At 40.6% G+C, this 72,089-nt stretch overlaps 1 protein-coding gene across 1 annotated transcript; it reads left to right on the top strand.

Moving 5' to 3' along the window:
• The first annotated feature begins 16,204 nt into the window (after positions 1-16,204).
• On the top strand, positions 16,205-54,253 carry POLD3 (DNA polymerase delta 3, accessory subunit). The gene is made up of 11 exons (XM_079708191.1): positions 16,205-16,254; positions 24,517-24,619; positions 28,767-28,806; positions 30,340-30,472; positions 35,046-35,310; positions 36,401-36,473; positions 39,335-39,500; positions 41,821-41,933; positions 47,642-47,754; positions 48,868-48,946; positions 53,498-54,253. Exons 2-11 carry the CDS (start codon positions 24,518-24,520, stop codon positions 53,698-53,700), a joined length of 1,287 nt encoding a protein of 428 aa, XP_079564317.1. The 5' UTR covers positions 16,205-16,254; position 24,517; the 3' UTR covers positions 53,701-54,253.
• Positions 54,254-72,089: the final 17,836 nt, after the last annotated feature.

Here is a 72,089-nt window from a genome sequence, read left to right as displayed (position 1 = left end):
ATTTGGGTCTGTTAAAAAGAAATAAGCCCAAAATGGAGTCACTTCTAAACCTCACCAAGACTTAATACCTAACCTAAATGCAGTTTCAGCCACTCCCAGGAGTGGAACTGTAAACCGATCAGTCTGGAATTTCCTGTCAGCACTAGTGAGGTAATAAGCGAGATAAGACCCCCCCACCCCCACCCCCCGTTTGCTGCTTACTTAGGGAAGGTGACCTAGCCTGAAACAATTCTTTCTTTTCTTTTGCAAATAACTTCCTTGTCCTGCCCCGTTTTCTGCCTATAAAAACCTTCCGTTTTGTACAACTCCTTGGAGTGCCTCCCATCTGTAAATACATTATTTACTAGATGGGATGCTGTCGGTTTCATGAATCATTGAATAAAGCCAATTCGATCTTCAAATTTACTCTGTTGAATTTTGTTTCTTAAAGGTCTTTTCCATAGTTTGGCCATTATGAACAAAGCTGCTATAGACATTTGTATACAGGTGTCTGTGTGTATATATGCTTTCATTTTCCTCCCCCCTTTTTTGTTTTGTTTTTGGTTTTTTTGCGGTACGAGGGCCTCTCACTGTTGTGGCCTCTCCCGTTGCGGAGCACAGGCTCCGGATGTGCAGGTTCAGCGGCCACGGCTCATGGGCCCAGCCGCTCCGTGGTATGTGGGATCTTCCCGGACCGGGGCACCAACCCGTGTCCCCTGCATCGGCAGGCGGACTCCCAACCACTGCGCCACCAGGGAAGCCCTTCTGCCCATTTTTTGAGCCTAATTCTCCAGGCTTTCTGGTAACTCCACGAGCTATAGAAGATTATCTTAATAAATTTATTTCTCATTCTAATCAGTCAGAGTTGATTTCTTCTCTTTAAGTGAGGTCTTTACTCCTTTCCCTTGGGGCTAAATTCTTAGCGCCAGGACAAAAAGGCTATAATTGGCTAATATGACACACTTCCCAACTAACTTTCAAAGTCTTGAGTTTAGCTTTCTCTGTACTTTGATGTGGAGAATAAGGTCCAGGGAGGGAAAGTGACTTGCCCAAGGTCACACAGTCAGTCATTGGTATAGCTAGGACTAGAATCTAGGGCTCTCCATCCCGATTTAATGTTCTTTCCACTACACTATGCTGCCCTTCATCAACCCAACAAATGTTGTCAAGCTCTGTGGCCATAAAATATATGGAAGAAGCAGAGGGTATAGAGTCCAAAGATGTGATTCCTATCCCTGGCTTTGCCACTTCCTAGCTTAGTGACCTTGGACAAGTTACAGTTTCTCTGGGCCTCAGCTATCTTATCCATAAAAGCTGGGGACTGTGGGGAGGGGTTGGGTTAGAGGGTGCAATCTCAAATGCCTACAGCCTCCTGTGGGTGTTACTGTTTCACTTATTGAATTATATTTTATACACTTATAATTTATACCCTTAATTCCATTTGATAGCAGAAACATTTATTTGCATTCAAAAGAATAAAATTTGTTGAAATTTGAGTCCTTTCTTCCATGGTTGCTTTTTCATCTCACATCTTTTCTATATTCCTTTTGGTTCTTATTGTGCTTTATTTTTAAGCTTTATTTATTTTTTATAAATTTATTTATTTATTTTATTTTTGGCTGTGTTGGGTCTTTGTTGCTGCGCATGGGCTTTCTCTTGTTGTGGTGAGCCGGGGCTACTCTTCGTTGCGGTGCGTGGGTTTCTCATTGCAGTGCTCTAGGCACCCAGGCTTCAGTAGTTGTGGCATGTGGGCTCAGTAGTTGTGGCTTGCGGGCTCTAGAGTGCAGGCTCAGTAGTTGTGGCGCAGGGACTTAGTTGCTCCATGGCGTGTGGGATCTTCCCGGACCAGGGCTCAAACTTGTGTCCCCTGCATTGGCAAGAGAATTCTTAACCACTGCACCACCAGGGAAGTCCCGTTATTGTGCTTTATTTTTGTAATGTCACCTTAAGTTGTGTTATTTCAACACAGACATACTGCTTACTTCATTTTCACAAAGAAATGGGTTCTTCCCTTCCCCCATTTTTTGGAACTTGTGGTTCTCTTAATCTAGGTCTTATTTTCTTCCTTTTGTTGAAGACATGGTTAAGAAAGATTTCACTTATAAGAAAAAGGTTTAAGAAAAATGACAATACAAGTACTTTGATCAATGGCAAAAGACATTTGGCCTAAATGTTGGGAAGATCATAGGGAGTGGCAAGGACCAAGGCCCACGGGTGAGCACAGCCTGGACAAAGGATGGCAGCCAGATGTTTGGATTAATAATTAAAGCCTGAAATCCTATTTTAATATAAAATCCCCTATTCTTTCAATTCAGGCAATTAATTCAATTAAAGTCTGGCCCACAGAGCGTTTTCTAATTGATTGTTGAGGTCCTATCTTCATTGTTATTCTTCCTGTGTGAAGGAGCACCAGCAGCTCCTGATGGGAGATGACAAAGGAGGAGCTGGTGCTGCCCTCTGCTGCTCAGTGACGGTACGTACCTGCCAGTTCTTTATTAGGGTTTGGGCACTGCCTGCAGAACTGATCAGATCTGGAAGGCCCTCCCGTGGGCCCTTCGTTCTATGGATGGGATGTCTGAGGCACTTGGAGGTCTTTCATTTCAGGACCTGGAAGCCACCTAGCCAGCCCCTAGGTAAAACCCACAAGCAGAATCTCTCCTCTGGTGAGCATCAGGGATGTGCTGGCACAGAGCACAAAGTGTAGAAGTTGCAGGGAGAGGAGAAAGGATTAGAACAGGAGACACCAAAGGAAGCTGGAAGCTCCAGAAAGGGGCACAGTTTAAGGAAAGAAAATGGAGAGAAAAGAGTGGATTTGAGAAACAGTACAAACAGAAAACCAGACCTGGGGAGACATGGGATCCCAAGAATAAAGGGGTAGGACTACCAATGCCTCCCAATGACTTGTACTTTGTGCTACCAAATTAATCTTCATAAAAGTTCAGTTTGATCATTCATTAACTTTAGCCTATTTTGGCTTTCATACTGCAAGGCAATCTGCAAAGTGGACAATGAATGCTCCTACTCACCCCAATCAATCTCCCCCACGAAATTGAATGAATCTGTCATGAATCCTAAAGTTGGTGGGGGGTCAAGAAGTCCCAGTGTGAGTGCCAAGTTCAGTCGCTTTCTGGCTGTGTGATCTTGGAGAAAGACACTAAACATCTGGGAGTTTAGTCTTCTCATCTTTAGTTTACTCATCTGAACAATGGCTCCCTCTATTAGGCAGTTATGTCGAGCCCAGTGGCACATGAGATAATGTCTGACATCTATCATCTTATTGAATCTTCACAACGCCAGGGAATGGGCACTACCATTATCCCCTTTGTTCGGATGAGGACACTGAAGCTCAGAAAGGTGGAGTAGCTTGCCCACGGCTACAATGCTAGTAAGTGACGGAGCTAGAATTCAAACCCAGGCTGCTTAGCTCTAAAGCTTTATTGCACTGAATCTCTGTATTGGTTAGCTTTTGCTATAAAATGACTCACCCTGAAACACAGTGGCTTAAAACAATGATCACTTTATTTAACTCGTATTCTATAGGTCACCTGGTCTTGGGCAGCTCAGCAGATCTATGCTGGGCTCCCCCTCGGGTCTGTAGTCAACTGGCAAGTGGGGTGGTGGCCGCACTCACATATTGGGAGCACCTTTTTTCTCCTCCAATGTGGCCTCTTGTCCTCCAGCAGCCCAGCCTAGGCTCATTCACATGGTGGTCTCTCGACTTCATGTGTGACAAGAGAAGGGAAGCCCCTGTACTCAAGCACGTTTCTAGTCAAAGTGAACAACAAAGCCAAACCAGAGTCAGTGTGGAAGGACACTTTTAAAAGATGTAGATAGAAGTGAATAATTCCTGGCCATTTTTACAATCTGCCATAGCTGCTAAACTATAATCCTTATGTGACAGAGTTGATCAAAGGAGATAAAGGATATGAATAAGCTTTGTAAATTTTTATAAAGCACTGTCTAGATGAGAGGTACTGTCTATTAGATTATATTCCACTAACATCTGAGACTCAATATGTCTGATTATTATCTCCATTTTACAGATGAGGAAACGAAAGTCCAGAGAGGACACAGCGTATGTAAAGACTTGTAAGTGAGAAATAGCATAGTATATGCAGTCTACTTATGAGCAATCTCTGGTGCTGAAGCAAAGGTAAGAAGCAATAAAGGGTGAGAAGTGAGGTTGAAGAAGTAAGAAACTTAAACTTGATTTTAAAAGCTCTGGGATCTACCCAAGAGAAATGAAAACGTATGTTCATGTGAAGACTTATATGAAAATTTTTTAGCAGGAGTTTTAGCACCAAAACTGGAAACAATCCAAATGTCTATCAACTGGTGAATAAATAAACAAAATATGGTACATCCATGGAATACTACCGGCAACAAAAAGTAAAGAACTACTAATATTTACAATATTATGAAAGAATCTCAAAAACATCATGCTACATGAAAGAAGCTATATTAGTTTGCTAGGGCTACCATAAGAAAGTACCACAAACTGGGTGGCTTAAACAATAGAAATTTATTTTTTCACGATTCTGGAGGCTAGAAGTCTGAGATCAAGGTGTTATCAGGGTTGACTTCTTCTGAGGCCTCTCTCCTTGGCTTGTCGATGGCCCTCTTCTCCCTGTGTCTTCACATGGTCTTCCATCTGCAGTGTACACGTGTCTTAATTTCCTCTTCTTATATGGACACTAGTCATATTAGATTAGGGCCCACCCCAATAACCTCATTTTAACTTAATTATCTCTTTAAAGACCCTATCTCCAAATATAGTCACATTCTGAGCTACTGGGGGTTAGAATTTCAACGATGAATTTGGGGTGGGGACACAATTCAGCCCATAACAGAAGCCTAACCAAGGAAATTTGATAAGGAGGGTCTGAAATAAGGCAGGTCCAGGGAGATCAGAAGGGTGATGGAGGTATTTCATTGTCAGACAGAGAAAGGGGAAATGAGGAGAATTAGTTTGGGGGGAGTCTACCATCTGATTTTGTCTCTTACTCTATAGAGTCTTGGAAGAAAATATTGAAAGGTAAGATACTTCAAATTAGTCACCCCAAAATGTATGGAGTGTTTACTAGATAAAATCCTGTCTATAAAGATTGTACATATAGGAATGCATGGAGCCTCCCTTCGGGGTCTTCAGCAGCAGTGCTCTTTGCAGCTCTCAAGCTTGTTTAGGATCTAGACTTGGTCCTGACTTTTGTCCATAAAAGGTCACTCCTCTCCCCCTATTTCTGATCACTGGCCTTTGAAGGCAGCTGAATCTCCCCAGTTAACTTATCAGTAAAGCTCCCCATGATAACAAGACTATGTAACAATTTCAGTGGTGGAGGGAAAGGAAAGACAACACCTTCCACAAACAATGTTCTGTAAATCAACAAAAGGGATTATAGAGCAGAACAATATTTAATTCAATTCCATTCAGCCATCCATCTACTTATTCTGCCGTTCAGTTATCAGTCAACAAATATTTGCTAACGGCCTACACCATGCCAGCTATGACCACGCTGGGTGCTGGGAATGCAGGGATGAAAAGACTTGAAAAATTCCCATTCCACGGGAACCGAGGATCTACCACATGCTCCCCTCCTGCAGATTCAGACCTGCAGTTTCTGAGGCACCCCTGACTGAGGACCTTCTACATAGAAAAGACCCCAGAATGCCTATCGTACTTCCTTCTCAGCCAAACACCCATCACCACCTCCCAGCCCTGTAGCTTAGGCAGACGTGTTGTGAAATTCATGACCACCCTCACCCCCACCCACCTCTCTGTTTCACAGAGTTAGTTGGCCAACGTTGTCACTACCCTGTATCTTCAGTTCCTTTTTTCACTCTTTCTCACTCCTTAACTCACTGTAATCTGGCTTTTGCGCTGCTCACTCCTCTGGCCAATGTCACCAGAGGCCCCCTAATTGCCAAATCCAATGCCTTCCTCTCAATCCCTACCTAGCACTACTTTGGGGAAGCGTTTGACACCGTCAAAAATTCCTCCTTCAAACTCACTTCTCCTCTTGTTTCCACTTTGAACCCTCTAAGTGCTCCTTCTCCCTCTCAGTCTCTTTTTAGGCCTTTTCTCCTTCGCGTGTCCCTTAACTGCTGATGTTCCCTGGGGTTCTGCCTTTGGCTCTGTCCCTGGTTCATCTGATCCCCTCCAGTGGCTTCAGGTGTGGATCCCCACTCTGATTCTGCATCTGGGCACAGGCATACCCCACAGTCTACTGGACATCTCTGATGGGTGCACAGTGTTTGTTTCCTCTCATAACATGATCTCGTAACTTATTGTTAACTTCTCTGTTTCCATCCAGGGCCACGTGTCTCTTGTATTCTATCGTATCTCGCAGACATAGTCAGCTCATAGAAGGAACTCAATCAACAATTGGAGAATGAATGAAGAAGCAATTATCCCAGAGGAATCTTTCCACTGTCTGCTCAGTATCCTGAGAAAGATATTGCTCATCTGAGATTTAAAAGAAACAAAAGCCTGAGATAAGCTAAGCATATCAGGTTCAACAATTTAGGAATTACATAATGGGGAATTGTTGAGAAAATCTGTAGTGACGGACAAAAACTGGAGACCGTGGGAGAGAGGAGCCATGGCAACCTATGGCTGTGTTTAAACGGAAATTCTGAGGAAGTAGAGACAGTGGTTAAGCCAAAGAAGAAAACAGAATAGCCATAGAGAGAGAAGCAGTGATGCCAGGAGACAGACTGAGCAAAGAGAGCAGCCCACTCCATCAGGACTGTGTCTAGAATGGCCTCTGCCCCATGTTCACCGGAAACTAAAGCTGAAGCCACACAGCGTTTCCTCAGGAAGTATTCCCACCCAGCAGGGTTTGGGAGCCAGAGAGCAATGGTCTGTAAGAGAAGGATCATATGCTTCTTTTCAGCCCTGAAAGCCAATGCCCCCTGCCCCCAATTTTAATAATTCAGAAATGATATGCTTGAGATAAAACTTCTCATAGCCAATTTCCAATTAACTTTCACCTTCAGCATCCCCTCCACCCCCAGCCCCCTTCCAGCCCCCAAGGGAATGGACAAAGGAAAACAATGTACAAAGCAACTGCAAGATGGAGCGGGGGTGAGGTCCTCCTGCTCTTCTTCTGAATGTCTGCGGCAATAAAGATGACACGGTGAGCCTCCAGTGGCTGAGCTGAGGGATGAATGGGTTGGGGTGTGAGAGTGGGCTGGGGGGAGGTGTGGTTCGGTGCTGAGGGTATGAAACAAGGGAACCAGTGTCTGAGTGTTCTCTTGCCTCATCCACCTTGTTTTGATAACTGAGGGGTTTTACATTGATTTTTACAGAACTGATAAAGTGTTTTAAAACAGCACCTGGAGCCTTATCTCACCATCCCCTGGGCTCCTGCCTCCCCAGCTGTCAGGAAGGTTGATGTGTCCTGGCCTTGGTGGCTGTACATTCCACAGGACAGTCTGCACAAGGTATATGTATTCTCATAAAACAGCTTTTTTTTAAGAGGAAATACAGGTGTGTTTTGTGTTGTTAAAAACTATAAAAATGGCAGCACCCTGAGTTCATTTCTTTTATATTTTGCCTAAAGTGAGAGGAGGGATTACACGTCTAATCCTGGAAACCCAAGTCCACTTTTCCCCTCATTTCTTCTGATCCTCAGGCTGTGTTGGTTGCCTCCTGTGGGTTCGCATGGCACCCTGTGCTTCCCTTGCACTGTATTGCTGTTTATTCCCCCCCAATTCTAAAATCCCCAGGGATGAAGACCATGCTGTGTTCCCATTGGTCACACAGGGTCTAGTAGGTAGGAGACCTTTAGTAACGTTTGATGAATGAATGTACAAATGATCTAATGCTAAATACCTTGGTGTTAATAAGTCCTGGGCCTCTGGGACTCTGGAATGGCCCTTGGACAGTTATGTGGCCTCCGAGTCATAATTCTTTTTTTTTTTTTTTTTTAATTTTTATTTATTTATTTATTTATTTTTTATTAGTTTCTGCTTTATAACAAAGTGAATCAGTCATACATACACATCTGTTCCCACATCCCTTCCCTATTACGTCTCCCTCCCTCCCACCCTCCCTATCCCACCCCTCCAGGCGGTCACAAAGCACCGAGCTGATCTCCCTGTGCTCTGCGGCTGCTTCCCACTATCTATCTACCTTACGTTTGGTAGTGTATATATGTCCATGCCTCTCTTTCGCTTTGTCACAGCTTACCCTTCACCCTCCCCATATCCTCAAGTTCATTCTCAAGTAGGTCTGTGTCTTTATTCCCGTTTTACCCCTAGGTTCTTCATGACATTTTTTTTTTTAAATTCCATATATATGTGTTAGCATACGGTATTTGTCTTTCTCTTTCTGACTTACTTCACTCTGTATGAGAGACTCTAGGTCTATCCACCTCATTACAAATAGCTCAGTTTCGTTTCTTTTTATGGCTGAGTAATATTCCATTGTATATATGTGCCACATCTTCTTTATCCATTCATCCGATGATGGACACTTAGGTTGTTTCCAGCTCCGGGCTATTGTGAATAGAGCTGCAATGAACATTTTGGTACATGTCTCTTTTTGAATTATGGTTTTCTCAGGGTATATGCCTAGTAGTGGGATTGCTGGGTCATATGGTAGTTCTATTTTTAGTTTTTTAAGGAACCTCCATACTGTTCTCCATAGAGGCTGTACCAATTCACATTCCCACCAGCAGTGCAAGAGTGTTCCCTTTTCTCCACACCCTCTCCAGCATTTATTGTTTCTAGATTTCTTGATGATGGCCATTCTGCGAGTCATAATTCTTAATCTTATACTCCTTTGTTCTAACCCGTTACCCTGACTGGAATGCTATCCCCCAGAGACCTATGGCAGCCCTGAAGCCCAGCCAGCTGGTGGGGCTCCTGAGTTGCTCTTACAGGCCCTCTTCCCCTGCTTGCCGTCTGGGGATCCTGCCCACATACAGGTTGACAGCTCCTCATTCCCTCCCAGTACTGAGCCCCGCCTAGATTTCCCACCCCATGCCCTGTCAGACATTAGACTCTCCGAAGCCAATCATTTCTGGGGTAAAGTGGGATGAAGAGGAGGAAAGAGGAGGGTCAGCCTTCTATTTCTAACGTCAACCTTAGGTTCTGTTTTGAGGCATGGAGCCTTGATGCTATGGCTCCCACTGCTGGTATCACCAGACACTGCCATCTCCAGAACTGCTCGTGTTTTTAAAACTAATCTTAAGCCTCATCCTTAAGGAATAGGGAGTGAGTTGTCTTATTTAAAGAAGCAGTATTTGAGGTGAAGGAAGGAATGGTGGTACTTTTCCTTTTTGGAGATTTGCCTTTTACATTTCAAATCGGGAAAACACCATGCCTGGAGTAGGAAGATGAGTTAATTTTACGTTGCTAAATGTACTTTTTCTTCAAAATGAAAATATGTTCATTTTTTTTCTAACAATAAAAATGATACTTGTAAAATGACTTGTAAAAATTCAAAGATGCACAAAAAACAATAAAATAAGGAAAAGAATAAAAATCAGTCCAATGCTCTTCTCCAAAGACAACCACAGTGTTTGAGCATGGGCTCTGGGCACACCTGGGTGGAAACCTATCTCCACCACTTACTACCTGGATGGTTTGGGGCAAGTTACTTAACCTCTCTGAGCTCCAGTTTCTTCATCTGAAAAACAGGGATAATAGTAGGTAAGTAATAATATTTATTTACTTTATAGAATTATTTTGAAGATTAAATGAGAATATTAAAGTAAAAGGCCTAGCATGGTGCCTGTACACTTTCCACACTCTCAGAATGATAAGTAAGAGTGAACACTGTCTCAGATCACCTTGTTTCTTTTTTAAAAATTTTTTTTATTAGTTTCTGCTTTATAACAAAGTGAATCAGTCATACATATACATCTGTTCCCACATCCCTTCCCTCCTGTGTCTCCCTCCCTCCCACCCTCCCCCACCTTGTTTCTTAATCCAGTGTTTTTCCCCTTCAAATCTCACTTCCTTCAGTGTAATTGAATTTAAGTCAATAAACGTCACTGAGAAGCTATTAGATGCTAGTGAGGTTGTTGTTATTATATTAGAAGGAGGCCAATTCTAAAATCCTACTTAGTTATTAGTTTAAGCAAAACTTGTCTTGGAACTTATATGAAATCATTTCCCATTCATTCTTCCTGCCAACAACATAAAATTGATTTCAAATTTGGGTTCTTTTTTGGTGAAGGGATAATCGAATTTAACAGGGTTGTTTGAGGATTAAATGAGTCACTCTCTGCAAGGTCCCCACAGCATGGTAGGTGCTCAATAAATGATAGTTATTAACATTCCAGTGATGCACATGAGCTGAAGGAGTTTCATACCTATGATTTATGGGCGTGAAAGTGCAGAGCACTCCTTTCTTTTCTGATTTAGTTTCGACCCCAGAACTAAGCTTTCAGGCATTAGTTAGAAAAACACTAATCTCCTGGCCACAGTCCTAGGCTTGTACACTGGCATTTGTTAGCTGTGGTCTCCTCCATAAACCTAATCAAAGATCCATTCCTCCCACCACCAACTTTCCTCCCTCAACCTTGTTCCCCCCCTGCAACAATTGCCTTGAAAACTTCTAAGATTAACTCCTGTTTACCTGGACTCTATATTCCCACATCCTTTAGATACTCAACATATATCATTTGTTACTTGGCTTCCACTGAAAGCAATTCTCACTTGACTGATGTGCACAGGGATTCCATAATTCTGCAATAAAGTGTGTTAGACTTTCACAGAACTTATTATTTTCCTATATGCAGTTGTAAACTAATAATGAGGCAGCAAAATACAATGTTTAAGATCATGGATGTTGGAGCCAGACTACCTGGGTTATAATTCTGGCTTTGCCACTTACTCTGTGATCTTGGGCGAGTTACTTAACCTCTCTGTGCCAATGTTTACTTATCTGGAAAAAGGGGCTAATAACACACCTTACTTTCTAGGACTTTTATGGAGGTTAGATGAGTTACTATTTGTGAAGCACTTGTAACAGAGTCTGGCATATAGTTAGTTGTATGCAAGTCTTAGTTATATAATAATAGTTACCATTTTTAGAGCACTTAGCTATCTGCCAGGCACAGACCATGTTTCCTTCAATCCCCTCAATCATGCAAGTTAAATTATATTTATAGTAGTGTGCTGGAGCTGGCCCGTACTTGCTTATGAGAGCTGAATGTTAAAGTTTCAGAAAGTTTGCAAGTCACTTGTTAAACAGAGCTGTTACTAAAAATTAAATTACATAACTTACTATTAAATAAATTATATTAAAAACAAAGATAATATTCAAATCTTATTTCTCAATTATATTACTAAATTTTACTATCAACTATGCTCTTGAGGTTATTTGCTTATTGTGTCTGTACAGTGGCTATATTGGTGTGATAGTGTGCATCTCTTCCTGACTGCATTCTGTGACGTCACTATCTGTAGTTTGGAATCTGCTATGGTGGGAATATTTACACCACAGAAGCTGGCAATGACTACAAATCAGGGCTTTTTTTATTTGGTAAATTGGTTCTTAAAATCATTTATCAGAACATCACTGCGTATCATTGTCCCTTCTTCTTTTTTTTTTTTTTTTTTTTGCGGTACGCGGGCCTCTCACTGTTGTGGCCTCTCCCGCTGCGGAGCACAGGCTCTGGACGCGCAGGCTCAGTGGCCATGGCTCACGGGCCCAGCCGCTCCGTGGCATGTGGGATCTTCCCGGACCGGGGCACGAACCTGTGTCCCCTGCATCGGCAGGCGGACTCTCAACCACTGCGCCACCAGGGAAGCCCTGTCCCTTCTTTAAAGATGATGAAAATGAGGCCTAGAGAGGTTAAATGATTTGCCCAAGGCCACACAGCTAGGAAGTGGTGAAGCTGGGATTCAAGCCTAGGTTTTTGTTTGTTTGCTTTGCTTGCTTTTTAAAAGAAAAATGTACTTCCAAAGCCCACATGCTTTCCAGTCAGCTACGCTCCCCTGAGGTAGGAATGTTCAAGGCTGGGTAGGCCTCAGACATAAGCAGAAGAGCTTTCCCTTCCGCCTCCAGCTCCCTGCCCTTAATGTACAAGCCCAACTCCCAACCTGCCACCTCCCGGGCATAGCGGTGGTCATTCCATTCTAGTCTCATTATTCCAACCCAGTCTTGGAGATGCCTTTGATCATTTATCTTAACTTGATAAGTCCATTACTGTCTTGCCTGGGGTCCATTTGTCCATTATCCCTTCTTCCCAGAATCTCTTTTCTTTTTTCCAAGGTTAAGACTAAACCTATCCTTTCCAATACCCATCCTTACCTGTACCTATTTTCTGTTTTACTGATTTGAGAAGACCTGGCACAGTAGTTAAAGATTTCCTGAATAATCATGTAAACTTTTTATAGATGTAAACATACATATAGAAAACCATATGTATCAAAAGTGTACAGTTCAAATTTTCACAGACTTGACACACCCATGGGATTAGCACACAGATCCAGAACCAGAACATTACCTTTTTCTCAGAAGCCTCCTCCTACTCCCTTTCATTTTCTATCTTCCCAAAGACAAACATGAATCTGGCTTCTAAAAGACATGCAACTCTTTTAATATTGGCAGATCTAGGACCATGTTGGGCCAGGTGGTCTATAAGTATTATCATCTGCTCCCTTTAGGCGGGGAGGTAGTATCAAGACTCTTCTTTGGTCAATTTTGACTTCTTTTCCCATCCTGTGGAGCAATGACTAGAAACGAGTTCCAGTTCCAGTACTACCACTTAACCCTGTGACCTGGAAAATCCGTGTCTCCTCCCTTGAGCCTCAGCAATCTAGTCTATAAAATATGGACAAACACAATCCATCTGCAGGGATCCTATGAGAATCAAATGAAATCTCACTCTCAAAGCCTGGTACAGTGTGCCTGGTATATAGTAATGTAATAACTGTTTTGTTGTTGTTGTTGTTGTTTTCTAACTTTAGTCATTTTATTATTTGCCAATGCCAAGTACAGATACGAATTGTTGATTTCATTGTGTGCAGGCATGGCATGAGGGGTATATGTATATTATCCCGTTTATAACTCTGGCCAAATAAAATTCTTAAATTTTCTCATCTGCTCCTTCTCTCAGTCTTCATATCTCAGTAGTCAAAGGCATCACCATTAACCTAAAGATTTAGGTTCCAAATCTAGGCATTTTCCTTGATTACTGTCTTTCTCATACTCCACTCATCTAATTCATTAGCAGTTTTTGCTGACTCAAAGAAAATCCAAGTTAGTTCTCAATTTCCAGTACGTACGATCCTATTTTAAGCTGCTACGGTCCCTCACTTAAAAATCTCCAAGAAAGGGCTTCCCTGGTGGCGCAGTGGTTGAGAGTCCGCCTGCCGATGCAGGGGACACGGGTTCGTGCCCCGGTCCGGGAGGATCCCACGTGCCGCGGAGCAGCTGGGCCCGTGAGCCGTGGCCGCTGAGCCTGCGCGTCCGGAGCCTGTGCTCCGCAGCGGGAGAGGCCACAACAGTGAGAGGCCACAACAGTGAGAGGCCCGCGTACTGCAAAAAAAAAAAAAAAAAAAAAAAAAAATCTCCAAGAAAATGTCAGCTACATGTGAATAAGCTCTGTGTGTTATTGATCACAGCTGTATTCCCCAGGGCCCCAGTACCCAGAACAGTGCCTGGCCCTTAGTAGGCTTTTGCTAACTATGTCTTGAATGAATGCATGTTGCAACAAACATTTGAAATGGGTGCTATTGCTACTTCCATCTTTTTTTTTTTTTTTTTAAATGTTTTGGCCGGGCCTTGCAGCATGTGGGATCTTAGTTCCCTGACCAGAGATTGAACCGTGCCCCCTGCACTGGAAGGGCAGAGTCTTAACCACTGGATTGCCAGGGAAGTCCCACTATTTCCATTTTGTAGGTGGGGAAACAGGCTTGCAGTGTTTAAATAACTTACCTAAGTTCACACACAAATATCAAAACCAGGATTCAAATCCAGGGTCTAACTCTAGAGCCTGCTCCATTATCCACTATGCTGCCCTACTGAAATACACTGGCTTCTGCTGAATGGTTTTTTAGCTGATGTTAGGAGAAATTTTAGTTGAAATTCCCCAATTCGAAAACTTTTCTTGAGAATAAAGTGCACGTGCCCCTTCACACAACCTTGCAGGCATAGCATGATTTGGCTTCTTCGGTCTCATCCCTCCTCATCGTCCTTTTCTCCCGGCATTCCAACCATAATGAAAACTATTCTCTTCCCAGCAAATACTCCCCCTCTCTCATCCTCTCTGGAAAACTTTCCCTGATTTCTCAATTCTGAGAGATTATAACAGGCAGTACTTTATCCCAGCTGGCAGGACTTTACTAAAATACTTGTTTATTTCTGTCTTTATTGTTCACTGCTATGTCCCAGTGCCTAAGAAGTGCCTGGAATAGACTGGGTACTTAATAAATATTTGTTGAATAAATGTATGAAAAGGTAAGGATTATTTTATCAATTTAGAGTTGGAAAGACTGTGGTTCCTAGAGGTGAGGTATTTTGCCCTGGGTCAGTCACTAAGAGGCAGAGCTGGGATTTGAAACTAGGGCTCTACAGTCAGCCCCTGCAGAGCACGCCTGCGCTGCTAGGACCTCACTTCCGTCCGCTCCTCTTAGCTCCTCTTCGTTCAGCCTGCGCCGTCTCCGAGACTAGTTTGACCCATGGGCGGCCGCCGTAGTGCGTCGCCTCCGTTGCTGTGGGAAACGACCCGGGACCTGCGAGGAAGGAAAGACGTTTCCCGCCGGCGGGAGCTGCAGTTGTAGTGGCCAGGGGAGCTCGGAGGCGAAGGGGCCCGGCGCAGGCACCATGGCGGACCAGTTTTATCTGGAAAATATAGACGAGTTCGTCACGGACCAGAACAAGATCGTGAGGAGCTAGGATTTGGGGAATGCAGGCGTGCGACTGGGGTCCTGGGCCCAGCGAGGGTGGCGGGGGCCTTGATGCCTCTGCGTGTGCCGCGTGGGGACTGGCCCAGGGGAGACGGTCCCCACACCTGGTGCCCCAGGGCGAGCGAGGACTCGCCGGGGAGGACCTGTGGCTCGCGCGCAAATCCGCGTCCTTCGGGTGGGCGTGCTGGGTTCTGTGCACAGGCCCGGGGCCCCGGAAGTCGGGGACGGGGGCGGTGGGGGGGAGGAACATTGGTTGATAATGTTTCTAAGGCGTCTCTACACCTGTCTGACGACGTGGTTGGCGTTTGAAGTCTCAAGTTTACAGTTGAGGAAATTGTGTTTTGACCGGGTTAAGTGACATGTTGTTTAACCTTCCGGCCGTCAGTTGGTTTCCTCCTCCTGGAAGTTTGGTATTGATACAGGCTTGGCCTGTCTCACAGGGTTGGAGTAAAGATCAAGTGAGACGATGGATATGAGAGTGCTTCGCAAATCGTGATGACTGAGTGCCTACTGTGAGCTTTGGATGCACATTATTGCGTTTAGTCTCTACAGTGACCCACCTAGAGGTCGGTGGAAGTATCCCTAGAAAAGGCAGTTGAAGCAGAGGGACCAAATAAGTTATTTGTGGTTAGTAAGGGATAATCAGTTTTCCAGCCTAGGTCTGTCTCTTTTGCTAGTGCTTTCCTCTACATCACACTGCCTTTGCCTAACCTATATAAGTCTTCTAATTATTGGAAACTCAGCGTTTAGAGTTGGAAGACTTTGAGAGGAGGGTGACAGGTTATAAGGAAGTGGCAAATGACAGGAGAGTTCAACGAGGGATGGAAGAAGGTCAGAGCTTGATGCCAGTAGTTCCCAGTCTAACCTCTTGATACAGTATTCAACAACTTCACTCATTCCCTGACCCCTGCGCCACCTGTGCCCTTTAATGTTTGTATGGCTGCAACTTTCCTCAGAAGTTTCTGAGTTATACACTCCAAAGTAACCTAGCTTCTGGGTGAGTTTGAGGATAGTTTTTGGTGGTGGCCCCAAAAAAGGACAGAATGTGAAAAAAAAAAAGGCCTTAGTAAAACTAGGAGTGTGAGAAAAATGAGATTTTTTTTCTATGTATATTCAGCCTTTCTTTTTAGATTCTTGCATTAATCTGTGATACAAACTTCTTAGTACTTGTAAGATAAATATCTGAGTCCTACCTGCCTAGGTGGATTGTTCTTGGCAAAACTGGGGTGGCATCTAATGTAATTTGTAAGGCTTAATCATCTAAGAGTAAGAATCTTTAGGAGCCCTTGGGACTGACCTGCACTCTGGAGTCATCTAATAAAACATTAAAAAAAACTCCTTCTTCTTGCAGGTGACATACAAATGGCTGAGCTATACACTAGGAGTTCATGTTAATCAGGCCAAACAGTAAGTACAATTTATTACTAATTTTAATCTGATTGGAATTTTTGGTTTTATTTGTTTGTTTTCTTTTGCTCTGTTAGCTTTACAGATAGTCTCTAGGTTAGAACCCACACCCCACCCACCCTGAGGGGGAATGGGAAAGAATACCTTTTACTACCTTTAATGCTTTTGTCTATTATTTAGGAGATAGGTGGACTTGTATACAATTGTGTGGTGATATGTTTACTGGATTTATTTGTAGCCTTGCCCTCTGGTTAACATCACTTTGTTATTTCTGATTTATTAAATGGGCTAGCCAATTCTGTTTACATCTCAGATTTATATGTCTGCTATCTTAAACATCTTCATTACATTTTCACATGTGCTCCTTAGGCCCATCTCTGGGTGTTATTGAAATAACTTCCATAATGAGGTCAACAGGTGTTTGACACAGGCTGTGTAACAATATAAGACAGGGTAGAACTATTTAAGTGAAACTAAAAAGGGAGTGTTCAGGATGACACAGAGCATTGCCCTTCTTGAATTTTGCCCTGTCACCTTCCCTTGCTGAAACTTGTAGTCCAACTTGGGGCCAAAATGGAAGGCACAGGCTTTTGAATTAACTTTGGAATTTCTTCACCTGAAAATGTGCAGGTGTTGTCTATGTCCAATGGGTAGGAATTGGTGAACAGGCTGAGAGCACATATATTGAGTTAAATACTCATTTTGTTTGCTTTATTCCTAAAGGTGGTTTGGTTTTTCCCTATTCCTTGAGTCATAGTAACATTCTGTGAGTCTTAAAAAAAATCCCTGATCTCTAGAATGGGTTGATTTGGGTTGTTGTTTGGCAGATCTAGGAGTTTAATTTTGACTGTGATGTTTATGCCTTCAAGACCTGAAACTCTTGGCCAAGGGATGGGTTCGGACTGATTTTGACTATTTGAGATTGCCATTGCTGAGACCAGTCCTGGCCCAAACCTAACAGGTTTAGGTAACTTTAGGATTAGACACCCATAAGAGTAATTATTTGTTATGGTTATAGATGTTTAAATATGAAATGAGGTAACTGTTACTATATAAGCCTATTGAGATTAAAGATGCATATTGAGGACTGGAGATGAAATAAAGTTGCCTGCAATTTTACTGTAGCTATAATTTTTATGGAATTATTTCCTATAATTTTTATGGAATTAATACACTGTCTAGCCCCTGCCTGTCTACCAGTTTCATCCCATACCACTCTCTACGTCACTTATACTCTAGCCATATTTGTCTTTCTGTTCCTCAGATGTGCCAAGCCCATTCTCACTCAAGGAAATTTGTACTATTCCCTTTGCCTGGAATGCTCTTCTCACGGCTGTCCTCATTGTTCAGGTTTCAGCTCAAATTTCACACATTACTTCATACAGCAACTCTTCCCTAATGCTCTATTTCAGGTGTCCCTACTCCTCTCTCTCTGACATGCATCCTGTTACTTTCTTTCATAATTATTATTTTTTTTAAAACAGCTTTATTTACATATATTTCATATACCATACAATTCACCCATTTAAAATGTACAATTCAATGATTTTTAATATATTTACAGAGTTGTGCAGTTAGCACTATAATTCATTTCAGAACATTTTAATCACCCCTCAAAAGAAACCCTGTATCCGTTAGTAGTCCCTCATCACTCTTCTCCCCCACCCCCCAAGCACTAGGCAACCACTAATACACTCTCCATCTATAGATTTGCCTATCCTGGACATTTCATATAAATGGAATCATAAGTAATTATTAATACTTATTAATACTTAAAATTACTTACTAATAATAAGTAATCTTGTGTGTCTGGTTTCCTTCACTGAGCATAATATTTTCAAGGTTTGTCCATGTTGTAGCATGTATCAGTAGTTCATTCCTTTTTATGGTTGAATAATATTCCATTATATAGTATATTAGTTCTCTAGGGCTGCCATAACAGAATACTACAAACTGGGTGGCTTAAAACAACAGAAATTTATTGTGTCAGTTCTGGAGGCTAGAAGTCTAAAATTAAGATGTTGGCAGGGCCATGCTCCTTCTGAAACCTGTAGAGAAAAATTCTTCTTTGATTCTTCCAAGCTTCTGGTGGTTTGCTAGCAATGTTTGGCATTCTTTGGCTTGTAGCTGCATAACCCCAGTATCTGCCTTCATAGCACATGGCATTCTCCTTGTGTGTCTGTATCTTCACATAGCCATCTTATAAGGATACCAGTCAGGCTAGACTGGGAGACAGATGAGACACCAGGCTTGGTGGCTCCTGTTTGGAAGGCCTAACCCTTAGAGGGCTCATCCTGGCTCCCTCTAGCCAATGCCAGCAGAGCAGAGTTCAAGGCACAGGAGCCTTAGGATTACAAACACTGGCTTTGGAGGCCATGCATCCAGAATCAGAATCCACTCATTTAGCTGAGTTACCCACTTGAGTCACCGCTCTTAGGTTCTGAGCTTCTGTCTCTGTTTGAAAAATGGGAATAATAAAAACACATGTAGCTTCTAAGGTCAGGGTGCAGATTGAATTTTATGGAAAGTACTTCATATGTGCTCAATAAAAAGCAGTTGATACCATTAAAAAAAAAAACAAGGATACCAGTCATAGTAGATGAGGAGTCCACTCTACTCCAGTATGACTTCATGTTAACTTATTACATCTGCAAAGACCCTATTTCCAAATAAGGTCATACTCTGAGGTACTGGTGGTTAGGACTTCAACATATCTTTTTTGGGGGGGACACAATTCAACCTATAACATGGATATATAGCATTTCGTTTATCCATTCATCAGCTGATGGACATTTAGGTTGCTTCCACATTTGGCGTGTTATGAATAATGCTACTATGAACATTTGTGTACAAGTTTTTGTGTGGACATGTGTTTTCAGTTCTCTTAGTATACACCTAAGATTGGAATTTCTGGGTCATATGTAACATTTTGAGGAGCTGAGGAACTATTTTTCAAAGTGGCTACACTATTTTACAATCCCACCACCAAGGTATGAGGGTTCTGATTTCTCAGCATTCTTGTCAACTCTTTCTGTTATCTGTCTTTTTAAATTTTAGCCATCCTGGTGGGTGTGAAGCAGTATCATTATGGTTTTGATTTGCATTTTTGTAATGGCTAATGACACTGATCATCTTTTCATGTGCTTATTAGTCATTTGTGTATCTTCTTTGGAGAAATACCTATTCAGATCCTTTGCCCATTTTTTCCATTGTATTTGTCTTTCTATTATTGAGTTGTAAGAGTTCATTATATATTCTAGAGACAAGTCCCTGATCAGATAATGATTTCTTTGCACTTTCTTGATGGTGCCCTTTGAAGCGCAAGAGTTCTTATTATTGATGATGGAGTCCAGTTTTTTTTTCTTTTGTTACCTTTGCTTTTTATATAGTATCTAAGAAGGCTTTGCCTAACCCAAGTAAATCATGAAGATGTACTTCTGTGTCTTCTTCTGAGAGTTCTGTAGTTTTAGCTCTTAAATCAATAATTATCACTTTATTTAACATTTCTACGTATCTTGTGTTTGTTATACTAAAAATGCTTTGGTCCTCACAATAAGAATACACTGTGTTGGTTCAAACTTATTTATAAGTGAAGCCCTAAAATGTGTATAGGCTTACCTCAGTTTGTTGTGCTTCACTTTACTGCACTTTGCAGATACTGCATTTTTTTGTTTGTTTTTGTTTTTACAAATTGAAGGTTTGTGGCAACCCTGTGTTGACAAAGTCTGGGTGCCAGTTTTTCAATAGCATTTGCTTATTTGTTGTCTCTGTGTCACATTTTGGTAATTCTCATCATGTTTCAAACCCTCTACCAACAAAAAGATTATGACTTGCTGAAGGCTCAGATGATAGTTAGCATTTTTGAGCAATAAATTATTTTCTATTTTAAAATTTATTTTATTTATTTATTTTTGGCTGCATTGGGTCTTCATTGCTGCACGTGGGCTTTCTCTAGCTGTTGCGAGCGGGGGCTGCTCTTCGTTGCGGTGTGCAGGCTTCTCATTGTGGTTGCTTCTCTTGTTGCTGAGCATGGGCTGTAGGTGTGCAGGCTTCAGTAGTTGTGGCTCATTGGCTTTAGAGCGCAGGCTCAGTAGTTGTGGCGCACGAGCTTAGTTGCTCCGTGGCATGTGGGATCTTCCCGGACCGGGGCTTGAACCCATGTCCCCTGCATTGGCAGACGGATTCTTAACCACTGCGCCACCAGGGAGGTACCTATCAACCATTTTTAACGGATGAGAAAACTGAGGCTTAGAGTGTCCTGTCACCCTTTTTTCTTTTAACTATAGTGAGAGCATTTAAAGTTTCACTGTTGGCACTGAGGGCAGTGACTGGGCATGGTTGTTACTATTTGCTTGGATGCAATAAAGAAATATTTTTTCAGTTTTTAGCATTATTTTAGGCTCTGTCATAAAACAGCAAACTTGACAGACAAGACCCTTCCCATCATTGACTGAAACAAGATAATTTCAGGTTATAAAAATGCTGTGAAGGAATTAGATTAGGGAAGACAATATAGGTATACACTGTATTCGTCCTATGGGAAAATTATGAGTGGAACTGATCAGGAGGGATGAGAAGATGCGAAGGTATAGTTAATCATGTGTGTAGGAAGTGCATCTTGTCAGAAGTCATATGCATTGTTACTCATATTTAAGAATACTTTGCATGTTTTGTTGATAAGGTGTTTGGCATAATCAAATTAGATGAACATGTCTTAGAGATTCAAAAGGTATGCAGAAAATTTTTAAGAGTTTGTGCAGTTTTGACCATCTTGTTAATATAAAAGAGAACTGGGCCTGATTTAGGGGAGATAAGTGCACAGAGGACAATGACTATGATGATACAAGCAAGACTGAATTGTTGATAAAATACATCGTGTTTCGCCAGCAAGCTCAAAGCATCTTGGGCAGGCTTCCCTGGTGGCGCAGTGGTTGGGAGTTCACCCGCTGATGCAGGGGACACGGGTTCGTGCCCCGGTCTGGGAAGATCCCACATGCTGCGGAGCGGCTGGGCCCGTGAGCCATGGCCACTGAGCCTGTGCGTCTGGAGCCTGTGCTCCGCAACGGGAGAGGCCGCAACAGTGAGAGGCTGCATACCGCAAAAAAAAAAAAAGCATCTTGGTCATGGTCCCTTCCTACCATTTCTTCTGCTAGCATGGTCCTAACGAGCATAAATAGACCAAAATGTTCATGACTCTGTCTTCCTCATCTTTCCTAACATAATTGCTGCATGGAAGGACACACTAAAGAGAACAAGATAGAGGAATCAACAAAAATGTTGATTTTTTTCCTCAAGATGTGTATAGTCTAGTGGGGATGTCAGATACATAAACTAAGTAATTGGAATATGGTGTGGTAACTATAATAACAGATATGGGATAGGTCCTGTTAGAACTTAGATGGCAAGGGTGCCCTGCTGGCCTAGTGGTGTTAAGGAAGGCTTCACATAGGAGGTGATAACTGAGCTGCTATTTTGATGAGGAATTAGGTGGATGAGGTCTGAGAAGAGCATTCTAGGCAGAAGGAGGGGCGTACAGAAGAGCCAGGGGAGCTGCAGAATGTTCCATAAGGCTGAAAATTGTGTGCGTGTGGGAGAATGGTGAGAGATACAGGGGTCGGAACAAGAAAGGTCTTACATGTCACTGATAGACCTGTGGAGTTGCTCCTTAGGGGATGGGGTGCTACTGAAAACTTTTGAACAAGGAATAACACTTCAGCTAAGAATAATCAGCTACTTTTTAACAGCACTTAATGACTTATAGGTATCTCAGATTTAACATGCCCCAAAACTTAACTCCTCATTTCTCCCACATCGCCTCCTTCTCCTACTTTTCTCTATCTCAGTGAATGACAGCTTTGTTCTTTGAGTTACTTAATCAGTCATCCTTGATTTCTTTTTCTCTCATACCCCACAGTCAGTCCATCAGCAAATCCTGTTGTTTCTCCCTTTAAGATGTCCCCAGAATTCATCCACTGATTACTGGCTCCATTGCTACCACTGTAGTCTGAGCCACCATCATCTCTAGCCTAGATGATTGCAATAGCCTTGTAAGTGGTCTTCCTTGCCCCTTAACAGTATATTCTCCACACAGCAGTCAGGAATCCTCCTAAAAGGTGAGGTCATGTTGTTTCTGCTCTAAACCATCTGAGGACTTCCTTCCTACATAGAGCCATAAAGCCCTACATGTCTGGTGCTTGGCTCTCTTGTTCCCTTCTTCCTTATTCAGCACACTCACCTCTTTTCCGTTCCTTGCACCTTGCTTACATTCTTGCCTCAGAACCTTTGGATTTGCTGTACTTTCTGCCTGGAACATTCTTCCTTGAGATATTCACATTGGCGGCTCTGTAACTTCCTGCAGGGAAGGAGTCCTTCCCTAATCATCTTATATAAAATAACAAAACTTCTCAGGCACTCTCTATTCTCCTAATCTTTTTCTCCCCCCATAGATTTACTACCATCTGACATATATTTACTTGCTTGTTTATTGTATCTCTCTTTTCTGCAGTGCAAACTCTGAATGGGTAGAAACTTTGATTGCTTTGTTCTCTGCTCTGTCCCCAAGGCATAGAGCATGAAGTAGCCACTTATTAAGGTTTTGCTGACCGAATGACTTAATTTGCATTTTTAAAACTTCACCTTGGCAGCCTTGTGGATAATGAATGGGAAGGTGGTGTGAGGAAGACATTGACACTTGGAATTGAAATAGTCCAGTCAAGAGATTTGGAGGGCATGGAGTCAAGAATTACTTGGGATGGAAAACTGACAAGATTTGGCAACTCACTGGACTGGGAAAAGTGAGGGATAACGACTCCCAGATTTCTGGCTTAGGTGGTTTGAGCAGATGATGTTGTTGTTGGGAATAAATGAAACCATGGGAATGAATGAAATGGATCAAGGAGATTTAGTAAGGTGACCAGTCATCCTGGTGTGCCCTGGACTGTTGGTTTTAGAACTAAAAGTCCATGTCAGGAAACCCCTCAGATCCAGGCAAACCCAGATCATTGGTTACTCTAATATATATAGAGAAAAGATAGCTGAAGACAGCCCCAGCAGTACAGAAAAGGAGTAGGTAGTCAAGTCTGTGCAGGAAATGGATCAGAGGCAGTTAGAGAGGTGGCAGGAAACTCAATGAGGCATTGGATCAAGGAAGCTAAGAGAGTAGTCAACAGTGTAGGTTGAGTTTCCCTTATTCTTGCCAGAAGTATGACATGTCATAGAGGCTCGGGAAATGTTTCTTGAAATAAACGACACAAATCATGTCTCTTGGTTGATGTTTTTGTTAAACTGTAAGTTATTGAGGGGAATCAGCTTCTGATATTAAGTGGATCATAAGGATAAGAATGAATTTAGGGAATGTTATAAAAGCAACATTATTTCTATATTGAGTGTTTGGCAGTCTCAGGTTAATGAATACTGGACAGTGAGTAAGCTGTTACATTTGCAGTTTTGAAACAGCATTGATTCTGAATGATCATAAAATTGGAACTTCAGAGCTATACACTTACGATCATCTACATAATGGTTCTTAATGTTCTGGAGTAATCCTTTTGCAAATCTGTTAAAAACCTTGAACCATCTCCACCCTCTCCCCTCTTTCCCTGCAAAAAAACACCTACATTTTGCTTACAGTTTTGAGGGATGGAGGCTTATGTTCTTTTTTTTTCTTTCTATCTTTTTTCTTTTTTTTTTGGCCGTGCCGCAAGGCATGTGGGACCTTAGTTCCCCGACCAGGGATTGAACCTGCACCCCCTGCATTGGAAGCACGAAGTCTTAACTGCTGGACCACCATGGAAGTCTGGGATGGAGGGTTATGGATGGCCACAGGAATCCCAGATTAACAGAGAATTGCCAATCTTGTACAGCCCTCCCAAATTATACCTCAGGATAGAAAGAGGCCTAGAAAAAACTAATTAATTTATCCAGGATCAAATGGCTAGATAGTGACTGAACTTATCCTTGATTGATTATTCTGTCCATTATATGTCTTTGCCTCTTTTAGTGCAGGCTCAGTCCCACTTGACCAATTATTAGATTTCTTTTATTTCAGTTGCTTGGTCACTGTGCCAGCTCAATACAAGTTGACCCCAACCCCTATGTTCCATTCATCTTTTTTTAACTCTCTGTCCATGGACAGAGCAAAAATATTCTGCAGAATATTTGATGGACTGTCAGATTTAATATATCTAACTTTTAAGTCATGAATTAAGAGTTGATGAGGTAAACTTTTACTAATGACTTACTTGTGCCTTTTGTTTGTAACAGGATGCTGTATGATTATGTTGAAAGGAAGCGAAAGGAAAATTCAGGAGCCCAACTGCATGTCACTTATTTAGTGTCTGGCAATCTCATTCAGAATGGACATTCCGTAAGTTCTCAGAATCTTATTATGAGTTTAAATGTGTTTGAGCTATAAATAGTGTTATATAACACAACACAGGGCAAAACCAACAAGATTCAGTATTATGGAAATTTTAAGAAGCTACTTGAAGATGGTGATTATTTTGGATTTTTAGACTAAACCTAAAACTCTTGAGGAGTTTGGGTAATATCTCGGCTGTGATACAGAGACTGTCATTATTGTGCAATTTTCCTAGGCAACAAGACATTCGGAACTGCTTCTCTTATTCCTCTTTCTTCCATTTGAAGGTATATTGGGGACAATGGTGGTTAATTTTCAGCCCATTCAAATGTCAAGCCACAAACTCTGGTGTTCAGCAAGTACAATTTTTTTTTTTTAAGTGAACTTGATTTTAATCTGAGCTTTCGTCCCAGAAGCTCTGCTGAGATAACTCCATGCCTTCTCCCGTACTAGACTGATGCTTGGAACTTTGATAATTCCTCCTCTTTTGCTTCCTCCCCAAATGAGGCACACCTCCTCTGTTCTTACTTCCCAAACCTCTTACCTGAAGGTTCTTTTGCTCCCATAGCCACCAGCCCTAGAGAATTTAGCCCAAGGATCAAGACTCCTTCTCAGAGATCCACTGATACATGTTTTCCTCTTCCCTTTTGACTTTCCCTAAGATTCATAAATTCAGAAGCCAGATTTATCAAAATACTGACTGGATTTGTCTTGTATCAATAGAGTCCCAAGCATGTGAGATTCAAAACTGGAATGGTGATTTAGTAATTTACAAGGAGAAACAAAACTGCTAGGGGTATCAGATCCTTATATTCTCTGACTAGTATTTTCTGTTCTTGTTGGTAAGCTGTTTGGCAAGCCAGATGTTAAGATATTTGCAAGTGTAGATGGAATCAGATGTCATTATATATCTGAAACCAGGTTAAGCACACCTGATTCATTTGCTCTCAGAAATAAACCTGACCAGAATCCTCTCCCTGTATGGCCCTTGAATGGATTCTGCCAAAGTTTGCATCTGAATGTCTTCTTTTGTTTCCAGGGTTAATCAGCTCCCTCTGTCTCTTTCTTGAGTTTAGTCAAAGCCTTCCATTTAGTCATAGTCAATTCTTTACCTGGGAATCACTGTGTACCTTTAAAGCAGTGGTTTCTGTTCTTTTTTTGGTCACTGATTCCTTGAGAATCTGAAAGAAAAATGCATATGTTGACATATTCATGAAATTTTCAGTGTTCACAGATCTTTTGAACAAGGGTCCAAGGTTAAGAATTTATGTTTTAAGATAAAGTTGTAGATTTTTATTTTAACTCATATGACAGAGGTTCTTAATTTCAGATTCTTGCATGGTCTTTAGGGTTCAAGGAATTCTTGGGTGAACCCTTGAAAATACATTCAAATTGTGTTCCTCAGTGCATGTTTTTGAGACCATTTTTCAAAAAGATGTGTAACCCAAGATGAATTAAAAACTTCTGTGCTGTGGTTTGCTTGTATAAAGCCTTCTGTTTCTAAGTTTAAGAGAGCATTTAAATTCTGCCCAGCTTTTTTTTTTTTTTTTTGCCCACCTTTTTTTAAAGCAGCAGAACACTTTATCAAATGAAATCTTGGAATCCTAAAATATAAAATATATTAAGAGTAGGGTTCCTGTGGTTGAAGTGGTTGTGAGAATTTTAGAGCCCTGCCCTTTGGAACCCTGTAGAATTAATTACTGACCAAGTGTGGATGCTTATCCATGCTTTTTTCTTTTAAGAGAGCCAGGCTAAGAAAAGGCAGATTATTAAGCATAATGTCAGGTTTTGTTCTTATTCTTTCTCATTTCTTTTTTAAGTTTTTTTTTTTTTGCGGTACTTGGGCCTCTCACTGTTGTGGCCTCTCCCGTTGCGGAGCACAGGCTCCGGATGCACAGGCTCAGTGGCCATGGCTCACGGGCCCAGCCGCTCTGCGGCATGTGGGATCTTCCCGGACCGGGGCACAAACCCGTGTCCCCTGCATCGGCAGGAGGACTCTCAACCACTGAGCCACGCACGAGGGAAGCCCAATTTAAGTGTTTCTAGAAAGAAAAAGAGATACATAGGCTTTGTATGGGTTTTTAAACATACGAATAATTTCTATTTTTCCAATGATCATTATTGTAAAAAATGCTTGATAATACATAGAAAGTAAAAGCCTCCTTCTAATCTCATCTTGGAGAGTCTTCCAGAGAATTTTTTGAAAATTTAAAGGAAATGTTTGGTTGATTCTTTTAGAGGTTATTAGCTTGATCCATTCTTTATTAGGTCCCCCATTAGCTTTTCATCTAATGATTTTAGCTGAGATTGATTTTTATCATTGCCTAGATCATTAATTCACTAGGAGTTACAAAATAGTGATGTTCTAATTCTGTCATTGCTTCTGGATTTATTGGCTGGAATGTTTCTATAAAGAAGACCTTTCTCTCATCAACTAGCTATGTTTTCCCTTTTTCTTTAACTGATAAAAAGCTCAAGGAGCTTGCCCCCAGCCAGGCTCTGGGTTTATGGATGCTGAACTCAACTCCTGTGTCCCCCTTAATAGGATCCCCCTGAACCATAGCTCTACTCTGGTCTACGTTATTTTAGCACTGGCATTTCCACTGCGTTGTTTTTATGCATTTCTAATATCCCCTAAGGCAGTGTTTAGTCACACTGAACTGTCTGGGCTGCGATATTTTCTCCTGAGAGTACCAATTATTGTTTTTAGGGCTCCTATTACATAGGTTTGAGTGATTAGTTCCTAATGCTCTTTTTCTCATAAGCTCTGTAATTTTTATTGTACAATTTTGCAGAACATGACATTTTCAAGAATGCTTTTTTTAAGAGAAAATGCATTATGAAGACACGCCAAGTTCCCAGTTCAAATTTACAATTACATTTTTTAAAAACTTACTTGATTTTATATTGTTCTTTTTTCTTATGTTGTGAATTTTGGTTGTTCCTAACATTAAAATAAATATTTATTTGCTTTAGCCAAATGTATGAGATTTAGAAAAGCAGACCCAACAATTTTACTAACCATATGATGACTGAAAACAGTTTAAGGTTTCTAAGTTATCCCGAGCATCACTCTGTTGCAGTTATAGAAATGTTTCTCATTCCTTATTACAGCCACATGATCCTACATTGATAGATATACCTTAGTTTATTCAGCAGTCCCTTATTAATAGTTATTTGAGTTATTTACAATCTTTGGCTATCACATATAGTACTGCAGTGAATAGCTCACTGTATGTGTTTTGTATATTTTGCCAGTGTGTTTTAGGGTTACATTCCTAGAAGTAGGATATATATATATAAGCTTTGTTGGGTATTGCCAAATACTTCTCCATTTTTCATTCCTACCAGCAATGTAGGAGAGCATCTGTTTCTACACAGCACATGTGGTCCTGTTTCAGGGTCATCTGCATTTCTCTTCTGTGAACTGTTTCTTCATACCTCTTGCCGATTTTCAAAAGGATAGTTAGTCTTTATTTTCTCTATTTTAGAAGCTGTATATTAACCCTTTGTGATGTAAGTTGCAGATATTTTCCCCACTTTACCATTTGTCTTTTTACATTGCTTAAAGTTTTTTTTTTCATCATCCAAAAATGATTTTTTAGCTTTTATGGATTATTTCAGTTACTTCTGGATTTTGAATTATAGTCAAGAAACTTTTCCTCATTCTCAGGTTATATTAGTTTATAGAAGAATTCACCCATATTTTCTTCCTGTGCATATTATATATATATATATATATGTTTCATTCTTTACATTTAGATCTCTGATCCATTTAGAATTTATTTTTTTTGTATGGTGTGAGAGATCCAATTTTTATCTGGTTCCATATGATTATACAGTAATTCTCATTACATTACTTAGTAAAAAGTCCTCTTTTCCTCACACTAGTTTGAGCTGCTGTGTTTTTTTGAGTTTTGGGGGTTTTTTTGGTACTGATATCTACACTCTCTCACTTTCCTTAACCTGATTGAGAAGTTTCAAAGTAAGCAAGTTAAAAATGAGTCTGACTTTATTAAACTGTAACATACATTTTCAGGGGTACCTAATGTTGCTGATTTCACATCCAAGTGCAAATGAATTTTTGGCAAGGAAACGTTAAAATTGCAAGTTGTAATACTTTAAATACCAATGAAGTGTTATTTTGTTACAGTGCCACAAGGTTGCAGTAGTGAGAGAAGATAAATTGGAAGGTAAGTATTATAGCGATTTAGCAAGTTTTTCCTCTTTTTAAAAAAAAAAAAAAATTATTTATTTATTTTTGGCTGTGTTGGGTCTTAGTTTCTGTGCGTGGGCTTTCTCTAATTGCGGCGAGTGGGGGCCACTCTTCATCGCCGTGCGCGGGCCTCTCACTGTCGCGGCCTCTCTTGTTGTGGAGCACAAGCTCCAGACGCGCAGGCTCAGTAGTTGTGGCTCACGGGCCTAGTTGCTCTGCGGCATGTGGGATTTCCCAGACCAGGGCTCGAACCCGTGTCCCCTGCATTGGCAGGCAGATTCTCAACCACTGTGCCACCAGGGAAGCCCAAGTTTCTTCTCTTATGGCATCAGTGTCATTAACATCTCATATATGTTTAGCTGTTTTACTGGAGAGCCATGTATTCTTTTTATGAGTAATTTCTGAAACATGTTAAAATATGATACTACACTAATTTCCCATTTTTAAGGCCAATGGCTGCTGACATTTATAAAGCGCTTTTATCACGGGATTTCAAAACTGTGACAGACATGTAAAAAACTATTATGAATACCATATGGAACACCTCATCAACTGTCAAAAGACAATGGTCTCTAAATATTGTGTTGTATTCCATAACAGTTTTTTTAGGAAGAAAATTAAAGAATGCTTTTCTGAAGTCAGAAGAACTTAGTATAACTTCTAAATTAAATTCGTCTACCCATTTCAAAACTATTAATGCTACTGTTCTATTTTTTAATACCCAGTTCAAAGGAATTTTGTAATAGTCAGCCACATGATCTTGGATTATGTTTCAAGACAAAACCTGCACTGTTGTACTTTGTATATAAAGATGCCTACCAGTGGAGTTGTTTTCTTATAAATTAACTTTGAGGTATTCAAAATGGTGGAAATGTCCAATATTTTCTTTCTGAATTCCCACAGTGGTAGATTTATTCATTCAGTAGATACATAGTGAGTATCTACCCTGTGTCAAGCTCTGTGCTAGGCACTAGAGACTTGGAACAAGTTAGGCATGGTCCCTTCCTTCATGGAACCTAAAATTTGTTCTTGTGATGTTCTTTTCTGTATTTCCTCTGCAGACTCATCTGGTTAGTAGTATTTTTGTTATATAGAGTTTCTTTTTGTAAACTAAAATTGAATTATGTAAGCGAGACTTCTCAGAAATTACTTATTCCTCAGTTGCTATGTTTATATGCTAGAGTATAAGATTCTTCCCTGACTGGGGAGAAAAAAAAACCACATAATAGTATCATCAATTATTCATTAATATTTACTGAGTGTCCACTGGATGAGTGATACATTCACAGTACTGTACTTAGAACTGACTCACCACCACCTACCTTTCGTAATGTCCTTGTCACAGACAGAAGAGTTGATATCATACTGTGTATAAGACTGTTTGGCCTTTTAGAGCTTTTTGGACCACCACAGATTACAAATGGTTTTAATGCAGAAGGGTTTCTTGTTAAACTCCCCACATGCTATGAAGTTTGTGTATTAACAGACTGCTTTTCCTGTTGACTTGTAGCAGTGAAGTCCAAGCTAGCTGTGACTGCCAGTGTACATGTGTACAGCATCCAGAAAGCCATGCTAAAGGACAGTGGGCCTCTGTTCAATACCGACTATGACATCCTTAAAAGCAACTTGCAGAACTGCAGCAAGTGAGCTCCTTAATGTTTCTTGTGGGCTTCTTTACGAATTGATTTTGTAAGATGTTTACACAGTGGCTGCCTCTTAAGAGTGAATGCCAAGTCTAGTAAAACCCCATTTATCTTGCAGTAAGACACATGCCTGGTTTTATTAGTACATCATAAGGTGAAAAATAGCAGCCACAACCCATACTGAAAACCTCAGTAGACTCCCCATAAATCTATTTCTCATGTATTTATCCTGTCACTACTACCAGAAATGTTGTTTGTTGGGCCCCCTCATTAATCTTTTACCCCGGTCTCTGCTTGTCTAAATCCTACCCATCTGTCAAGAGCCAGTTCAAATGTTATCCTTCAAAAAACGATTCCTAATTTAATATTCCTCTACCTTCCATCCAAAATCAGTTGATCTTCCACAGCCAGGATCAGATCTTGTTCATCTTTTGTATCTTTCACAGCACAGGGAGGAGGTGGACTATAATGCACATATGTTTTGGAAATTGATGGTCATGGGCTTGATTTTTGGCTTTGTTGCTCATGGCCCAGTAGCTTTGGACAAGTTACTTAAACTCTTTTGAGCTTTGGTCAAATGCCTACTTTGTATCGAAGGTTCAGGCCAGATCCCCAGACATATAGTGAACACCTACTACTTTGATAGGTACTAAGCAGGATAATTTGAATTAATTCAACAAAGATCTGATGAGTACGTGTGACATGCCACATACTATAGAGTGAATATGGCCCAGTACCTGCTTATGGAACTGATGATCCTATGGGAGGCAATTACAGTATAGTGTGACAGTGCTACAATATGAATAAGAGTGTGGGAGGATGTTGGGGGACACTCATCCCCCCTTTTTGGTTGGGGTGGAGTGAGGAGGTAAGACAGAGGTGGCTTCTTGAAGGGTACGGCATTGAAGTTGAGGCCTGAAGGCCTAGTAGAAGTAGCCAGTCAGAGGAAAGTGGGAGAGTAAGGACAAGGCTGAGAGAACACGTGGTGCTTGTGCAGAACCACAGTAGTTTTCTATGGCTGGAAATTGGAGTGAGAGGCAGAAAATAATGATGCAAGGAATCAGACTCTATGCTTGACTACTAGGATAAAGAGTTTAGGCTTTATTCCAAGGGCACAGGTGAGCCACTGAAGATTTTGAAGCAGATGATTGAAATGATCAGAATTGCATCATAAAAATATCACTCTGACTGTGATGGTGAAAATGGATCTGAAGGGAATAATCTGAAGGCAAGTCATCAGGAAGGAGAAATGTTGCAGTGATTCAGGGTGGAGATGACAGTTATCTGAAGTATAGTAGTGGTGTTGGAAATGGAGAGGTACAGAGGTTAAAGGGTCATACCATCAAAACCTGGATGGTGTGGTAGTGGTTAGGGACCAGGAGAGTGTGTGTGGTGGGGATGGGGGTGGGGTTCATGGTGTTAAGGATGATGGCCGTGTTTCTGGCTTGAATTGCTGGATGGATAATGGTACCATCACTAAGAAGAGGAATATATGAGGAGGAGCAGGCTTTGGGAGAAGGGAAAAATGATGAATTGGCTTTGGACATGTTGAGTTTTAGTACCCTGTGGGGAGTCCAAGTGGATGTGTCCTTTGCAATACATAGGGGAGTCTAGAGCTAAGGAGAGAAATCTGAGGGTAAAGATAGAGATTTTGGAATCAGAGAAAATAGATAATTAATTGGGCTACAGCAGTAGATACAGTCATGCAGAGAGAATGCATAGACTGAAAGAAGGACAGAAGGTTATTAAACTCCAGCCACAATTACTAGCTGTGTAACCCCTTGGGCAAATTATTTAACCTCTCTGCTTGAATTTCCTCATCAGTGAAATGAAACTAATAAAATTAGTATCAGCCTCAGGGTTGTAGAGGATTAAATGAGTTAATATATGTAAAACACTTAGAACAGTGCTTGGCACACAGTAAGCACTATTTAAGTGACAGCTGTTTTTTAAGGGGTGGGCAGAAAAGAGGGACCTAAGAGGGAGCAACCAGAGATAAGAGGAAAATCATGAGAGTGTCTGGAGTTCTAAAAACTAAGAAGAGAGTTTCAAGAAGGAGGGACTGGTTGACAATATCAAACCTTGCTGAGAAGCTGAGTAAAACAGGAACTGAAAAGTGATGGCCTTGGTAAGAGCAGTTTCAGTGGAGCAACCAGCTTCTGGTCAGCTGGGTAGATCGGGATATAAAGAAGTGAGACAGCAGATAGGGACAACTTTCCAGGAAATTTGACAGTAAGATGAAGGAAAAAGAGAGGTAACCTGCTACAGAGGAATTGAGGCTCAGGGAGGATATATATACATTTTTAAAGTTGAGAATGCCTTGAACTTGTATTATTAGGAAAGAGCTATAAAAAGGAGAAATGGTTGAAGATACTGGGGGGGATGGGATAACTGATAAAGTTGGGTCCTTGAGGAGAAATAGGTATAGGATTGCCAAAAACAATTTCTGTAAGTTCCATGCGCATAGGGATCATGTCTATTTTGTTAACCACTGTATACCCAAAATGGTGCCTGGCAAATGGTAAGCATTCAGTAAATAATTGTTGAGTGAATTAATGCTAGACATTGGTTCTTTTTTTTTCTTCAGTTCAAAACCTTGAGTATAATAGGCATACAAATATTTATTAGATAAATAATGAATATACAGCTAAAGAGTAATTTATGTCTGGTATCTTTTAGGGAAGGATTATAAGAAAACATTAACACCTAGATATGTTTATGTAAGTTGTATTATTAGGTTTCAAAAATAATCTGTATTAAAATCTAGTGGTATGTCAAACTCTAAAAATCAATTCTGTTGTATCTAGTAAGTAAGCAAACAAGAATAAAAGTGACTCAGAAGTCCAAAATGAAATTTGCATAGGGACCGCTAAAATAAACATGGCAAGTAGAAATGTGATAGTAGGAAGCACTTTAATGAAACTTTACTTAAATACTTAAAGTATCCTCGGTAGAAATGAGAGGAATTTATCTCCAGTAAAGAAGTTTGTATTTGGTCCTGAGAATCATGGGCCAACTGAGATCTGACACATTGTTTCATGTGTTTTAAGAAGTGTTGTGACAGGAAGAAAGTTGAAATTTTAGATTGAGCAGATTCTTCTCTGTTCGGACATGTTCCCAGCCTAACCTGGTCTCTTCCTCATTGCCAATTCCTGGTCCTGACCCTAAGGTGTGGAATGTAGACCGAATGGAGAAAGAGTTGTCTCGGGGCCAACTTTAGATGTTGACAATGAAATAAAACATTGCTCTCTTTCCCTGTACATGGAAGCACTGCAGGGCCAGAGAGGAAGAGTGGTGAGTGAAAGGAAATGATTTCCGTCTGTTCTTAACTCTGATGCACAAAATATTTGTGTTAATGTGGGGTTTTCTATGTGGACTGTAATAAATCAATGGAAGGTTTTTGGAGCTGTGGACTCTAGCTCAGGGCTGTTCAGCCTAAAGTTACTTCAGAAATTAAGTGATATTATCAGGGATTTTTTATCTTAGGCCAGTTAATCTCAGAGTTGTGCCTGGTTGATCTGTAAGATAATTGCTATCACCACATAGTTTCTTAACCTCCATCTTCTCCCACCCTAAGTTGAGATGATACACTAAAGAAAGGAGAGAAGCCAGAAGCCTCACTTTCAGTGACTTAAATAATCTTTCTTTCAACCTGTATTTCTCTGTGCCAGGTCTTGTACTGGGTGCCTGAAATACAAAAGGTGAATAATATACTTACCTTCAAGGAGCTCTTACCTACCCTCAATAAGCAAAAGACTGAGGGAAATAAAATGTTCTTCTTTGTTAGGAAATGTTGGAAAACTTTGCTTTAGGTACAACTGTTTGACAAGGCTGGATCAGTTACCCATTCACAATGTAGGACATTACATTATGGATTTTTGTGAAACAGGCACATCTACAATGATTAGAGAAGAAGAGATGAATGTTCCCTTTAATACATCATGCAAATTGTTCCAAATTTCTTCACTTGGCTATGGGCATACTTGTCTGGTGCTCTTAGTTGGGATTATTATAAATTATTAAATAAGTGACTTTAAAGGACCACAGGTTATAGAAGCCAGTGGCTCTGTTCCCAGCTTATTCCATGTTTTAAAGCATGATCCACTCTGACCAGGAGAGTTGCCAGGAAATTTGTTAATATTTAAAGCTCTTAATTTTGATTCAGTCAGTATTTATGGTATTGCTAGCCCTATATGTTGAAGGTCTTTAAAAACAAGAGATAACCATTTGGTTTACCAAAGATGGTGAAATTACTAATGTTTTATTATTGTTTGGTGTATTCTTACTATTTTGAATTAGGATGCTTTTTTCAAAAAAGCAAGAATACCCATATGGCTTGGTAGAAGACACCTTCCAATCTTAGTTTTATTACTAACGAGATGTATAATCTAGGACTTCACTCACTCCTCTCCAGTACTTGTTGCACAAACTAATTTCTAAAATCCATTCTAGTTCTAAAATTTTCTAATTTTATAGTATTAGGGTTAGAAAGTATTGTGGGGAAGAAGCAAGAGATTAAAAATAAGGTTTGATGTTGACATCAATTAATTTAATGTAACATTTCTGTCCTCAGGTTTAGTGCCATCCAGTGTGCAGCTGCCATCCCTAGAGCTCCTGCTGAATCCTCATCTTCTGAAAAGTTTGAGCAGTCAGATCTTCCAGTATCACCTGAGACACAAGCCAGTAATGAGTTGACCACCAATGGTCATGGCCCACCTATCCCCAAACGGAGTTCCCAGCAGCCCAAAGGAATCATGGGCATGTTTGCTTCTAAAGCTGCTTCTAAAACCCAAGATGCCAACAAGGAAACCAAAACAGAGGCTAAAGAAGTAACGAATGTAAGTCTTCTTTAAAAATATGCTTTTATAGCTCAGAATGGGTAACTGGAAAAGCATTTAATAATTCCAGTGGTAGTAGTTTAATTATTTAAGGTTCTGATATTTAGTTCTGTTTTTTCTGCTTTAGTGTAAATCCTTTAATTCTTGATATTCTCACCTGAAGTAGTCCTTTTTCTTTCGATAATGCTTCTCACCAAGCCTCAGATTCTCCTGTAAAATGTAATGCCTGCCCTGTACACATCACAAGATTATTGTGAGACCCAGTTGAAATAATGCAAAGAATTGTATATTAGCAGTATGTTATTTGGGAACATCTATATTTTGGGCTTTGCCAGTGTATTTAACATTCTCATTCTATTTAATGAATTTTTCTTGTTTTTTTCTTTCATCCCTTTCCTTAGTTTTTTATTGTTCAGTCATCTGAACTAACTTAAGTGAGTTGACTTAAGAAAAGTCTCATAAGATACTATTAAAAATAATCTAGAAAAGCGTAATTATTGCCATTATTATTATTACCATTATTGTCATTTTAAAGCTTCCACTTTGGGAAAGGAGAGGAGAGGGAGAGGGAAAGCACTGACAATTATAGGACTCCTACTGAGTGCCAATAGTTTGGTCTTTGCTTAAATCCTCTTATCGCTTCTGTGAGGGAGATATTATCATCTTGTTAAGTAATTTGGATGTCATATTGCTATTACGTGGTGGAACCAGCATTCAGTTCTGCTTAGGATGATTACAAATGTAAAGTTTTGGAGCTTTTTCCCCATTTTGTACCATGTTGCCTCTGATGTGTTTTAATTCTGTCAAACTAAGTAGTTTTTAAATGTACTCTAAAAAAGTTTAGACATATTCATGGGTAATAATTTTATAAAAACCGGGGGAAACTAAGCTTTGGCAATTAACACCAAATACTATCTGGTCTGGATTTGTTCTTATATCTAGTGCCTACACGTTTTGGCCTGATAATATAGAGACTGTATGATCATGAGAGTGTGCTCTGCTATTGAAGAGATTTTTTGACTGCTACTTGAAGAACGGCCTAAACACTAGAAAAAAAAATCATGTGTGTTTTCTTTTTCTATGCTTTTAGGCATCTTCGGTAGGCAACAAGGCACCAGGGAAAGGGAATGCGATAAGCAATTTTTTTGGAAAAGCTGCTATGAGTAAGCATGTTCTTACCTTCCTTTGACTAATATATGAATGTTAATATAATAACATTATATCTGAGGTGAAAGCCACCTTGTCCAGTTTTTACCCATCTAACACACTACCATGTGGCATTCCCACATCCTAACATAAACTTGTAGTATACAGACCTATATGTTGATGAACATAACCAACTGGAACGGTAGATTTTATGGGTGAGCTGGGTTCAGTCGAGATATCCTGGAGGGTAGTTTACTTATTTCTATTTTTACTTCCTGCCTTGAAAAGAGAATTAAATATTTGTTTCATAGTGTTCTTGAAAATGGGTGTTTAAAATAAAAGGGAAGGGCCTCCCTGGTGGTGCAGTGGTTGAGAGTCCGCCTGCTGATGCAGGGGACACGGGTTCGTTCCCCGGTCCGGGAAGATCCCACATGCCGCAGAGCGGCTGGGCCCGTGAGCCATGGCCGCTGAGCCTGCGCGTCCGGAGCCTGTGCTCCGCAACGGGAGAGGCCACAACAGTGAGAGGCCCGCGTAACGCAGAAAAAAAATAATAATAAAATAAAATAAAAGGGAAGTTTATTTATAATGGCCATTTATAAATATTTACTTTTTGAGAAAGCAAGTCTCCTTTATTTAAAAAATATATATTTAGATGAGGATTTTTTCATATAGAAAGAACCAATAACCACATATTTTTGTACTTCTCATATCAAGTACACATCCCTTGGGGGTGTGTGGCCAGAATACCAGGAAGAATGCAGGAGTTGCAGGATAATTATGGCACACTTCTTGGAGCATAGCACTTTACAAAGATTTTGTGGGAAGCAGTTTTGTTACATGCCTATGCAAGCAAAATTAGTCAGAAATCTGCTTTTCTGTGATGGTCAAAATGGTAGTTAGGGGACAGATTGGGGTAGTAGTTTTTTTATTTGCCATAAAAGCTATCAGAGAACATTTTTATGTTCTGAAACAATATTGAAAATTTGCTACTCTCAGGTTATTGGGAGGCATGATTGTGTTACTGCAGGCACAGTGCATAAGGAGGGCTCCCTACTTCTGTGAAAATATGTCATGCTAATGTCACTGGCCTGCACGGCTGGTGCTAGTCCATTATACCCAATCAGATTGTGTGGTTTCTTGGCAACTTTGATGAGGCCCACATCTTTATTTGTTGTTGTTTTTAATATGTTTGTAACCTTAAAAGCCAGTGAATTTAAAAATTACTATTATTTCTAAAATACATAAAACATGACTGCAAGTTGTAAAAGTCAAACAGAAGTATACATTTATTTATTCATGTATTTATTTAGCAAATATTTATTGAGCACCTACTACATGCTTGGCACTATTATGCACTAGTGATACAATGCAGAAAATGTCCTCATGGCCCTTATATTCTACTGGAATAGAAAGACAAATACAGAAAAAATAAAATACTTAATGATTATAATAGCTAGGCAGAGAGTAACAGGATATTATGATAGAATGTAATAGAGGGAGGGGGGAAACCTGGTTAAAATAAAGGAATGAAATATTCACTTAATTAAAAGAATGGCTTACAAAGCTGATTTATTTAACAGATGTTTTTTTCAAGGCTTAATGTTTAGAGTAAAATTATGAATGATTTTATTGTATTTGACACATGACAAGATCAGTGCAATGAAAATGAAGCTTGAGAGCTGGATGAAGAGTTGATTGTTGGTATTTGAACCATTTAAAACTTGATGCCAGACAATAACAAGTGTTAGCAAGAATGTGGAGAAATTGAACCCTCATACATTGCTGTAGGGAATGTAAAATGATGTGCTCACTTTGAAAACAGTGTGGCAGTGCTTCAAAAAATTAAACATATTTACCCAGCACTTCCACTCCTAGGTATCTCCTCAAGTGAATTAAAACTGTGTGTCCACACAAAAACTTGTACAAATGTTCATAGCAGCATTATTCATAATAACCAAAAAGGTCTATCATGTGATGAATGGTTAAATGATATGTGATATATCCATATGATGGAATATTTTTCAGCCATGAAAAGGAATGAAATACTGATACATGCTACAACATGGATGAACCTTGAAATGTTATGCAAAATAAATGAAGCCAAACACAGAAGGCCACATGTTATATGATTCCATTTACACAAAGTGTTCAGAATAGGCAAATCTATAGAGACAGAAAGTATATTAGTGGTTGTTAAGGGATGGGTTGGAGAGTGATGGCTAATGGGTACAGGGTTTCTTTTAGGGGTGATGAAATGTTCTAAAATTGGATGGTGGTGTTGTTGCAATTAAAAACCACGGAATTGTACACTTGAAAAGGGTAAATTTTATTATGTGAATTCTGTTTCAGTAACAAAAACCTTAATGCTTTATATATTTCAAAAAATTACAGCATTGGTGACAAAATTAAAAAGTCATCATCTGTTATTCTTTGCTTAAAAAGGTGTTTCATATTTTTTTGCGTATACAAAGGAGACGCTTTTCTGTTTTCAGAATTCATAAGCTGCATACTCTTGGGAAACATCTTTTAATCCCTCTGACTCTTAATTTCCTCATCTAACAAATGAGAATGTTGGTACTTCATAAAGTTGTATTCATTTTTTTTCTAAGTGCTACGTTTACTATCATTTGGCTTGGGGGCTGTGATATAATAAGGGATTAGCAGGAGGCAGAAATGAAAACAGTTATAGCTAAAGTGGTAGTTGGAATGGAGAAATGTTCTCTGACTAGACCATGAGCTCTGTTAGGACAGGGACTGTTTTTTATCCCTTTAGCCCCTGTTCCTAATATATTACCTGGCACTTAGTAAACTGTCAAAGGAATGATAGATTAATATTGCATGATGGGGTTATATGTCGTCTGCTATACTTTATTTACAGATAAAATTAAAGTCAATTTGGATTCAGAACAAGCAGTGAAAGAAGAAAAAAAAGTGGAGCAACCTCCACTGTCTGTCACTGAACCAAAGCTGGCAGCCCCTGTGGGCCTGAAGAAATCTAGCAAAAAAGCAGAGCCTGTTAAGATGCAGCAGAAGGAAAAAAAAAGGTAGGAAATTTTTGTTACTTGTGGGGGAAGAGTGTCTCTGCTGGGGGTGAGAAGGTCTTTTTGGGCTTATTGACAAGCAGGCAGTTTTCAGCTGAGCACTAAATCCTACTAGGGATAGCCTTAGGGATACAGCTGTATAACCAAAATGAAGAGAGAAGCTCCATAGCTTTTCTAGTGAAGCAGAACTTGAATCAGCCAGTTCAGATGATTTAGAGCCCAAGGCCAGTTTTTTGGGCCCCATTGATTTAAATTGATTGTCTTCTCCTTTACTTCATTTTATATTTGTGGACATGGCATAAGTGTGCCTGATTGTATGTCTCTGTGTCTGTTTTTCACCTCAGATTGCCAAATGAGGGGTTACTGTTTCCAGTGAAATTTAAGAGAAAAAGTTCTTTGTTTTCTTTTTATATCAATGAGTTTATTTTTCAAGTGGTAAAATGTAATTAGAAAAGAAAATAAAAAGCACACAAGCTGTTAAAAATGAATCCAGGAATTTGAGACACTACCTCATAGTTGGTAGGAGCTAGTCTGTTGAAAGAAATTCTAAAGGACACTGTCAGCACTGATAGGCCCAGACATACTTGACTTTTGTGGCAAGGTTGGGGCTACGCTATTAGAAAACATCAACAAAATGCTGACGTTGCAGAGGGTCAGAGCTCTCTGTCCAGTGGGCCTCACCTCCTAGGAACATGTGATAGGGATGGATTAAAATGTTTCTAACCATGGGTATGACACTCGCTGTTGATGGTTATTGCCAGGAATACATTCAGGATCTCACCACCAAGTAGGACATTAACTGTATGTTTTTAGTAGATGCCCTTTACCAGATTCAGGAAGTCTTTTCTATTCCTAGTTTGCAGAAATGTTTTATGAATGGGTGTTGAATTTTGACAGATACTTTTTCTGCATTTATTGAGGCGATCGTATGGTGTTTCTGTTAATGTGGTGAATTACACTGACTGGTTTTCAAATGTTAAACCAGACTTGCATTCTTGAGATAAACCCCACTTGGTCATGATGTATTATCCTTTTTATATATTGCTAGATTCGATTTGTTAATGTTATGTTAAGAATTCTTTGCATCTATATTTCTGGGGGCTATAATCAGTTAATTTCTTTGCTGGTAATGTCTTTGTCAGATTTCAGTATCAAAGTTATGCCCATTTCATACAATCAGTTGAGAGGAGTTTCCTCCTCCTCTGTTTTCCAAAAAAGTTTCTGTAAGGTATGTACTGTTTCTTTCTTAAAAGTTTGATAAAATTCACCAGTGGATCCAGGCTTGGAGTTTTCTTTGTGGGGAAATTTTTATTATGAATTTGATTTCTTTAAATAGAGCTATTCAAATATTCTTATTCTTTTGGGGTCAATTTTGAATGTGTTTTTAAAGGAATTTATTTCATCTGAGTTGTTGAGTTTATTGGCATAAAATTGTTTATAATATATATAGCCTTATTCTTTGAGTATCTATGGAATCTGTAGGTATCACTATAGATTTCTTCATTCATTCCTAACATTGGTAATGTATACTTTTCTCTTTATCAGTCTTGTAAAAGTCTTACTAATTTTATTAATCTTTTCTTAAAAAATAACTTTTACCTTTTAAAATTTTCTATTTCATTGATTTCTGCTCTTTATTATTCCCTTCTACTTATTTTGTGTTTAATTTGTTATTTTTCTAGCTTAAGGTAGAAAAATAAGTTGATATTTAGTTACATAAGAAATAAGATTGAAGGTAAAAACTATGTATTGTACTTATTTTTGTCTATAACACACACTAGGCCCTTGATAAATTATTGCTGATTGAATGAATAGTGTGGTGGAGTATCCAGACAGAGGAGCTAAATAATGTCAAGATGGATCTAGGTTATTTGTCCAGTAAAATTTATCACATTGTATTTTATAGTTAGTGGTATTTATACCCATTTTTCCTGCCAGAGCTTCTTGAGAACAACGGTATTTTCTTGATCTTTGCATCTGAGTGTTTAGCAAAAAGCCTTTATGTAGGTAGTAGCTGCTTATTTAATGCTTGTTGAATGATTGAAAGGCCAGTAGGGGAAGTAAGAAGGAATTTGGAAAAATTTTCAATAACCTGGTAAGTAGCTTACAGTGGTCTTTAGAGAGCTAGAGAAAGTTTTTATTCTGGTTACCCCATGAAGTGACCTGGTTGTGGTCAATTATCAGAGTATCCTTATGGGTCTATTACGACTTTTACTTTCTACCCTCTGGAATTAAGATCATGAGTTATGAAGCAAGGCTGACAGTAGCACATGAATACTTATATTTTTATTTTGTGTAACATGCTTAAATTATTCCCAAACAGCAACAGGAGGAAGCAAGTGGAGTTATCTGATGATGAGACAAAAGAAACTGAAAACATGAAGAAAAAGAGGAGAAGAATCAAACTTCCTGAGTCTGATAGCAGTGAAGATGAAGGTGGGCATTGCTAATTTTTTAAATTTTAATTTTTAATGTTAATTTTAATTTTTGGCTAGTGAGATTGTCTCAGTCAATTTGGGCTGCTATAACAAAAATACCATAGACTGAGAGGCTTAAACAACAGGAATTTATTCCTCTCAGTTCTGAAGGCTAAGAAGTCCAAAATCAAGGTGCCTGCTGATTCAGTTCCTGGTGAGAGCTCTCTTCCTCATTTGTAGACGGACACCTTCTTGCTGTATCCTCCAAGGCAAAGAGAGAAATCATCTTTCTTGTGTCTCTAATCTCATTCATGAGGGCCCTATCCTCGAGACTTAATTATCTCCCAAAGGTCCGCCTCCTACTTCTATCATATTGGGGATTAGGGCTTCAACATATAAATTTTGAGGGAACACAAAACATTCGGTCCATAGAAGGGTCAGTTCTTATTGTGATGATTTTAGGTTCAAGGAGCTAAAAAGTTACTTATTATGGGTCACAGTGACAATAGTAATCCTAGCACTGAGAGACACAGTGTACCTATTTCTGTTTAAAACCTACTTTAACCTTTTGACAAGAACCATAATCTTATGATAATTTGTCAAAGTAGCAAACACAAAGGGAAAGAGAATAAGGATTATTACATTTATTATCAAAGACGTTTTCTTTTTTAAAAAATAAAATGGAGCTCTTCCTTTGGGTACCTTCATGTGAATCTTATAAAATGGGTAATATTGTAGGCATCAGGGGTATTGGTGGTGTTGTGTACCACATAAGTAAAACCATGCTAAGATGAAGAATCTGTATGGTCATTGTTGAGAGGGAATGACACTGTGAACCCTTCCAGTTTTAAGTTGTAGACACTGTTGTACAATAAGCGAACAGAATAAGGACAAGAGTCTTGCCTGAAAAATTAATGTGCCTTTTAAAAGAATATCAATTATTCTAAGAGCCAGTATCAAGTATCCTTCCTAAAATGTGTAAATGAAAGTGTACAGAAAAAGGAGGAGACCAAAGAGAACCATACCTGGGTTGGACTGATATGCCAGATGACTTCGATCCTGAAAAGCCTGGTTTGAGAACCAGTGGTGAAAAGCTTGAGCTGCTGTGATTGATTCTCCATGAATTCATGGCCTAAATTGTATAAAACATTTTTGGTAATGGCCAGGGGAACTCTCATCCAAAGGGATTCAGCATCATATAAAGGTAGACAGAAGTAAACAAACTGACACTAAAAAGAGATTAAAGAAAAATGAATGCAAAAAAAGGAACCTGCTATGCTGTTGAAGAACAAAGCTAAACTTGTTAGACTCTACTCTTACCAGAAACTACTGTAAGAAGCACTGAAAATGGTAACAGAGGTTCCCCAAAAGTGGGGGGATATTAGCTCAAGTGAGTGAAAAAGCAAATTATATATACAGGTGACAGTAATGCAAAGGACATGAATATATGTAAGAAATTGTACAAGAAAGTTGAATATGTCTATGGCAGAGTTACATCTTTGACTCTTCCATGGATTTAGGGTTTCCATTGACTGTGGAATGGATAGGGATAGGGTATTGTGAGCATCCCAGTGGGGCAGTTGCTATATACTCATTCCATGTCATTTATAAAAATGCTTTAACCAAGACTACAGAAAGGAAGATTCCCAAGTGTGTGATGAAACAACCATCAAGGAACATTCTGACTGGTTAAGAGTTGAAGGAAATAGAGGCAAATCTATGCAGACACACAGGAAAATAATTAAGCAAGTAACTTAGGAATATGTGCTAATTAGAACAGTTTTCCCTAAACTCCAACCAGGAAAAGAACTTGAGGAAGATTCTAAAAAAGTCTTTGAAGCCATCATCCTAATGTACATTAAAAAAGTAAACTAGATACTCTAGTATTAGTGAAGGAGTCAGCTCTAAGTCAAGGAATTACTGTGGTTGATTGAACACTCTTTACATACTTCTGAAATATTCTCTGTAGTTCTGATCCTTAGCTCACAAAAATAATACCCTTAAGTGATTAGAAATATGAGTGGGGTTATTTAGTTTGGAAGGGAGAAGAAATGTGAAAGAGGTGGACAACCTATAACAGCAGATGATATAAAGCAGAGGCTCTCAGATTTTTTTTCTGGCAAAGATAATTTTTGGCATCTGACTAAATTTATAAACCTTTGCCATTTTATTCCTAAATTTCTTCTTTGTCTCAAAGCCAGTGGGATTTCATTTTAAACCTTCATACAGTCTCTAACCTATTATTGTTTTATTTCTGTTACACTATTAGTTCAATATGCTGTTTTCAGCTAGAAGTTAGTACATGAGCAGCAGGAGTGGAGGAAATGGCAGAGACTTTGCAGTTAGACAGACCTGGGTTTAAATCTTAACCTTTACCACTGACCATGTGACTTTAGGCAGATTACTTAACTTAATCAATTCCTGTTTTCTCATTTCTAATATAGGGATGTTATCACAAACTGTGCCGGCCTTTTATGAACATTAAATAAGATGCCGCGTCAAAAGTGCCGGGACAGTGCTTAACATATAGTCAGTTTTCTTATTATTCACCCCACTTTTCCTATTGAAATTCAGTAAGCATTTAATGGTAATAAACACACTTGAAAGTACCTTCTCTCAGAAAATTCCCGTCAACTTCATATCCTTAACTCTCTACCCAAGGGACTGTTCCTTTCTCTTTCTCCCTGGCAGAGTCATAAGCACCTTTAGCAGTTCTATTGTACATACTCCCTTTGTAAAGCAAGAAAAGGCCAGACCCAGAGAGAAACAACATTAAGGGTAATATCTATATTGCTAGGAAAAAGTAGTTTTAAATGGTATGTTTCAGTCCTTGCTACCATTTTTAGTCCTTGCAAATTGCTTATAGAGAATGTTAAGCAAATGACCCACTGCCCCTTTTTTAAAGGTTAAGATAAGTAGTTAAAAAAATTTCCTAGGAAGCTATGAATGATTTTCAAGAATTCTAGTTACGCATCTCTTCCAGAAAACTCTCTGATAAACAGATGTTACATTACTGGATTCCTGCAATTAGTTTTACCACAGCTCTTATGCTGCCCCAACAAAGGTTGCTTTCCTGGGGTGAGTGATATTTCACTACTTGAGAACATTTCATCTGAAGAGCTACAAATCCGTTACAAATATATTTAAAATACACCAATGCATCCATCATTCCTTATGCTTATGTCACTAAAAATATATTGAGGGAGAATGCTTGCCTTGGTAATAGAGACTAAGGCAGGCAGACATGGATTCTAGCATATGAATGTGGGCAAGTTTTAAAAAAATCTCTTTGAACCTCAGTTGTATCAATATAAAACAGAAATAGTAATAGTGATTTTGTAGGGTTGTTGTGCAAATGAATGATTAATGTTTGTAAAGCCCAGAAAATTCTAGTTGTTTTCCCTGTCCTTCCTTTCTTAAAATATTTTGTTTAAAAAAATTTTTTTAAACAAAGTAATACATGTACACAATTTCAAAAATCAGATAAAATACAAGTTTTATAATATATAGTAACCTCTCCTATCAGACTCACCTAATTAACTGATGCTTCCCTTGTCAACTTTTTCCCATCTGCCTTCCATCTTCCAGGGATTTGTTGAAATTTCTTATTCATTAAGAGCTCTTGGCTCCTCTGGTGTTCTCTTCCCTATTATGAGAGGGTTACAACATTTCTTTCCTTTATTATCATTATAATGTTTCTCTTTGGGGGTGTGTGGAAGGGAGGAGGAGGTATATGCTGAATCTTCCTTGACCTAGAAGCCCATCGTCCCAAATTTAGTTCAGAAAATGATTCTTTTCCTTTATTTAAAAGAAATAGTTTCTGTATATTCAGTGCTAGGGAAATCGTGATGCCTCTGCCTGTGCGGAGCTTAGAGTCTGAAGGGGGAGTGTAGATAAACAGTCCATACAGTGCAGTGAGAGGGGTCTTAGAGGGTGCCACTGGGATTGTGTTTTCCTTGGTTAAGTCAAGTCGTTACAGAACTGGAAATAGAGTAAGAACTCTTAAACTTATTACTGAGAGTACTCAAAATTCCTTTTTTTTTGCATTCTCACCGCATAAACTTCACTCCCACCACTGTAACACATTGTGACACAGCTTTCTTAATAGCTATACCTTCAGAAAAATGGGTGCTTCGTTCTGTGGTTTGACTGGACTTTTGCTTCCTTGAGCTCCCATCATGTACTAGCTTCCCAGAGCTGGTTAATAGCTGGACCACTTTCCTTTTATGTTTTTATTTCCTAGAGTTCATAAAGTTTTGGGGCCCATTTCATACTTGAAGTGTATAATTTATTGTTTCTTTCTGGCTGTTGTTCTGCTTCACCTCTTTAGGTCATTTGGCCTTGAACCCTCCACTGTCATAATTTTTAACACTGACCTAATCGGTTGGGAGAATTTCAGATCCAAGACTTGTGCTAAGAATTTGAATACAGCCAGGAGATTCAGGGAGCAGGTGAGGCTAAGCAGCTTACCCAGACCCTTGACCAGCAATTTCTTTGTGGTAATTAAGCAATAGGTCAGCTGAGGATTTTCACTTCCTCTCTTATGGGCCTTATACTATTTCTGGAACTATTCAGAAATGATGGGATCCCTCTGGTGGTACTGTCTTTTCAGGTGGTACCACTTCCATAGCAATATTTCTCTCCTTAAAATATTCTTTCCTGCTAATCTCAGTGTAGCAAAATAAGCCTCATCAGTGAGGCAAGTGAGAAGTAGTTCCCAAACACTTATTAACAAGCAAATCCTAGTTGTTAGAGCTGTAATTGTGATCATCGTGTCAAAGATGATTCCCCCACCCCACAGTTTATGCTCTTAATATCAGCTGGAAAATTTCAGTCTAACATACATCTCAAGTGATGGCAAGTAATCCTCAGACCACAGTCACAAAATCACTGTTACTATTATTTCTGTTTTATACAACTGAAGTTCAAAGAGATTTTTTTACAACTTGCCCACATTCATATGCTAGAATCCATGTCTGTCTGCCTTAGTCAAGCATTCTCCCTCAATATAATTTTAGTGACATATGCATAAGGAATGTGGATGCGTCGGTGTATTTTAAATATATTTGTAACGGATTTGTAGCTCTTGAGATGAAAGGTACTCACATTTGGTATAATCTGAGGATTATCTCCACTTACTTGATCTTAAGAGAAAATGTCTGGCCCTGAGTGATAAGGTAGCATGGGAGAGTTGGAATAGTAAGGCTGTGGAATCAGACTGACTGGGGTCTAAAACTTGCTGCCTCAGTTGCAAGCTCTGTGCCCCTGACAAGTTAACTAACCTCTCTGAACCTCTGTTTACTCAACTCTAATGTATGAATAATAGTATTTGTCTCTTAGGTTTGTTGTGAGGATAAAGTAAAATAATGTAAGTGAAATACATGACACATGGTAGATGATCAGTGGATTTTTTTTTGATCAGTGAATATTTATAAAACAACTTCATACTTTGACTTATCTATAAAATTAGAAGCTTAGCTAAGATGATCTCTAAGGTATATTCCAGCTCTAATAATTCTTGATTCTTTGATTCTCTTTGTATGAAAATTAATAAAATATGTATTTTAAAGATATTTATAGTTATATAATTGCAGAGTCCTTGGTTGTCATGAATTACTGCTTGCAAAATACCCTTTGTTGGACATGGAAGTTTAGAGAGCCAGTGGAGAAGGCATTGTACCAGACACTGCTGTAGTTCTCTTATCTAAGCTTGATTCCTTATTTCAGTCATACCAGACTCTCCTGGGGCTTATGAAGCTGAGTCACCATCCCCACCTCCTCCTGCTTCTCCATCTCCTGAACCAGTGCCGAAGACTGAGCCAGAGCCTCCTTCTGTCAAGGTACAACTTTACTGGGATGTGTCCTTTATCGCCCAAGGATAAAACTACTCTGCTACGTTAGTTCGCTGCTGTACACTTCACAGATGTCAGTAGCCGGCTCCTGTCTCGTCCTGCTCTCCTATGGGTAGTGCAGAATGGGCATTCCCTCTCTTCCCACCTGAAGAGGGAGTTCAGCCATAAGGTGTCATCTCAGGAATGTGGCCGAAGTCAATCCTGGGAGCTCTTTTGTTTTTCATTCCCTCCAGCTTTAGGCAGCTGTGCCACCCAACTCTTTTTGGCATTGTGCAAAGTGAAGTCTTGCAGCAGAGTGTGTGAAAGATAGAGTAGAACAAACAACTTATGCAGGTTTGTTGCTCTTCCAGAAAAGGGCTGCAAATGGGGAAATACAGTTTTCAATGATCTTCATCTGGCTCTTGTCTGCCTCTGTTAGTGTAGGTAATGAAGGACTGAGAAGATGGGTGGTTTTTTTCCTTTATGACTACTAGTTTTCCTTAATTCATTGTGTTAAGACTGTCATTTTGCACTGATTTCCTCATTAGGTGAAGAGAAAATGGGGTGGAAGACCAGTGGAGAGAAAGGGAAGTTGGTATAAGTAATACCTTTTGATACTAAATTAGACAGTTGTAACGTTGCAGTGTCAAGATTGAACTAGCAGGTATCCACAGCAAGGGTGGATGCCGTGGAGACCTCTGGTCTGGTTTAGAGGCCTTCCCTGAGCACTTCCATAGTATCTGCTGTGGCCTTCCATTAAAGCCCTTACCACAGTGGATTGCAATGGTCTGTTTTCTTTGTCTCTCTCCTCCACTAAGGCCCTTGTCCTATTGGTCTTTTTAACCTTGACGCCTGCACTACCCAACAAAAGTTTGTTGACCGAATGAACACAGTTCTTTGCTCAACATGCTACTTTTCTTCTCAATGAAGTATCAATGAGCGTAACTTGTCTGTGGTTGGGCTGGTCCCCTAAAGGGAAATTTGTAGATAACTTGTTAACTTTTTATCGTCATAGAATATTGGAGGGTGATTGTTATAGAGTAAAAAGCTTTTATTATTTTTCTCTGTAGCTTGATTGGTCAATTTAATGTTGTATCCTCTGATCTTCCTATGATCTTTTAGGGCTCAAGTGGAGAAAACAAAAGAAAACGAAAACGTGTGCTAAAATCTAAAGCCTTTGTGGACGAGGAGGGCTGCATAGGTAAGAAAAATTTTTGACTCCAAATCCAGAGATAGAGTTATTACTGTGGAAAGCACCTTAATCCCTTACAGAGCAGGGTGCCTCAGACTTTAATATGCATATGATTCATCCCCAGGTGGTGCTGGGCTGCTTTCCTGTGGCCCACACTTTGAGTAGTGGAATATAGGGAACACTACAACTAGAGTCAGAAGACCTGGGTTCCTGTTTGGGTAATATGCTTGAGATCTTGCATAAAAGTCACATCATCTCTGGTGGGGAGTTTCTTGATCTGTGGAGTGGAGGGAAAATACCATTTTGCCTACATGTGGGATTGTTGTGAAGATTCATGTGAAGTAATATATTTAAAAAACACTTTCAAGATGGAAACCACAATACCAATTTTAAATCATAGACATTGAGAAACATTTGGGGTTTTTTTGAATGTTTGTTTTATACATTGAACAGTGGAAAAGAAGCTCCTATAGATGACTAGACTCTGAAGAGAGTGTCAAGAGTCTTCTTTGTGTTTTGTCCCATTTGTTCTATAGAGGGGTCTGACTCTTCCAAATCACTTCCTTTATGTTTCCTGCTTGTAAGCCATGTTAGGTAAAAGCATGTGCTTTTTATGGAGGCCTAGAGGGAAATTAGAATTCATGCGTCAAGTCATTGCTTGATTCTTCAGCCATGTTTTAGCTTGTTCTACCACGATTGACCGACTTCTGTGGGGCTTTTAGGATTTAGCACTTGAGGCCCGATGAGATGTTCAGATCCTGGTACTGTCTTTTGTGTTTGTAAAAAGTTGCGGGTTTAGGCTCTTCAACCGTTTGTTAGTGAGATAGCCGAGAATTGTCATTTCTCCTTTCCTGTGGCACCTGCCACACGCTGGCTCTCCTAGAGAGAAGTATTTTTTCCCTTTCTTGATTTTCTTTTTCTGGTTCAAATTTTTGTCTTAAAAAGATTGATAGACTCTGAAGAATCAACTTTCCCTAGGCAATGTGGTTGTTAACACTAGTGAAGACCTTTCATCAGTCTTGAGCCCTCTCCCATTCCCCACCTCCCACTCATCTGAAAGGGCCTCTGCCATTTTAATTGTAGCATGTGATTGGGAATAAAATTCCTACACAGGAAATTTCTGTCTTTTCAGTGCTAACTTTCTTGTGCCTATGAATTCTGGATTTGGGTCTTTTTTTGTTGTATTTGTTTGTTTTTTGCTTTTAGTCTTCTAGTAATGAATTTCAAGCCTCTTGGTTTGACTGTTAATGGTAATTTACGTATTTACTGTTGAATTTTTTATTCTTTTAAACTTAAGAGGACTGAAGCATCATTGCCAGTTTTTCCCTCCTGCTACCCCAAAAGAAAAGTGTCAGGAATATCTTTATGGGAGTTCATTGGGAATTTGTGGCTAATTACCTATTGCTTTGTTCAAAGCATAGTACTCAAGTTTTGGCCAGGTATGGGATGTGAACTTTTTTGTACTCCTGTCTCCAGACAGGACTATTAAGAGCCTTGGATGCAACAATGAAAACTGTGCTCACATAGCACATTTTTTTTTTAAGGCTTTTAGTCCAAGCTCAACCTAATGAATCTTGGCTCCTGTAACCAACAAAGGAGTTCTGCTTTCCTCTCTCTGCTCAGACTGTTCCAAACGTACCAGCACAGGGGGCTTCTCCTGTCCTGTGCTGGATGGGAGTTGGTCTGTGAGTTTAAAAAGCTGATCTTTCCCTTTCTGTGAGTTTACTACAGGGACTGGGGAGTTGGGCCCCTGAGATAAATTTGGGGTGGACTTCTGGACAGGGTGGATTTCTAAGAGCAAGACAGTTGAGTGGAAAATAATTCTTTTACCCATGCAAACTGGGCCTGTTTTTATGGCAGCCCAGAAAAGTGGCATGTTGTTCAGCTAAAATAAAGGTCCTGTATTTTTAAGTTGAAATCTCCTTTGTTCTGTAGTTTGAAGTAGCCACAGCTTTCAATATAGAAATGCTCCTTTTAGCTCTTAAGGTATATACAGAGTGTTCTGCTTAAGAAATTCTGTTGGTGCTGCCCTGACTGGTTTTTAACTCCCTCAAGCAGTGCGTTGCACAGAATCAGCAATGAGACAACCAGTGGTTAGTCATGAAATAATGAGCTAATTGATGCTGAAGTTTAATATTACAGACATGCCGCCATTTGAATACATAATATAGCTTATGGAGGAGCAAGTCTTGTCTTTTCTATATCTGTAGGTGGCTCTTTAGAATTCCCTAATTTGAGATATTGAGTAAATAACAGCTCATAATTTTGTTCTAAAATCCAGTTATGTAATTAATGCTTTTGAAGTTGCATCAGGATGGGGATGATGTTCTGGGATCATAATTGTTGAACTAACAGGTATACCATGGAAATTCCTGAAGTATCTTAGAGCAGCATTTCTTTTTTTTTTTTTTTTTTTTTTTTTATTGCGGTATGTGGGCCTCTCACTGTTGTGGCCTCTCCCGTTGCGGAGCACAGGCTCCGGACGCACAGGCTCCGGACGCGCAGGCTCAACGGCCATGGCTCACGGGCCCAGCTGCTCCGCGGCACGCGGGATCTTCCCGGGCCGGGGCACGAACCCGTGTCCCCTGCATCGGCAGGCGGACCCTCAACCACTGCGCCACCAGGGAAGCCCAGAGCAGCATTTCTTAAACTTTGTTGAGTAGATGCATTACTTGAAGATCTTGACAAAATTCAAATTCTGATTCAGTAGGCCTGGGTTAGGACTTGAGATTCTGTGTTTCTAATAAGCTCATGGGAGATGCTAATGCCTCTGGTCTGTGGAGCCTTAAGATCTTCAAGAACGCTTAGTATATATTTAAAGCTTACTGGTGTTTTTTTAGCCTCTTACTTGACAGGGGTCAGCCAAAGTGAATTCTAGGCTGTTGAAAGTAATGACAAATCCTAGGAACTCTTAGGGAGGGGACTGTTGATTATGCAACCTTAATAAGAATAGATGAATAAGGTGAAGGAATACTCTACTGGTTATAGCCAGTTGACCTCCAGCGTGGCCCATTGCAAGGGGAAAATATAGCACTGAAGAGTGCTTGCCAAAGATTACTGGGTGTATTTGTACATTTCGTAGGGCAGCATATCACCTTTTACAGGGGAGCAAAGAATGGTGATTCTCAAGGTGTGGTCCCCAGGCCAGCAGCATGTCAGCATCACCTGGGAACATGTTAGAAAAGCAAATTCTTGGGTTCGCCCCAGACCTATTGAATCTAAAACTCTGGAAATAAAGCCCAGCCATACGTGTTTAAATGAGCCTTCAAGTAATTCTGATACACATTAAAATTTGAGATTATGTAAGTGACAGACTAGGTATTAGAACACAGGTGTATTTGATTCCAAAGCCTATGCCTCTAGAACAGTTCGGCGGATATATTTTATTAGAAAGAAATGATCAATAATCAAGAGTTTAAAACTATCATTGTTTGTTAATGGGAAAAAATACCTTTCACTTTACTCATTTGAGTATTATGCATATTAGGTTACTCTATTCAGCTAAGAAAAGATGTTTTCCTTTTTCCATCATTTGCTGAGAAAGGATTTAGATGACGTTGACTGTACAGCTGCTGCATCTCTCTAAAGTCACAGGAGGGTGGCATTGTACTGTTTCTTGCGGTTGGTGTGTGCACTGCAGTAGTATTGAAGAGACCCTCATCAGTTCTGGGACATCATTGTTGGAAGCGATTGTCTGTGCCTGTGCCCTTTGGGGCTTCCTTATAGTGACTCCTCACTGGTATAATTTTTTTTAAAGTTTCCAGTGGGGAGGGATCAGTGAATTTTATTGGTAGGAGAAAAGGCAAAATACACCCTTGGCTGACAGGGAGTAAAAACACTGGGAACTTTTTCTCATTTTCTCATTGTCCTTCCTTAAAACTATCAAGTTTGTCATCTGACCAAGTTTGCTTGAGATAGTCATTCTTCATGATGTAGACCATTACTAAATCCTGGGTCACTGAGAACCAAGAACTGAATAGTTGAGTAGCTAATCTCCAGTTCACAGTGGGTGACATCAGGATAGGACTAGCCAGGAGGGTCCATGGCAATGAGTCTGGCTAGGCAGGATGGGGACTGGCTGGTAGAGCAGAGCTTAAGACCAGGAAAACCAGTGATGGAAATGGCAGGCACTGTGGGTCAGGGAGGTGAGACTGAAGAAGTCAGTCAAAGCATGGAGGTAGAAGTAGGTGTTTGAGATGCAGATAGTTCTGATGTAGAGCTCAACAAGTTAGCTAAGCATAGACCAAGGCCCAAATGCAGGATTTGGGCAACCACATGATAAGGGCCCACTTAAAGGCATGGGGCATAGCAGTGACGGAGTAAGGGTGAATGTTGATTTTGAGCCCCAGCTAGAGGCTGTGTGAGCTCAAAATGCTGCTTCCTCCCTGAGGCGGGATCTGATCTCCCAGCAGGATTGAGCTGCGGTGGTTAGTGAGCACACCTCCCTTGGTCAGTGGGTCTGAGGGGATTGGAGTGAACCAGACATCTCATTCTCTCGAGAGAGCAGTGTTCTAAATGACTCAACGCACTCATATCCCAGTTTTTCCTTTGTTCTTCCAGTAACTGAAAAGGTCTACGAGAGTGAATCCTGCACAGATAGTGAAGAAGAGCTTAAGATGAAGACTTCCTCTGTACATAGGCCTCCCTCCATGACTCTGAAAAAGGAACCCAAAGAGGAACGAAAGGGCCCAAAGAAAGGAACTGCTGCTCTGGGCAAAGCCAATAGACAAGTGTCCATTACTGGCTTCTTCCAGAGAAAGTGAACTGCCATCTCTGTTAGGTCCAGAGATGTGGAGTGGTCAAGGGACAAGACCAAGACATACAGACTCTCACTTACTGTGTAAGTTCATCCAGTGCCTCACCTCATCTTTATCAAAAGACTGTTTTTCCATCCTGTCAGGTTTATACGGCTTCTGGTTTTCAACAAAAAGGAAATCACCTGGAAGCAAGAGGCAAAAGAATATTTCAAAAGCTGTTATCTTCCAACATTTTTTAAGCACAATTTTGACCTGTCCAGGAGAAGAATTCATTCCAAAAATAAATTGGAACAGGTTTCAGAATTATCACTGAAGCCGTTAGTGGCTAATCCACTGTGCCCTACCCACCCTGTGTCCTTATCCATCCATTTATGGCTCAGGAAGTGATCCTCCTTGTTCTTTTGTATTTTGTGGACTTGTGTGGGTATTCTTTTATGCCTGAATTTTACTGGATGTGTTTACCACTTCCCCATCCTCCCTTCCCCACTACCACACTTCTGTGTGAAGCATTTTCTGTAAGTCTTTTAAATCTTGGTTGGACTAAAGGCTGAAACAAAAATCTCCCGGTAATCCTCTTTTCCTCCATTATAAAGTACACTGACACCTGGCCACAGACCAGCACATTACTTGTTTTCTAGCCCTTTCACAAAAGCTCTTACTCTCGAGCTCTTTATTCGCAATTAGTGGTTAGGGAAAAGCCTCAGGCAGAGCACAAATAAAAATGTAATGATGTATTCAACCCCACCAGAAATTACTTAGAGTCAACATTGATGACATTAGAGGACTTGTCATGTTGCTGACACAGGCTGTGCTTTATACTACACTTTGTGATTTTTGTCTCCTCCTCTCTCTCCCTTTCCCACTCTCAGTACCTAGAGAGGGAAACCCATACAGTGAAATGAAGGCTAAAAAGAGAAGTCCCTCCTTACCTGCAATGTACAACAGTTAAGTAAAATTTCTCCTTTTCAAGGAAACTGAATGTTAGGAACAACAATTTTCCAGGAAGGTAATGAGGAAGAGGTAAAGCACATTGTCTATTGATGCTGCTCCTCTGTATTTTTTTTTTTTTTTTTTTTTTTTGTGGTACGCGGGCCTCTCACTGTTGTGGCCTCTCCCATTGTGGAGCACAGGCTCCGGACGTGCAGGCTCAGCGGCCATGGCTCATGGGCCCAGCCACTCCGCGGCATGTGGGATCCTCCCGGACCGGGGCACGAACCCATGTCCCCTGCATCGGCAGGTGGACTCTCAACCACTGCGCCACCAGGGAAGCCCTGCTCCTCTGTATTTTTTAACTTCCTCACATGTTTAGAAGTACAGGCTCCCCTAGAAGAGATGGAGAGACTGAGTCATTGGTAGATCTAAACATTTTCATTTGTTACTTATGGAAAATCATTTATTCCAGTGATAACTTGGAAGCACCTTCCTTTATGGCTGGACAGTGAGCTCAGGGGATGGAGGTGGTGTGGCGGTGACCTTGCACAGTGAGCTCTGGGGAAAGGAGCACAGGCTCAGCTGCTGGAGTGACTCATGACTTAACAGACGAGGGACATCTGACTTGCTTCTTGCTTCTTCTGCCTTCGCCTGGTGTGTGTCGTAAGTGATGCAGTCAGCCGTCTACTGTTTAAGGTTAGGATTGTGACTGACCTTAGATTAATAGGAGCTTCTTTAGCAACTGTCACCCAGGGCCCTCCAGCCAGGCACCCCGTGGACTTGATTAAAACCAGAGGTTTGGGAGATTAGTCCCAGCATTGCATTACGTCTACAACTTGAGAAGGCAGGGGCTTTGTGCAGCAAGCTGAGTAAAGGTTGACACATTCCAAACTCCTTTCTTTTTAAAATGTAAAAGGATGGAGAGAAGGATGGAAAGGCTGGATTTAACTTTACAAAAAACTTCTGGAGAGGAATCCCTTTTAAATGGTTATTTTCGCCATTGCCTCTAGTCATTTTTCTAAATAGAAATGGAAAATTAAAGAAAAAAAAGCAACAATCCAGCCTTTAAAAAAAAATTATCATGCTGGGATCTCTAATTAAATCACATTTTGAATTGGAAAACTCTGGTGCTGGTGGAGTTCTGTCTTTGCAAGCATAATGCAAATCCTGTGGTCACTGTGCCCAGTATGCTGCCTACACTCTGAGCCGTCTGCAAGGCTTAGTGAGTAGCAAGTGCTGGCTGTTTCCTTCTTTCTGTAAAAAAAAAAAACAAAAAAAAAAAACTCTACCATGTTATCCACATGAGTTAAATAAATTTGAGAAGTTGTTTTAAAACAGTGCTTCAAACTGATTGTCTGATGAATCTGTTATTTGACAGGATGGCAACAGTGTATGCAATTATTTAAACTCTGAACAGGAACAAGGCTGGTTTTCAGTTTATATTGTTAAAACTGCATACCCATAGTCTGAGATGGACAAGTTATTTGCTGTCTTCATCATTTTTTCAGTCCTGTGGGAAATCTTAGATTCAGCCGGCCTCATTTTTTAGTTCCTTTAGAAGAAAATCTAGTCCTGATCTTGCACATTGTGTTAGTCTGGCTTCACCACTTGCTGGCTCTGTGACCTTGGGCAGATTTCTAAGCCTCAGATTCTTTATCAAAATAGAGCTCAAACAAGTTACCATGGGCCACCAAGAGTGAAGTAATGTGTATACAGAATAAATTCGGCACACGTCGGTGCTCTGCAAATGATGGCTTCCTTCTTGATGTCATAAATGATGCAGTCCGCCACCAACTTCCTGAAATGTTATCAAGGATATGACCCAGTTGTTACACTCTTTCAAAATATTCATTCTGGCTGTCAGTGTGGTCAAAGAGGGAAGACAGTTACCCTATTTTATGAAAGGTTTTAGAGAGTATATTATTGAGAGAAAGTGAGATTTGTAGATGGCTATATTTACTATTCATTAAAACATTTATTGCATATCTCCTATAGGTCACGCTTCTGTCCTGAGCACTAGAAGGTAGAATCCTAGAATTTGGCACTTGTCCTCAGGAACTAGTGGAAGGGACAAGAAAGTAAAGTGAAATCATAGCATCACATGGTGAGTGCAATGATAAATAAGCGCAGGGTCCTCAGCTCATAGGAGGGGGGGTGTTGAGGACGTCTTCCTGAAGGAGAGGAAGCCAAGAGTTTTTTTGAAGGATGAGTAGGATTTTACCAAGCAAAGAGGAATGGAAAGGATTTTCCAGGTAGAGGAACATGACTTTTGGGGACAAATGGACTATTAGAATTTGGGAATAAGGAGGGAAATATATTGGGAAGTGAAGTTGGGGTCCTGCTAAGGAGTTTGGATTTTATTTGAAGACTATGAGGGCCAATCAAAGAATTTTAAGAAGAGGAGTAACATTAGAAGTTGATTTTTATTTAAGCGTGACAGCTGGCATTTTCTTAGATTTTGTGTGCCATACAGGGAGTGTTTCTACCCATGCTTGCCCATCGTATCTTAGTTCTAGTAGTATTCAAATTAAAGTTCTAATGGAATTAAAGAAAAATGTTCTGGCTAAAGTAAGACTGCTTAATTCTGGCAGTCAGGGTAGGCAGTTGCAGTATTTTCCCTTGCCTCCCCCCCATCAAAGCAGCTTTCTCTAGCAGAAATGATTTCAGTTTTTAAAAAGTGATTTCAAAAACTGGTAGTTCTTCTTTGACACTGTGAATGATATGAGCCTCTACTCATTTCCCTGAAAAAAACGGAGGAGGACGAGTGGAACAGTTCTATTCCTTTTCTTTGTTTCTCTAAGAAGACATTAGTTATTATACAGGAGAGAGCTGAAGAGAAGGGCCATATAAGGAAACGAAAGAGTTGCTCCAGGACCTGAGTAGAGTGAGTGCATAATAATGTATTTGCCAGAAACGTACTCTGTGTCAAGACTCGTTTTGGTAAACTTGTCTCCTTTCATTGGTTCCGGGATCTCAGTATGCTGTAATGCAGCTTTTTACCACCACAAAACATTCTGGGGCTGCCTCGTTTTGTTGTGAGAAGGCAGTATTGCTTTTTGAGTTATTACCCTGGCGGCTCTGTAAATTAGCCCATGCTGTCACTATGCCCTCTCTGAAGGGCACGTTGTACCCAAATGACTGCATTGAGGATGGACTCTTGCCACTCCCTGCTGCATGACACTTCTCACCACTTGTATCTGTGTCCAGTTTTTTTGTATTCTTAAGTGTGGGCCACCCACAGATTGCCACCCAGGCTCTTTAGCCTGAGAAGCTTGGGAAGGCTTCTGATCCAAACCCACCTTAACTCTAGAGTTCCTCTTCATTTCAAACCCTAAATATCATGTGGCTCCTCCGCCACCTCTCCCCTTCTTTTTTCTCATTTGCTTTTGCCAGACTCCTTGTTTCTTGAGGCTTCACTTTGGCTTCTCCCCCCCTTTTTTTTTTTTTTTCTTTTGCGGTACGCGGGCCTCTCACTGTTGTGGCCTCTCCCGTTGTGGAGCACAGGCTCCAGACGCGCAGGCTCAGCAGCCATGGCTCACGGGCCCAGCCGCTCCGCGGCATGTGGGATCTTCCCGGACCAGGGCACGAACCCATGTCCCCTGCATCGGCAGGCGGACTCTCAACCACTGCGCCACCCGGGAAGCCCCCCCTCTTTTTTTTTTAATATTCAAAGTTCTTCACAGCTAGTCCTTCTTTAACTTCTTTTTTTTTCAGTCTTTTAAGGCTTTCTTTCTCAAGGTTCTTATGTCTTTTATTGAACTGCTCTTGAAGAATGGAAAAACCACATTGTTTAGCATCTACTTTGGGTCATCCAAATCCAGAGGGTCAAACAGTTGTTGAATATTAGTTATGTTTAGTTCTGGATAAGATACTTGAGGGATTGCAAGAGCGCAGAGGCTATCATTTTTGAGTGGAGGACAGGCACACTAAATAGCATTAGATAGCAACTGAGATGATGCTTAGATGAGTGGTAAGAGGAACTTAATTCAGAAGAGAACCTGGATAATCATAATGGGCGAAAATTTATAGTCCTGTGTAAAGAATAACAAAGAATTTAAGACAAGAAACAGGCTAAGGAAGGTTCACCATTTTAGTGGATTTTTAAAAAAGTGTTTATTTGGCTGCACTGAGTCTTAGTTGCAGCACGTGGGATCTTTAGTTGTGGCATGCGGGCTCTTTTAGTTGTGGCATGTGGGATCTTTAGTTGCAGAATGTGGGCTCCTTTAGTTGCAGCACGTGGGGTCTAGTTCCCTGACCAGGGATCGAACCCAGGCCCCCTGCATTGGTGTGCAGAGTTTTAACCACTGGACCACCAGGGAAGTCCCTTTAGTGGATTTTTATCTAGCTGTTTGAACATCACCATTTACACAATCATGGTATAAGTAAACCATGATAAAGTGAATCCTTAACAGGGTTATTTCTGCCCTACCTTAAAACTGAGAGTATTGACAAGATAGCAAGCAGGTACCCAGCGTTATTCCAAAAGGCGGTTTACAGGATCTACATATATTGGATCAGCATGAATTCAACTCAGTTTTGCACACACTCAATAATTTTGACATACTGGGGAAGCAGGGTGCTGTGATGGAAATAACACAAGTTGGGAGGCAGAGGGCTCTGGATTCAAACCCTGTTTAAGGCACTGACCTTAGGTAAGACACTCATCCTCCGAGAACTTGTTTCCTCATCTTTAGAATGAGCTACACCGTCTACCTTAAAGTGTTGTTTTCAGGCTTTAATGAAATGTTTCATGGGCAGTCAGTCCCTAGTATTCTGACATATATTAAGCTAACACAAAGCAGGATAACTCATATTTTTTTGCACACCTACTATGTACCAGACACTGTTCCAAGAATGTTAAAGGTATTAGCTTTTTTAAAAAAATAGATTTATTTTATTTATTTATTGGCTGTGTTGCGTCTTCCGTGGCTGCGTGGACTTTCTCTAGTTGCCGAGGGCTTCCCATTGCGGTGGCCTCTCGTTGCAGAGCACAGGCTTCAGTAGTTGTGGCACACGGGCTCAGTAGTTGTGGCGCACGGGCTTAGTTGCTCCGCGGCATGTGGGATCTTCCCAGACCAGGGCTGGAACCCGTGTCCTCTGCATTGGCAGGTGGATGCTTAACCACTGCACCACCAGGGAAGGCCCTAGCTTCTTTTTTTAATTGAGGTATAGTTGATGTACAATATTAGGTGTACAACATACTAATTCACAATTTTTAAAGGTTATATTCCACTTATAGTTATAAAATATTGGTTATATTCCCTGTGTTGTACAATATATCCTTGTAGCTTATTTGTTTTATATTAGTAGTCTGTATGTCTTAATCCCCTATCCCTATTTTGCCCCTCCCCCCAGATATATTAACTCTTAATCCTTACAGCAACCCTAAGAGACAGGTACTTTTATTTCCATTTTACACATGAAGAAACTGAATCAGAGAAATAACGAAACTTGTTCAAGGTCACAGAGTTAGCAAGTGACAGAGCCAGGATATCAATCTTGACAATTTGGCTTTAGTGCCTGCAGTCTTAACCACTGTCCTATACTGCTCTTGGCTATATATTAGTTCACATTGCCACACCGCCCATGATGATTCATGTTCGTTTTTACAAGTGAAATTACAACTAAGTTCAGATCCCAGATTGTCAGATTTGAAGGTGATCTTAATGTTTATCTAACTCAGCCACCCATCTGCTGCATGAGTCCTCTCTGCAGCATCCCTGCCACATGGTCTTGAATCTGTAAACAAAGATTCAATTATGTTCAGTATACCATACTTACTAAATTACAAAGTTAGATAAGTAGACTAATAAATGTTAAGAAGAAGGTAAAGAGAGGCTAGAATAAAGTTTTATAATTAATTTTAGATCATCAGGAAACTCTTCTGAACAGAGCATAGTTCCCTAAGTAATCCATTTGGTTGCTTTTAGTTTAAATCAAGAACACTTTTTCCTTGGAAAAGATTGTCCAACTCTTGGCCTTGCCTTTGACTTAACCTTTGTAAGAAAATCAAAAAGAAATTTGGCATTTTTTTGCCCTATTTAAGCCATGCAGGTAGTAAAGTGGCCTCAGGATACTTGTTAGCCACTGATTGCTCTGAATTAGGCCAAGGGAGTCTTCTCAAAACCAGGTTTTCCTAAAAGATATGTGAAGATTACATAAATATAGCATAATCATGGTATTGTGCTTTTTTGTTCTCTCCTGGAATGGGATGTACAGGAAGCAGAACTATTTTCCTGAAAACCATAAAGCCTGATAGGAGTGTTTCCCTTGTCCCTCTTAGTTATATTCCACCTTTACATGGTGGTTTACTTCATCCTATTTCATCCTTGTGATAACCCTCAAGGTTTTTCTCTCCCCTGTTTTGCAGAAAACAAGCATAGGTCATTTAACGAGTATGCCTAACACCTCACATTAAGGGAGTGGACCAGGGCTAGAACCAAGGTCTTCAGACTTCACAACGTGTAACTTTTCCACTGTAGAGCAACTGCTAAGAAGAAGAATGTGTTGGTTTACTCATGAGTTTGCCTTGAATGACTGCTTACTGATTTGCTCCACAACCATGGTGGCTGCTGTGAAAGATGAAAGAAAAGCACACAACAAGTTCTCTGCCTTCCTGGAACTGACAGTCATTGGAAAGGCAAAATGTGTGCATGTTATGCATCTCACAGACTTTTGCCAAAAGTTTCTATGTGCCCAGCACTGTTGTGCTAGATGCTGGGGGATATAAAGATGAATTTCTTGCCCTTGAGGGATTTACTGTCTAGTGGAGGGAGAGACAAAGATAAATAATTTAAATGTGCTATAATGATACAATAATATTAGTGCTTACCGTGGGCCAAAATTTGTGCTCAATCCATTTTCTCTAATCCTCACACTTTTCATTTACACATGAAGATAAAAGAGGCTCAGAGTTTAAATGATTTGGCCAGTAAGTGGCAAAGGTGAGATGCATTTATTTTTAATAATAAATTTGTAACAAGAAATTGGAGGAACTAGAATACTCAAGTGGTTGTGATTAGCAAACCTGTATAGGAAGCTGACTTCCTGTCACATGGGTGTGTGAGCAAACATGGAGGTTGGAACAAAAGGAGTTAAATGAATTACACCTTTAGAGTTGTCAGTCCCAGATAGGGATGATCTCACCAGTGGTTCAGGTCACTGAATCTTTTGGTTACAAGCCCCCTCATCTGTCTTTACATAAGGAAAACCACACCAGTGGACTATACATTAGGCTAGAAGACTATGTCTTTCCCTCTAGTTGGTGTTCCAGCTGGCCTGGGAGGAGGGCCAGAGTTTAACCTCCAGGCTTTCTGACTTGAAACCTATATTCTTTCCACTGTACCATGTTCTTCCTTCCCTGTGTAAGGGTGAGCCCAGGGAAGGGTTGTCTGTGACTACCTCAGGGATTAAGGATTCACAGAGGATGAAGTGCTTAAACTGAGAATAGAAGTTTGCCAAATGGGAAAGTGAAGGGCACCCCAGGCAAAAGGAACAGGACATACTACATAAAAGACATAGACATATGAGAAAGCACAGAGTGTTTAGGGAGCTATAAGTGGTTTAGTGACAGATGGAATAGTGGGTTATGAGACAAATAAGTAGGTAGGGGCCAGATCACAGAAGTCTTTGCTAGTAGTTTGGACTTCACTCTACAGGCAATAGGAAGCCATTGAAGAAGTTTAATATCTCAGATTCGTACATTAGAAAAATCGCCATTTGTAGCCTGAAGAGAGAATCACCAGTATGAAATAGGTCATAAAGGCCAAATTGCACCTGCATCTTGAGACAGAACAAGCCGAGGAAAAGCTTGTTCTCTCTCAAGATGAACAAGCTTGAGGTTGGATTTAGTTCAGTTTTAGGCAAATGATTCCTTTGATCCCCTTGGAAACTCAGGACAGGAGAGAATTGGGAGTGACTTCAAATGTGGAATGATTAGCCTTTTGCAGCTTCATCTCATGCTTGGAAATCCTCTGGCTCTTGCCTGAGCCATGGTCCTCGTTAAACCATGGAGATGGGATTGGTTCCACGGTTCCACTAAGGATCCATGTAGGCCGTTCTCTGACGCACGAACACACACTCTGATTTAGACCTGGAACTGACTGCATCTCCCTGGAATTCTTTGGGCCAAAATGACCCATAGTCCCAGATTGGTCAACCAAACTCATCCTATGAATAATGAATAAATATGACTAAAGTCATATTTATTGTACACCTGTTCCATGCCAGGTGTTTCTGTATACTTTATCATTTATTCCTCACAATTTTGTGAAGTGTAGATATCAGCCCAATTTTGTGAATTAGGAAATTAAGGGAGGCTACCACCAGGCTAGCATACAGTAGAGCTGGGGGATTTGAGGGCCGGACTGAGTGTCCCGTTGTCATCCACTCCTGACGTGAGTTCTTTTCCAGTGAGGTGGAATGCAGTGAGCAGTCTTGCTTATTGTAACTAGGGTTCACATCAGGCACTTACTGAACAGCCATTATACTTGGGATTGTGCAATGATATGATTCTACTCTAGCAGTGAGTTTTTGCTGCAAACTCCTAAGCTCACCCCTAAAATAAGGGACCAGCTATCCTGAAGCCTCTGCATGAAGCCCCCCACCCTTACTTAGAATCGTACATAACTCACTACATGAATTACGTGGCTTCCCAACCAGTAACACATGAGTAGCATCAGAGCAGCTAGAGAGGGTCGCTTTTTGCTCTCCAGCAAGTGGCTGTCACTTCTTGGTTTTGTAGAAAGTACTTGGATTTTAGAGACAGATTGGAGCTCAGTGCCCATTCACCACCAGTGTGACTTCTCGAAAGTCACTGAACTTCCCTGAGCCTCAGTTTGCTCATCTCTAAGATGAAGATAATATCTATGTCAAGATTAGTGTGAGGATGAGAGATCATGAAATGTCCAGTTCATAGTGCTTGGTCAGTAAATGATAACTATCATTATTTTCAAAGCAGTGCTTTGGGCTTTAATCCTCCCTATGTGAGAAAAATGAGTTGTCATCCTTCATTTATTTGTTTTTCAACTAATCTTTATTAGAGTGTCTACTTTATGTTATAAACAACACTTTGGACTATCAAAACTGATGCTCTGCCAAAGTGAGGAGGGAGTGTTTCAGTGGGCAGCCTTGTGATCTGCTCACCTGTCCAATCCATGACCCCCTTGATCCACCAGCACCCCTCCCTCTCAGTGGGCTGCTGTGTCATTCTGCATATGTTCTGAACTCTCGTTTCAACCACATTTCTACTTGAAACAGTTTAGAGGAAAGTCAGTGGTCTGAGTGCACATTCGATTTCTCCAAGTACAGGCGTCAGAGGGTGCCTTTATAAATGAAAAAAATAAACAGATCTTCGGCAGCGAAGAGGCCTCCCTCTGCTTCGCCCAGGGATGGGGGTGGGGTGCTCAGGCAATAGTCACGCCTGCAGTTTGAGCCCATCTGTTTTTTCTGTCCGCCTCCTGAGTACTGTCCCCTTGTGGTTTGCATCATTCCCAGACACAAGCCAACTCCAACCCTCCTCAATCCATTTGGTCAATAGCTGTCTTATTTAAACACACTCCCTCTCTCTTTGGGCGCCAGATGTGAAGTTTCAAGGCAGTAGAGGCCAGGCTGGCTAATGCTGGGACACCTGCTTTAGCAGGCAAGCCAGTCAGCTGCTGCTTCTGATGATGTTGGCCCTTTTTCACGGACTTCATGAGGGTTTCATCCCACCAAGCACACACACAGGCAGCTGAAGGAGCCTCATAAATTATGGTTTTGTTTGTTTACTTAGGGCAGGCAGCGTGGTGTAGTGGAAAGAGCCTGCACTTGGAAGCAGAAAACATGGGTTTGAGTCCTCACCGGTTTTGTCTTTAGAGCATCTCTTTCTTCATAGATATCACTATCTCATATGTTATATAAGTGTTATTTGTTTATCTGCTTATCTCCTCCACTACAGGTAGTAAGTCCTAGGAGGTCAGGGCCTGCTTTGGCCATAGTTCTATCTCCAGCACCTAGGACAGTGCCTGGAACATAGTAGGCTCTTAGAAAAGATTTTTTGAATGAATGAATGAGTGAATAAATTCTAAAACTGCCTCTTCCACTCATTGGCCATGTGATCTGGGAAAAGTCATTTATCTTCTCTGGGCCTTCATTTTGTCAGCTGTAAAGTGAAGCCATTAGATCTCTATCCCTGATGCTCTAGGATGATAAGAATTCATTCATTTAAAACATTACCTTGGGACTTCCCTGGTGGCACAGTGGTTAAGAATCCGCCTGCCAATGCAGGGGACATGGGTTCAAACCCTGGTCCAGGAAGATCCCACATGCCTCAGAGCAGCTAAGCCCGTGTGCCACAACTACTGAGCCTGCGCTCTAGAGCCCGCGAGCCACAAATACTGAGCCCGCGAGCCACAACTACTGAGCCCGCGAGCCACAACTACTGAAGTCCACGTGCCTAGAGCCCATGCTCCACAACAAGAGAAGCCACCGCAATGAGAAGCCCGCACACAGCAATGTAGAGTAGCCCCCACTCGCTGCAACTAAAGAAAAGCCCACGCGCAGCGACAAAGACCCAACGCAGCCAAAAATAAATAAATAAATTTATTTAAAAAATAAATTACCTTGTGTCTCTGGGCTGGGCACTCTGCCAAGCCCTGACACTACACAGTCATGAGCAAGTCAGAAATAGAACCTGCCCTCATGAAGTTTTGAAAGGGAGAGGAAACCAAATAAATTATGGCGTAAACAGGTGTTGAAGGACCATTGTGATAAGCCTTACGAAGGATCCGTAGCAGGCACTATGACAGGATGTAATGGGGGGATCTAACCATGTTGGGGATCATCCGGGAAGATAACCTGGTAAGAGTGACATTTAAGCTTAGACTTTACGGATAAGTAGGAGTTGGCCAGGCAAAGGGGGTACAGGATTTCAGGCAGAGGAAAGAGCACACGTGAAAACCCTGGGGGAGGAATGTCTATCTCCAGCACCTAGTGACTGCACAGTGACTGACAGGTAGGTTGTACCCAAGATGAGGCCAGAGAAGTAGGCTGAGCCAGACTGTTGGGAAGCTTGAGGCTGTGGGAAGGACTGTGTCATTCTAAAGGCAGAGAGAAGCCGTGGAAGACAATCCGTGTCATTACAGAGAGAGCTCTAGTACAGACAAAAGGGAAAGCTGGATGCCCTCCTTACACACCTGTCCAAGATAATGGGCAGATTTTACCCCATTTTATAGGCGAGAAAACAGGTCCAAAGAGGGCAGGTGACCACTGGGCGTCAGTGGCAGAGCCTCATCTTAGACATTTCAGTCCACTCCTCTCAATACCCTATCGCTTTACAGAGCTGAGAGCTTTTTCTCCTTCTAAAATCCTCCAGATGGCTAGGCCTTGGATCTAAATACCTTGTAATAGTAACTCTTATCTGAAAATTGAATGTCTCATAAGTCACTTTTAAGCAAGTCTGATAGAGACAAACTTTTCCTGAGCATTATGCTTGCATTTGGGGTAACTGCAACCAAATCTTTGATGTATTTTAAGTTATCCTTAGGATCGCTTCCTAGGAATAGAATTACTGTGTCAAATGATATGCATTTTTTATTTTATTTATTTTTGCGGTACGCAGGCCTCTCACTGTTGTGGCCTCTCCCGTTGTGGAGCACAGGCTCTGGACGTGCAGGCTCAGTGGCCATGGCTCACGGGTCCAGCCGCTCCGCAGCATGTGGGATCTTCCCGGACCGGGGCACGAACCCGTGTCCCCTGCATCGGCAGGCGGACTCTCAACCACTGCGCCACCAGGGAAGCCCAAGGATATGCATTTTTAAACACATTGCAGACTGCCCCCTCAAAGCTTGTACCGATTTGATGTTCATTGTCAGTACATGAGAATGACCTTCTCACTGCTTCAAGTAACATAAAACTGAGTGGCCATGTGTATGGCTGATTTATTTTGTTGTGTAGTGGAGGCTAACACAACATTGTAAAGCAACCATACTCCAATAAAAATTAAAAAAAAAATAACAACTGAGTTACCAGCCATACTTAATTTTCTCGCTTAGAGACAGGAAATACAACAAGACTTTGACAATTTTAATTGAGGAAAGAAGATGAAGCTTTAGAGGTGGTGTCCAGTGGAGGCAGGAAACTCCCCAAGGCCTAGGAGGAAGCTGAAAGGTACCTCACATGGGGTCGAGTCATTTGCTGACAGCAGGGCACTCCTGTGCAGCTGTTGTTGCTCAGAACTTGGTGTGGTTCCTGGAGACGTAAGCAGAGGGTCTATGAAGCCAATAGAGCCCTGTGGACTGGGGACATTAAAAGTCCTGAGAAGGAAGGAAAAACTCCAGCAGAAGCTAAGTCGGTAGGGAGAGCAGCATGAGTTATCACTGCCAGCAGACTCGAGAGAGTATCATAATGGGCTTGTTAGTTCACCAAGTGGGGTCACTAACAAGAGTGACCCCAAGAGTCAGAGATCTTGCTGGTCATTTCCCTCACTTGGCTGGTGTGATAGACCTGTATCTTTATCTCCTACAGGGCCTTGTACAGAGTCCTTGCTCTGGATATGTTTCAGGGCCAAGGGGACTTTTCAGTAATTTGCTGTTAATTCAACAAATATTTAATGTGTTAGGAAGTGGAAATAAAGTGAAGATTAGGATGACCATGGTTTGTGATCCTGCAGAGTTCACAATCTAGTGAGGGTTAACTATAGGTAAGAACTAATTACAATATTTAAGAGAAGGGCTATGAGAGAGAAGTACAGGACATCATAAAAATATATCAGAAGGGGCCCCAAGTCCAGACCTGGTGGATATGGTAAGGGTGCAGGGTGAATTCCAATGAGGACAGGGACTGTGTATACCTTGTTCACTGCTGTATCACAGTACCTGCTACATGATGGGTCCTCCATAAATGTTTGATGAATGAATGAACAAAAGAATGAGTGAATAAAGTTATGCCGATATCTAAATTGGTAAGACAGAAAGGATAGAAGTCCAAGTCAAGGATAGAAATAATGTTCCATACAGAGATAAAGGCAGTGTAAAGGCCTGGATAGATTAAGAAAATAGTTCAATGTGGCTGAAGAAAGTCAAAGAAGCTTAGAGTGGCAAGATTCAAGGCTGAAGAGGTAAAAGGAGGTCTTATACTAAGGAGTTTGGATTTTTTTAAAGGAAATAAGAAATCAAGGAAAGTTATTAAGCAAGGAAGTGATATAATCAGATGATAGTTATTATGTGTCAGCTGTGTATCAGAGACTTTACATATGGCATCTCTTATTTTCAGAACAACCTTACAAAATATATATTATCTCCTATTTTATAGATGAGATTATGTGGTTTACCTAAAGTCAAATAACACATGTGGGATTGAAATCCATGCCTGTCTGAATCCAAAGCCTGTGTATTCTTCCCATATGTCCCACTGCCTCCATTGTGTCTGATGTTCTCACTTTCATTTCTTGTTATGGACAGTGCCCTTCACCTGGTCCTTGGCTCCAAGAACACCATCCTTTAGCCAAGCATGTCACTAGCTGGTTAGGACAACCCCAAGCCTACAGGCTGGGCCATTACTGTGTGGGATGGTGAGAGCTTGTGGCTTCAGATATGATTCTTCACCTGTCTGTTGCTCTGTTCGCCTTTTCCATCACATCTGTCCAGCAGAGATTTTAACACACTGTAACATAACTGCAGTGATAACAATCATTTGTGACGCTTCTGCAAATGTTCTACGCACTAAGATCAGGAATTGATATGTATTACTTCTTTCATCTTAACAACAACATTTTGATTTAATTATTATAAGCCTCAATTTTCTCACGTCAAAATCAGGCTAAGAGAGATTGACTTGCCCAAGATCACACAGTTAAAAAATGGCAGATTTCTGGGCTTCCCTGGTGGCGCAGTGGTTGAGAGTCCGCCTGCCTATGCAGGGGACACGGGTTCGTGCCCCGGTCCGGGAGGATCCCACATGCCGCGGAGCGGCTGGGCCTGTGAGCCATGGCCGCTGGGCCTGCGCGTCTGGAGCCTGTGCTCCGCGGCGGGAGAGGCCACAGCGGTGAGAGGCCCGCGTACTGCAAAAAAAAAAAAAAAAAAAAAAAAAAAAAAAAAAATGGCAGATTTCTGCTTCTGGTCACACAGAGTAACTGGTACTGAATTAGCTGCCCCATCACGAACAACTACAAAACTGGATACAACGTATGAAAAAATTGTTTTCAGACATTGGACAACAAGCAAAGTAGGAATATTATCCCTAATAGAAAGAAAACAAATATGATGTGCCTCATTATCACCCAATTTGGAGGCATTTTCTAGACCCTGATGCAGGGAAGGGGTTGCTAAACAGAACATTTGTTAAGAAGAAGAAACAGAAAGTGAAGTTCAGGGTTACTGTGGCAGCTGAAATTTGCAGGGCAGGGTTTCAGAGAGACTGGAGCTGCATAGCAAAGGAGCTCCAGAAGTATGCATAGGTGTCCCCGACACATGCAGAGGAAGATGCACCATAAGCCCAGGCAGGGAACAACTACTGGAGAACTGTGAGCTGAATAACTACCACTGCATGCAGAGAGCTAAGATATGGCTGAGTTGTAACTAGTCAGAATATAGAGGTCTCACTGGGTACTCCGCACATTCAATAGAACTCTCAGAAAGACCAAGCCTTAAGGTCAGGGCTAATCTAGCCCTAGAGTAAAGGCTACTCTGGATGCACCCTAACAAACACCAGCCTCAAAAGGATCAAGCTCATCCACAAGTAAATTATCTGCCAGAGCAAAGCTCAACACCCCATTAAAGAAGACAACAAAATCCAGACACCCAACAATGCAGCATCCATAATGTCCAGCATAAAATAAAATATTAGTAGACATGCAAAGAAGCAGAAAAATATGACTCATAACCAAAAGAAAATAATGTAATAGAAACATCTGTAAATGATATTAATGTTGGAATTAGCAGACAAGGAGCTTAAAATAGTTATAAACTTGTTCAAGGCATTAGAGAAAAGTATAAACATAATGAGGGAAAGTAAGGAATCTCAACAGAGAACTGAAAGTTATAAAAAAGACAAATAGAAATGATAGGCTGGAAAATATAATAATTTTTTACAATGTTGCTGCTTGATCTATGCATTCAATGCAATCCCAATCAAAATCCCAGCAAGTTATCTTGTGGATATAGACAAACAGATTTTAAAGTTTATTTGGAGGCTTAAAAGATCCAGAACAGCCAACAATGTTGAAAGAAAAGAACAAAGTTCAAAGTCACTATCTGACTTCAAGACTTACTATAAAGCTATAGTAATTAAGACAATGTGATGTTGATAAAAGAATAGACAAAAAATCAATGGAACAGAATAGAGAGCCCAGAAGTAGATCCATATAAATATAGTTACCTGATATTTGACAGAGGAGCAAAGACAATATGATGAAGCAAAAACAGTCTTTTAAACAAATGGTGCTGGAACAACTGGACATCCACACACACAAAAATGAATCTAGACACAGACTTTACACCCTTCACAAAAACTAACTCAAAATGGATCATAGGCCTAAATATAAAACGCAAAACTGTAAAACTCCTAGAAGATAACATAGGAGAAAACCTAGATGATTGTGGGTATGGGGATGACTTTGTAGACACAACATCAAGAACACAGTCCATGAAACAAAGAATTGATAAGCTAGACTTAATTTAAATGAAAATTTTCTGCTCTGTGAAACACACTGTTAAGAGAATGAGAAAACAAGTCACAAACTGGGAGAAAACATTTGCACTAGATATATCTGATATAAGACTGTTATCCAAAATATACAAAGAACTCTTAAAACTCAACAGTAAGAAAAAAAAAACTCAACAGTAAGAAACTGAACAACCCAATTTTTAAAAAAAGTGGACAAAAGATTTAAACACACCTCACCAAAGAAGAAATACGCATTGAAATAAACATATGAAAAGATGCTCTATATCATATGTCATTAGGGATTTACAAATTAAACAATGAGATACTACTACACACCTATTAGAAAGGCCAAAATCCAAAACACTGACAATACCAAATTCTGGCAATGATGGGGAGCAATAGGAATTCTCATTCATTGCTGGTGGGAGTGCAAAATGGTAAAGCCACTTTGGACAGAGTCTGGCAGTTTCTTACAAAACTAAACAGTCTTACCATAATGAGCCAACAATGGTGCTCTTTGATATTTACCCAAATCAGTTGAAAACTTATGCCCACACATGAAAATCTTATGTCCACACAAAAACCTGTACATGGATGATTAGGGCAGCTTTACTCACACATGAAGTAAAAACTAACAGAACTGGAATTTCCCTGGTGGTGCGGTGGTTAAGAATCTGCCTGCCAATGCAGGGGACATGGGTTCGATCCCTGGTCTGGGAAGATCTCACGTGCCGCGGAGCAACTAAGCCTGCGAGCCACAACTACTGAGCCCGCACACCACAACTACTGAAGCCCGCATACCTAGAGCCCGTGCTCCGCAACAAGAGAAGCCACCACAATGAGAAGCCCACGCACCGCAACGAAGAGTAGCCCCCACTCGCTGCAACTAGAGAAAGCCCACGTGCAGCAACAAAGACCCAACACAGTCAAAAATAAATAAATAAAATAAATAAATTTATATTAAAAAAAGCCTAACAACTGAAAAAAGATATAAATCCACAATTTGGAAGGATATAGAATGATGAGGGCAGGCCTTCTGGAATGGCAAAGTAAGAAGCTCAGAAAATGCTCTTAAAAAAACCAAAACTCAAAAAACCAAAACATCAAAACTGGACAAAACGTCAAAAACAAAAATGATCAAAGGCTTACAACAAACTGAGAAATGTTGATTCATGAAATATTACTGAACCTTTGGTAAGAAACGTAAGCAGTCTGTGACATCTTAGCCTGTGGCTGCTCCTAACCCTTTCCCCTCACACCACCACCCCAGCTCAGTCATTGTGGTAATTGTTCTACAGGGAGAGGCAAGCCATGAAAAACTGCAGCTTTGTTTCAGGAAGGGTCTCACTTGATTTGGAGCAGAGCTTGAAAAACCCCATGCCTGGGGCATTGAGAGAAACAGTAGCAATCTTGGTGACAAACAAACAAACAAACAGGGGAGGCCAACAACACAGGTAGCCTGATTTTGAGGTGTTGGTTGGGGCAAGCAAAGAAATTTAACAGGGATATACCAGGTCTGAGCCAGCTATTGTAGGCCTTGATAAGCTCCCAAACAGTTCCAGCAAAGCACATGTGCAGGAGAGACCAAAGAGTGCTCTGGCTATCTACATATTCCTGGTAGAACTTGAGGCCATGTATGCAGGTACAGGGGACATGAGAGTGCCCAACAGACTTGTAAACTGCAGGAATTTTGAATGTGCTCTCTAACCCATACATTAGATTCATCACAGAGCCATTGAAGAAAACAAAAATCTTATGGGCTTAAGGTGTTTGAGTGCAAACTGTAACCAGTCACTGGTTGACTACTTAGCAATGCTGACACG

Source organism: Hyperoodon ampullatus, assembly GCF_949752795.1.
Source record: "Hyperoodon ampullatus genome assembly, chromosome: 7".
Classification (NCBI taxonomy): Eukaryota; Metazoa; Chordata; class Mammalia; order Artiodactyla; family Ziphiidae; genus Hyperoodon; species Hyperoodon ampullatus.
Note: the sequence above shows the minus strand (reverse complement) of the source record. Positions and strands in the feature narration are given on the sequence as shown.

Bases quoted from the DNA above. Each gene is read 5' to 3' on its own strand.
- POLD3 (XM_079708191.1), top strand. From the start codon at position 24,518: ATGCTGTATGATTATGTTGAAAGGAAGCGAAAGGAAAATTCAGGAGCC. The intron at 24,620-28,766 runs GTAAGTTCTCAG...ATTTTGTTACAG, and splicing joins TCATTCAGAATGGACATTCC to TGCCACAAGGTTGCAGTAGT. The intron at 36,474-39,334 runs GTAAGCATGTTC...CTTTATTTACAG, and splicing joins TTTTGGAAAAGCTGCTATGA to ATAAAATTAAAGTCAATTTG.